The following is a 71,450-nucleotide window of genomic DNA, read 5'->3' on the forward strand; positions in this document are numbered from 1 at the left end:
TGGGTCTACAATCTATATATTTTTGGTGTCTTAAATAAATATGAATATGTAAATATATATATATATATTTTAAAAGTGATTGTTTAAAAAATGTAAACAAAAACAAAAAACGATCATATTATAGATTAAATATTTACAATTTTTCCCCTGTGCATCATTTTGAACACTTTATTTCCGTCAGTTATAAAACGCACACACCCGAACTGTTTTTCCCTTTCGACTACGCCTATTATATTTTCATTAGTGCTTCCTAATAGGAATTGGGCTTTAATTAAAATAAAACGTTCTTCTACAATAGTCTCAATTACCATGAAAAATTTTTTAATTGGTGAACAGTTGAAGTCAAGAATGAATTGAAATTGGGTTTTGAGGATGAGGATGGGTCTCCTTTTGAGTCTGTCCTCTCAAAGTTTCTTCCTCATACCACCTCGGGGAGTTGGACATACATTTCTGAAAAACAAACTGCTCTGGGACAACATCCATTGTTAAAAGTTCTATAGAAATAATTGAATTGAATTGAATAGCTCTGATTGTAAGGAGGATTCAGAAGGTCATGAACTTTAGTTGCATGAAAGTGTAGTATGAATGTGTTTGGTACTCGACTTTTACTCAAATTTGCTTGAAAAATATGGTTCCTTCATTTCATTAAAAAAGTCTGTTATGCATTAAAAGTTGTATAGTAACGTTATATGTCTTTTCAAGCATCACAGAAGAAGTCAGTCTCTCTATTGTGTTGAGAAATTTGAACTGAAATGCTCGTATATTCAATCCACAAAAGGTAGAAAACCAAAGCCGTACTTTTAACCAGTGATTGTTCAGAAAAGTATGAGGTCTCTAAGATCACGATATCAAACAGCTGGCACATTTTTAATACTCAGTGCACGTCTTCCTCGTGTGCAAGTCCGGGGCAAGTCTAGACACGGCTTGCTCATGAGATTCGTTTCTCAAAACTCGTCAAACAGGAGAACATTATTGTCATTGGGTTTATCGAAACAACTTGGCTTCTCGTCAAGATTCGAAACATCTGATCGTAATCCTGTTTACGTTTATTATTTACAGTTTTTAGTTTTGAGAACGAGATCAGCACTTTCACATTTACTGCAAAAACAAAAAGCTAATTGCACATTATTTATTTTATGTATAACTTGGATTCACTCACCGGTACCTTTAGTATCTTTCACTTGAATAATTGGGCACAATGTACTTTACAATGCAATAAGAAATGTATTTATTTATAATTTTTAGGCTGCAATGTGCTGTCTAGAATATATAAGAAACCCAGACTGTTCCAGCATGACAAAGCCAGCTCCATGAAGATATGCTTTACATGGGCTTGAATGGAAGATCTTGGACAAAAGTTGGACATTCCACATTTATAAAAGAATAGAATAGCTTTTGTTTGTCATATATACATTACAGCACAGTGAAATTCTTTCTTCGCATATCCTAGCTTGTTCGGAAGCAGGATTAGCCATGATATGGCGCCCCGGGAGAACATAGGGTTAAGGGCCTTCCTCAAGGGCCAAAAAGTGGCAGCTTGGCAATACCAGGGCTTGAACCCCCGACTTTCCAATCAATATCCCAGAGCCTTAACCGCTGAGCTCCCACTCCTTACTAAAAGCACATTTAGAGTTCATTTCTTCTCATAGTAACTTCCACTTTTCTGGGAAGATGTTCCACTAGATTTTGTGGAGATTCATTCAGCCACAAGTACTGATGTAGGTAAGGTGAGGAGGCCTGGGGTGCAGTCAGCGTTTACATTCATCTCAAAAGTGATAGATTTGGAGCGCTATAGCAGGAGATCTTCCAGTCCGACCCATTTAAAGCATCTTCTTCATAAAATCTTCTTGGAGCGTCTTTGTGCACAGGGGTCATTCTGGAACAGGTTTGGGTCTCCCACTGCAAACCACCACAGCCAAACCCAATGATGTGCCTCCAAATTTGAGCATAAAGGTTAGGGTTAGGGTTACATTCTTCATTCTGATTGGTCAGAAGTTTTTAAATTGTCTATAATGTTGTTTATGATGCAAATCAGAGCTTCACAGATTGATACAGGTACCTGTTTTATGAACGTGGTGAAAGAGTCTCCATTGTCAGTGTTTTGTAATAATCAGAGATAAAGCTGTAAGTTTCTTGACGTCATGCTACAGATCAGTTTACGTTACCTGATTTCTCTACAATATGAAGTTTTTTGTCTTATTAACTTTTATTGGGGAAAAAAAGGAAAACTGGTTAGAAGGGAATGAAAGGTTATGACGACCGCTATAATGAGATAGACTTGTTTTTATAAAAGTTTAACAAATGTTTTTTTTTTTAATATAAATTCAAATCGCTATCATTGGGGAATGACTGATTAATGATAGAAAAAGAAATAAAGGAGAAAGAGGAAATAATGCTTTAGGAAAATGGTAATGAGACAAGAAATCACACCTTTTTCTTTTCATTCTACCTTCCTGTTAAATGCAAAATTCATGCTTAACTATTAAAATTCAACTTTGATTTCATCATAGGCAGTCAACTGACTGATTCATCAAACAACTCCAAAAGAGTTGTCAACTGAGTTTAGCAAAATATATTAAATTTAATTAAATTAAGATGTATTTGTATAGAAATGAACATTGTCCTAAAGCAGCTTCACGAAAATAAATAGATTTAGTACCTATAAGTTTATTCCTAATAAGTGGCAACGAAAAACTCCCTGAAAATGATATGATATGATATTATTTTAGTTTATTTTGTCCTGTATGAGTATATTAATTGAAAAAAATATTTTCGAAACTAAATGTAAGAACCGTGAATTATAAAAGTTTAACTTAAATTTCATAGAACTCAAACAATGTATCACATGTTATTTTGGTTTAGACATGGTCAAGATTATGGATTATTTTACAACACAGTAAAATCATACAGATGTTTTTAAAGAGGACTTTACTAATCCTAAATGGAAATGTACAATTTCACATATTTCACATATATATATATATATATATATATATATATATATATATATATATATATATATATATATATAAATACATTTATATATAATAAATACATTTTTCGAATTTATTATAAATAAAAAATTAGGCTGTAGGTTTATTACTCCAATCTGGCAACCTCTGTATGTTAATTATCATAAGTGTATACTGTATATACTGAAAATATGTGTGTGGAGCGAAAAGTGGACATTTGGCAACCAGGAACTTTACTAAGTGCAGAAGTTAGGAGAAGGTTTTACTCCACCCTCACAAAATGATGCAGATCCATTATTTTTTTTAGCTTCAGGTTGCCCGAGATCTGAACAATTCACAGCCATAACCCCGAGCTGGGATAGAAATGTTTTCTTTTTTTACTCTGAACTGGAATTATAACGAAGTGAGTAGAGTTTTAGATACATTTTTATTACATGCGTGTGTGTGTGTGTGTGTGTGTGTGTGTGTGTGTTCACTTCTGTTCAAGAAGTAGTAGGAAGACCAGACAAACACATTGTAAAGAAAATAGAAAATAAACATCAGAGATTTTTAATAACTCACTCATCATTAGAGTCATGGGTGTTATTGAACTTTATTATAAGAAGAATTAAACTAAATATTTGTTGTGAAAACATCTAAACAACTCAAACACTGGAAAAACTCGAACAGACAAAACAAACAAGCAAAAAAATATTTTTCTATATTGATTGTTTGGTTTTATTTGACTTCCTCCAACACTATATTGAGACAAATTATACATTAATATCTATGTACTTTATATGTATCATGTGTAAGAACAAAACATGATAAAAAAATTTATTAGAAAACCACAACTGACTTACATCTACACCAGAGTTTTGCTTTTCTAATGCAAATGTGACCCATGTTGAACATGATTTATACACACTTTCAGTGTTTGACGTGTTTTTGTCTGGATAGACACTTTATATAAAGTTAGTTAGAAACATCGAGGACTAAAAGATCTGGTTTTGGTTTAACTTTAATAATAATAATAAAAAACTCCTTTAATAAGGCTTTTTTGTTCAAAGGATAGGCGTGTGGAAATCTTAATGCATGGTTCTTTCTTATGTAATTCGATTAGAAAGATGAACTGGTTTGACGACAAAAGTCAGTCATTAAAGATCTGCGAGAGCTTTTATATACGCCTTCATCGAGACCAAGAGGTAAATCAGATCCTGAAATATACGCTCTTATATTTCAGGATTTCAACTCAAATGATCAACAGCATGCATATATATATATTTATATGTATATAAATGACCACAGCTATAAATGAATATGTATAAATAAATATATTAAAGATACAATGATCATTTGTATAGTTTTGGGAAACTTGAATTTAAAAAATGTGTAGTAGATTTGTTTTTCGCAGGTATAATCCATTTTTTGATCCCTTGAGCTCTGATTTCTGGTGTTGAAACCCCGAAATTTGTGAGCGTATACGTCGTTATTTCCCTCTTGGTCTCAATGATTGCATTGAGGTATAATTCCAAGAAAACCAAAAGAAAAAATGTAGCATCAAACTGACAATTGATTAAAACTTTGAAATATCTTCTAACTCATTTTTTTAATTTTTTATGTTCAGTATTTATTACATGCAAAACATTTTCACTGTAACTCATCTACTGTACTGGTTGGTGCTGCAATGGCACTACGTTTGGCATCTCCATGTCTTGCATTGTTGCAGATGTGCACTGTATGTAGAATCCTAGATGATTGTTTCGTGCCACAGTGTAACTGTAACATATATGATTGAAATAGCAATGCTTGTTTTAGCTAGCTAGTTGGCTAGATGGTATTGTTTATAATAGGAAGTATGGTGTGTGTGGTTCTTTTGGTTTGGGGAAGTTGTGGTCAATTTTTTACCTGTTTCTATTCTAACCAATTCCATACCTACATCTGATCTTCTATATGTTGTTTTTTTGTTCCCAGGTTGCACTGAGAAGACATCATCAGAAGAAATAAATACTGAAAGCTGATAAAAAGCATCACGACTGACCACTTTTTCTGACAAAAAGAGAGATCAAGCAGTGTGAAGGAGCAGCCAAGCATTAAAGGTACTTTGAAGGGAATTAGGAGACCCAGAAGTCAGAGCAATGGACTGGAAGACGTTCCAGGCCCTCCTTAGCGGGGTGAACAAGTACTCGACGGCGTTCGGTCGCATCTGGCTCTCGGTGGTTTTCGTTTTCCGCGTCCTGGTGTACGTGGTGGCGGCAGAGCGGGTGTGGGGTGACGACCAGAAAGACTTTGACTGTAACATCAGGCAGCCGGGTTGCGCCAACGTATGCTACAATGACTTCTTCCCCATCTCGCACATCCGCCTGTGGGCGCTGCAGCTCATTTTCGTCACGTGCCCTTCGCTCCTTGTGGTCATGCACGTGAAGTACCGGGATGAACGAGAACGCAAGTACCGTGCCAAACACGGACCGGACGCCAAGCTTTACGATGATACAGGAAAGAAACACGGTGGCCTCTGGTGGACCTACCTACTCAGTCTCTTCGTCAAGACAGGTATCGAGGTGGCCTTCCTGTACATCCTCCACCACATCTACCATAGCTTTCATCTGCCGCGAGTCGTCAAGTGTAAAAACTTCCCATGCCCTAATGTGGTAGACTGTTACATCGGCCGGCCCACCGAAAAGAAGCTGTTCACCTACTTCATGGTAGGTGCCTCAGCCGTATGCATCGTCCTCAACATCTGTGAGATCTTTTATCTCCTGGCTAAGCGCATCTCAAGCTGTACTAAGCGGATGAGAAGACATCCGGAGCGATCTGCACCTCAGTACAGGCCTCGGTACCAGGATAGCAACTGCACGCTGCCCTTGCAAGACCTGGACACCAAACCACATTACAAGAACAAGAACAAGCTAGGTGTCCCATCTATGGATTACAAAGCTAATTACATGAGGGCTTCGGCTCCTAACCTTAGCTTTGCCTAACTGTGAGATCCACACATCTGGAAAAAGATAGACAAAGACCATGCACTTTGAGCACAATAATAAGATGAAAGGTGAAATCTAAACTGGGCTCGACAAACCTTCGGAGCATTTGTGATGGAATCTTTTCCAAGGCAGAGATGAAGGAGAAAAAGCAGAAAGATAGAGAGAACCATTCCCAAGTCTCAAACTTCTTTTCCTTGCCTTTTTTTTCATTCATCCTGAATTGACAGAACAATCGACAGAAGCACTTTATTAGAAGATCTACAGCTCAGACGGATCAGGTCTCATCAGACTAGCAATGCCGCAATGTTTGGATCGTTCCAAATGATTTCCAGAGATTTGTAACTACACAAAGCTAAATTTGAGTCTCATTGAGTCAAATCAAAGCTTCTCCAGTCGTAGCTTGTTTTTATTTTGTCTGACTTTTTATCAATTGCTTTTGTCCAAGCACTTTTTTTTTGTTCTCCATTAAGGATTTCCTGTGCAACTCTGAACACCTGCTACTTTTCTCTTTTCGTACTTTGCTCTTTTCTACCCCTCCCTTTAACATTCTAAATGTTCCTGTTTTTACCTTCTATTTCCAATGGACATTGATATGATTTAAAACTTGTTCCAGAAGCGAAGAAAGACAAGTTATTGCAAGGACAGAATTGACCTCATTATTCATCATGGCTGCAATCAAAAAGAACAAGTCTCTAAAACCTCGTCTGAAGGGTTCAGAATATCTACATTGGGGAGGCTCTCGTTGCATTCCACTTCAATGTCTTTACACAATGATTTACACCATTGGTCTCCTGTTAAGGTTTAGATGAGTTTCATGACGTCATGGGAATCAGGGTCAAATGTTGAGATTTTTTTCCCACCCTTCAGTAGAATGTATATTTTGTCACTCCTTTAATGGGAACATTGTTTTATTGTTTTGTTCTTTTTCTCTTTACAGTGAGCAGAATGCTATAAAATGTCTAAATATTCCTGTCTTTAAATTAGCAGGGAGTGGCGTTGTCACACAAGAAAAACACTTTAGCGCTAACGAATAAACACAGACAAACACTGAGAGACAATAATAATATGAATAATAATACATTAAAATGTAAAAAAATTAATAAAAAATTGGATAATGAGTATTAATAAATAGAATAATAAATTGACAATGAAATGCTATCTAAATGTTAATATTAAAAATAGAACTAATAATAATAAATATTATTATTTTTATTATTACAGAGCATGCATTATTTATAGAGCATTTATATAGTATTCATACAGAAATTTTCCCTTAGAATACTCTATATTTATATTAAAACAGCACCTGACAGGAAGAACACTAGAAACGCAATGCAACCGTAAAAAAGAAGTAATCATACAAATGGCTATATATATATATATATATATATATATATATATATAGAGAGAGAGAGAGAGAGAGAGAGAGAGAGAGAGAGAGAATGAATTGGATGATGAAATCATGTTTACTGAAAGTGGTAGCTGATCAGGGTGTGTCTCGGGTGTCTGTTTTTCAGAAAAGACAGAATAGTCCCATAGATCCAGCTTTACATTACAGGAGATATACCTGCGGGGGTTTTAACATTCCAGACCTGCACAGACTTGCCAGGGACCTGAGCCGAAGAGGTTTCAGAACATCCCAAACAACAAAAATCAGATCATTGGAGCACTGATGTGAAAGTGCATTCGGTGCTATACAACAGATTTATTCTTCTTCTCCAGTGTTTATAAGATGGATTGTTTGCTTTTCATCGAGGCGTGGCAAAGACGCCAGTGAGTCACTGCTGAGTCGAGTCGAGTCGAGTTTTCAATGAAAAGCAAAATGATGGAAATCTGTTTTGCCTAATACTTTAATTATGGATATGCAGAATACTGGGTCAGATTTCTATCTGTGTTATGATTCTTGTTTTATTTTTTGTACATTTGGTGTATATATTTTCTTACATATCTAAATAAAGAATGTTGTATTAAAAAACTTAAAAGTTGTCCTTGGATTGTCAATGATTTATGAGGTACCAGTGACCAGTGTTCCTATCCCTTTCTTGTCTTTGGATCTAATTGACGGAAGCCACACTGTGAAGCTGTGGAAGAACAACCAAACGCTCCACGAAGTTAATGAGCATCTCAAGAACTTTGAGGATGGATTTGGACTGTAATTAACATCGTAATGGCTCAGGAGCACAGTTCTGCATATAAGCGCCGATCACTGAACAGCACACTTCGACAACGATGAACTGTGATGAACGGATATTGGAGTAATGATCGAGTAAAGTTTCTTCCCCATGCAGTCTCAGGGAGTTTTTCCTTGCCACAGTCACCACATGCCCGCTCATTAGGAATAAACTTATAAACAGTTATAAGGAACAAATATATAGGTACTAAACTTATTCTTTTATACAACTTTGTAACCCCTTTAACAGATGTACAGCTGCTTTGAGACAAAGTCCACTGTTAAACACGCTAAATAAAACTGAATTGAATTGAATAAGCAGATAAGTAATTGTGATAATAGTATACTAAGAAAATAGAACAAAAAAGGGAGCATCTGTTTCTAGCTGCTTTAACAGGTGAGAACTGGATCTTATGTTTTAATAAGTGTAACATTAAACGGATAAAAAGTATGGTGTGTCATTCTTTAAATAAATAAAACTTGTCATTGTTGGAAAACTGCTGTGATATTCGTGAAATTTAACATTCCAGGACATGGGTTCAGTAAATGATTCATGTAGGAGTAACAGTAATTCCTGTATAATGCACCACCCTGTTTATTTTCCTAAAAACAACATGCCCATGAGGGTTTTCATTCTGGCTCGGATTTCTGCATGTAAAACAAATTACCTACTTGATTTGCTTCAAAAAGTATTCGGGTTTCGTGATCCCTTATCATTTATATTACATTTAGATTTATTCAATTCAAATCCGTTCATTTATGTTTGTAAAAGCTTTTAACAATGGACATTGTATTAAAGCAGCTTTACAGAGATAAAGAGGATATAAAAGAATGTATAAGTTTGATTCTTATAATTGTAAGTTTTTCCCTAATGAGCGAACCAGTGGTGAGGAACAAATTGGAACGTTGAGAACGTTGTTGGAATAAAGGGAACAGCTCTCGCCTGGCTTAGGTCTTATTTGACTGATCGCTATCAGTTTGTTGATGTAAATGGTAAGTTCTCCACACTCTCTGAGGTAAAGTTTGGTGTTCTGCAAGGATCTGTCTTAGGCCCACTGCTTTTCTCTATATATCTGCTGCCTCTGGGTGAAATTATACATTACCATGGTATTCACTTCCATTGCTATGCTGATGATACACAGCTGTATATTTCAGAAAAGCCAGATGAGAGAGATCATCTTAACAATGTTGAGGAGTGTGTAAAGGACATTAGACTGTGGATGCTTGATAACTTTCTTCTGCTCAACTTGGATAAGATGGTACTTATGATAAGTACTTTTACTAGGACCACATGAAGCTAGAAGTAAACTTTTCGACTATGTAGCATCTCTAGATGGTGTTTCTGTTTCAGCATGTACAGCAGTCAAAGACCTTGGTGTGATTATTGACCCGAGTCTTTCCTTTGAGGCTCACGTGAATAATATTACCAGGATCGCCTTCTTTAACCTTAGTTTAACAAGTTTATTTATATAATATTGCTAAAATTAGAAATATGATGTCATTACAGGATGCAGAAAAACTAGTTCATGCTTTTGTTACTTCTAGATTAGACTACTGTAATGCTTTACTGTCTGGGTGTGCGAGTAAGTGCATAAATCAGCATCAGTTAGTTCAGAATGCAGCAGCAAGAGTCTTCACTAGATCTAGAAAATATGACCACATCCCGTTTTAATCATCTACATTGGCTCCCAATTAAGTCTCGCATTGTCTCTCCCCTCCGTGGATCTTCCCACTTCGTCCAGGCCTGCCTCTGGATAGTGTTCTCTTTGTTTGAAGGCGACTCTGTGCAGCTTGGGACGGTTTCTCATCAACACCTTGGGTGGTTCCATGAAATTTCGGAGTAAGAACGGGAGCTTTGAGGATAGATTGGACTGTAGTTAATGTCAACAGTCAGCTACATTGACTCAGGACTACAGTTTGCTTCTGACATCATCACTGCACCCTGAAACATTGAATATCTGCAATAAATGCACATTCGGTGCAACCCAGATAAGGATGGGTTCCCTCTTGAGTCTGGTTCCTTTCAAGATTGTTCATTATGACATCCTGGGGAGTTTTTCCTTGCCACAGTCGCCACCGGATCACTTATCAGTGACAAACTTATACTTATAAAGAACATATTAATTTTCTATCAACACATTATCTGTGTAAAGCTGCTTTAAGACAATGTTCATTGTTAAAAGCGCTATAGAAAAAAAATGAATTGAATTGAATTGAATTGAACAACTCCCTGACATGGCATGCGGAAAAACCCTTGAGAGGAACCAGACTCAAAAGGGACCCCATCCTCATCTTCAGCGCTGAATGTCCATTCATTACAGTTCCCTCATTGTTGATAGGTGATTGAATGCAACCTGTGGCCCTCAGGCATTGTAGTAGTCTGTTGATATTGATTACAGTCCAAATCCATCCTTAAAGTTCTTGTGTTGCTCAGTAGCTTCATGGATCTTAAAGGCTGTTGATGTGGATCTATCCGCAGCTGCACAGAGTGGTCTGGTTCCTCTCAAGGGTTCTTGCTCATGCCAACTCAGGGAGATTTCCCTCGCAACTGGCTCACTCATCAGGGAAAAACTTACAATTGAAGAGAACTCCATCCAGAGCTAGGGCGTTGGAATGAATGCAGATCAGAAGAGAAAAAAAGGGACAGGAACACTGGTCACTGGTACCTCAGGGGCATGTTTAACTCAACAGAAAGAGAGAGAGAAGAGGGGTGAGAGGAAGAGAGAAAATTCTCTTTATTTATGGCATTTGGCAGACGTCCCTATCCAGACTTACAACTACAAAGAGCCTTGCTTAAGGGCCCAACAGTAGCAGATTGATGTTGCTCGAATTTAAAGTTGAGACCATCCGATTCAGAGCCCAGTGACTCCAACCACTAAGCTGCCACCTCCTTTTACAAATCGTGTATGATGACTGCACCAAAATTGCATCAGTTTAAGAGAACAGAGTAAAAGAAAGACATTTTTATGAATAAGAATGAACAAGAAAAGTAGCCAAATCAATGTGCAAATGTTTAAAAAGGTTTTGCTGTATGTATTAGGTCACTGTTAAACCTGAAACAAAATTCACACCAGACACCCAAGCCTCACCTTTCCACTCTGACTCGCCTGCTTACTGATTAATCACAGCTGTTTGCTATTACAGGCATGAACGCACATATACATATACATATACAAATACAGGATTCTGATAACCATCTTCTCCGCTGTTTATACCTCTGGATGGAGTTCTTTTCAATTGGAGGCCACTCTGTGCAGCTGGGGATGGTTCCACAGCAACAGCCCAAAGATCCATGAAGCTATTGAGAAACTCAAGAACTTTAAGGATGGATTTGGACTGTAATTAATATCATCAGTCCACTACAATGGCTCAATCACCAATCACTGAACAGTATACCTTAACAATGATATAACTCATTGTTGAAGAAAAGGATGAGTTCAGTTTTGAGTCTGGTTCTTTTGAAAGTTTGCTCCTCTTGCCATCTCAGGTTTATTTTTTTTTTCTTGCCACAGTCGCCACCGGCTCGCTCATTAGGGATAAACTTATAAATATAAGGAAAACAAACTTATAAGCACTAAACTTTATAATTTCTTTATCTCCAACCCGGCCATTAGTGTTGCACAAGTCAACCACAGGTATCGTTAGCCAACAGGGTACAAGTGGAAATTGGGCTACTGTTGGCCAAAGGAGGAGAAGGAGAGGAGGAAGACGTCTACAGAGACAGCAGGGAAAGGAGAAGTGGAGGAGAGTGTAGGTTCAGGTTGGTACTTTAATTGTTGGTACTATGACTGGTAAAGGGAGAGAGGAGCTGATATGATGGAGAGGAGAAAGGTAGATATGCTGTGTGTTCAGGAGACCAAGTGGAAAGGGCGTAAGAGCAGGAATTGGAGGTGGGTTCAAACTGTTCTATCATGGTGTGGATGGAAAAAGAAATGGTGTAGGGGTGTTTCTGAAGGAAGAGTACAGTAAGAGTGTAGTGGAGGTGAAGAGAGTTTCTGATGAACGTGAAGCTGGAAGTTGAAGGGATGATGATAAATGTCATCAGTGCCTATGCTCCACAAGTGGGTTGTGAGATGGAGGAGAAGGAAAGATTCTGCAGTGAATTAGATGAAGTGGTAGTTGGTGTACCTAGTTATGAACAATTGATGATTGGAGCAGACTTTAATGGGCATGTAGGTGAAGGGAACAGAGGTGATGAGGAGGTGATGGTAGGTATGGCTTTAAGGAGAGGAATGTGGAAGGGCAGATGGTGGTAGATTTTGCTAAAAGGATGGAAATAGCAGTGGTGAATACATTTTAAGAAGAAGGAGGATCATAGGGTTCTGGAGTGAGTTAGATGGGTGGGATGGGTGGAGAGTGAACTTAGAAAAGAACAATTGGTGATTGCGTATTTTTGCATTTTCGCACACCTACTGTAAGATATACATTCTACTTGTTATCCTCTGTCTATTACATATTTAGGGGCATTGTCACGCTGAAACCACATATGGGTTTACATATCTGTAAAATGTACTTGAATGATTGAATTGATGATTCTCTACATCGTTTGATCTTTCAACAGGAATGACATGCATCATTACTTCGTTTTGTCTGTTCATTGCTTTGGCACAATTAGAAAACTTTACCAGAATCGGATACAGTATATAATACTTCCTCATTGTTGTTTAGTATTTTTTCTTTTAGAATTGTTGATTTTAAGATAAATATCCATTAGTCATTTATCCGATAAAGTTCCTAGTAACACCAGACATGCCTGGGTGAGTTTTGCGTGTCACACCTTGTATGGACTAAAATGATTCAGCTTTGCTAGTGCAAGAGAGGACAAAGAATAATTAACAAAGAAGATCAAGACGAACTGGATGCTGTGACCAAGCATAAAAAGTGAAGCAATAATCCAGATTCATCTGGAATCAGTATAGACTCCATTTAGCTTAGAGATGGGAGTGTCAAAACAATACATGGTTCTGTGGAAGATAGTGGTGGACAGTAAGGAAGTAAAGTAATTTGTTACTGTATCTGTACTTTACTGAAGTGTTTCCATTTGAGTCACCAATCAGGGTCAAGCCCACGCTCTGTTTTAAACGTGTTTTGGTTGGCGCTTGGTGTATCTACTGATCACCAACCTACAGTTCAGCATCAGTTCAACATCAAGCAGAACATATAGAGAGGAATAAATGATGAAGAAACTCCAGATGATGAATAAACTTGCCTCAACACACGTGGGATTATTCGCACAATTTTATTTTTTAGGTAGTTGAAAAGAAGGTTTTGGGCTCATGATCATTTCAATAGAAATCAGTGTTTGACTTATTAATATCATTCTATTACAGTTTTTCTCAGTTGTTTTGAAGCATTTCTCGAATCATCCTTAATATTTGCAAACCACTGAAGTGCATTTCTCAAAAAAATGTGTACAAACAGCACAACACAACACATTGAATATCTTGCAAAAGCCTGAACTTTTCTCAAAATCCTCAGTCCACCTCCTACAGAGGAACCATTGAGAGCATCCTGAGCAGCTGCATCACTGTCTGGTTTGGGAACTGCACCGTCTCTGATCGCAAGACCCTACAGAGGATAGTGAGGACCTCTTGACTGTATTACACTGTTTACATGCTGTTCTTTGCACCTCTCGACTGCTGCTACTACTGTTTTTTGCACTGCATTGTGTTTGTTTACATATACTCTCAGTTATAGTCTTTATAATTCTCTTTACACAGTACTGTATATTCAGAGTATAGAGTAGGTTTACTGGTCGGCGCTCTCTTGTGTTATGTGTGTTGTCCCACACTGTCTTGTGTTGTTTGTCTGTACTGTTTTTCGTCTGCACTGTTTGCACTCGGTTGCACTTTATGTAGCTTTGTGTTGTGTGTTGTAGCTCTATGTTGTTTAGTGTAGCACCAGGGTTCTGGAGGAACGTTGTCTGGTTTTTACTGTGTTCTGTGTACCACTGTGTATAGTAGAAATGACAATAAAAGCCTCTTGACTTGACTTGAGATGAAGTGCAAACCAGTGAAGTGCATTTCTCAAAACAATGTGTACAAACAGCACAAAAAAACATTGGATTTCTTGCAAAAGCCTGAACTTTTCTCAAAATCCTCAGTTCATCTCTCAAAAGTCTCAATGAACATCTCATTTCCATCAGAATGAAAAGTCCCTTCGTCATCGTTCACAAACAAGATCAGCAAAATGTTTAGTCGTGTTGTCAGTATGACGCTGCACAGTTTCAGGATTTCTTGATATAAACTATGGTTTGGATCACAGCGACTGAAAATGCACAACATTTGACTATTTGGCATCTATGAATTTCAGCAGCACAAAATAATTTATTCGATTGAATATTTGATTTATATTGATTGTAAAAGACGGACAGGATTCACACTTTTACTGTACTGTACTAGTGTTCGTTTGTTTTAGTTGTTCATTCATTTTCAGAATGTATAATTGTGTGTTTTGTCTGTATTCACTCTCCAACTGGAGGTTCACAAGATTCACCTTTGACCTGTTTTAGAGAACCGGTTGATTATCGGATGATCTGATGCCGTTCACTCGCCTTCATTAGTGACATTTAAGATTCACCTGCACAATTCATCAATTTAACACATTTACAAAAACAGTTTCATAGAAATTTTAGATGACAGATTCTGACAACTGGTTTAACCATTTTGCATTCAATGCTGAGATGTTTTGGGGGTTAAAACTATTCAGGTGAAACCAGTATAATATATTGTGATCAACATAAACAGCTGATAATGTAGGAAACAGCAGACACTCTTATACAAACAATGAATGTAGAAAAGCGTTCACAAGCAACAAGACATTTTTTTATGATGAGCACAAATGACTAAATAATAGTTTTAAGAAATTCATTTCTGATCTGAGAATCTGTAATAGATCAGTGTGCTGAGAGTCACATTCGAGTCTTTTCACTTAAACTGTGTTGATTAAGTAAAAAGTCTTCTGATAAAAATGATAATAGGAACATTATAGTTATAATAAATCAGAGTACTTTAAAAACATTTGAAGGCAAATACTTTTGTACTTTTTACTCAAGTTTTTTACAGGAAAATATTTGACTCAACTTTAACTCAAATACATGGTTTGTGTACTTCATTCGCCACTGGTATGTATCTTAATCCATCAGTGGAATGTCGCCTGTCAACTGAACCTGAGTAAAACGACTAAGTGACAGTTCATTCTCTTAATCTTTGGTTGTATAATAGTAATTGTCAAATAGACATTACATTACAAATTTTTAATAAATCATTAGAGGACCTAACCCTAACTCTAACCCTGATTCCCAGGTTCTAGGAGCAAAACCTCTTAAGCTTCATTGATGAGAGCCAATAGAATCTAGAATGTTCTTTGATAGCCTGTGTGACAGGCACTGCATTAGGGTGTGTAAAGACAAGGCATACACACACATATATATACACATATATACTGTCAGGCAAGAAAGACAAGCTCCCGTAAAACAAACAGTGAAATATGTGTCACAATAGAACAAAAAGTTTGAAGTGGGTTGAACTGTTTAAACAAACACAAACCCACCTCATATTTTAAGGCTCAGTTCTGCACTTGGGTTTCTGCTGAGTTTTGCATGCTTTCCTAGTCTTCCAGTGGGTTTCTGAGATATCATCTCACATCTTACAATGGATTTACTTTAATGGATGAACAACTAAGAAACAAACACAGTACAGTAGAAGAGTGAATCCTGTCCTGTCTCTTGCAATCAATATAAATCAAATATACAATCAAATAAATTATTTTGTGCTGAAATTCATAGATGCCAAATAGAAGGAAGTCAAATTGTGTGCATTTTCAGTCGCTGTGATCCATACCATAGTTTATATCAAGAAATCCTGAAATTGTGCAGCATCACACTGACAACATGAATAAACATTTTGATTTTATTTGAGAACAATGAAGAAGGGACTTTTCATTCTGATGGGAATGAGATGATACAAATACTCAATTTTGAGTGATGAACGGAGGATTTTGAGAAACGTTCAGGCTTTTGAAAGAAATCCAATGGGTTTTTGTGCTGTTTGTACATATTTTTTGAGAAATGCACTGCACTGGTTTGCAAATATTAAGGCTGTTGTGAAAAAACTATAAAAACAAAATACTAGTAGATGGATTAGCTGAGTTCATTTGCCTGCTAGGTATACATTTATATTTACACTGTTAAAAAGGTTTGTTTTGGATTCTCAAAATTCTCAAAAATTTGTAAGGGTGCAATAGATAACATTTGTACTTAGCTAGTAACTTTTATATCTACTCAAGGTCGTAGTAGAGCCTACAATAACAGAGCATGGCAGAGCATGTCCATAGACATAAAGACATTCCTAAGATGATAAGCTATTTAATTATTGTGTCATAGTAATTTGCAAAACTCGGAAGCCCAGTCATTATTATGATGGCTTATTATAATATTTTTATATTCTAAAGATAAAATATAACAATATACCTGTCTAGAAGTGTAAAAAAAAAAAAGAAGGGGCAAAGAAGAAGTAGCAGTGAGCATGCAGCTAGCTACTGTAGGAGTTAACACTTGGCTTGGAGCATGTGATGCTAATAATAATTGTTTAGCTAGCTAGCAGGATAAAATTGATCATTTTGCATTAAGGTGTGTTTGTACAGACGATTTATAATATTACTTCATCAACTTCATCCAGGTCCAGACCTGAGGGATCTCAATCCCAATGCCGCTTTCTAGGGTCTACTATTAGAACATCCAGAATTTACTAGGTGAGTACAAATGTTACATATAGCATCCTTACATAGTTTCTAATTAGCGGCTTATAAACTATCGCCATGTTCAGACTCAAAGCTATGCTATGGGCCACCTGACTTTTCTAGCCGTATGTGATTCTTTCCATTACTGATACCACAAAGTTTAAAACACACAATTGTATAAGACTCTCGACGTGGTGGTATTACATTTCCCCAGAGATCCGAACCTGTTCCAGCATGACACCCTGTGCACAAAGCCAGCTCCATGAAGATCTGCTGTACATGGGTTGGAGTGGAAGATCTCCTGCTACAGAGCTCTAATCCTATTGAACACCTTTGAAATGAATGTGAACAATAAATTGGGACAATATGTGGAATTGGATGTACAAAAAGCACATGCAAACCTTATATTCACATTTGTGCAATTTGTTTGCACTCCATTGCAGCTGTAAACAACAACCTCAGATGTGAACGTCCAACATTTGGCACAGATGCTATTCTTGCACAGGCTCTTTCTTATTGTTAAATTATAAACTTTACGGATGCAAGCGAGGCCTGCAGTTCTTTAGATGTTGTTCGGGGATCTTTTATGAGGTCCTGGATGATTTGTCGTTGTGCTCTTGGAGTGAATTTGGCAGGCCGGCCACTCCTGGGAAGGTTCACCACTGTTCAAAGTTTTCTCCATTTGTGGATAATGGCTCTCACTGTGGTTCACTAGAATCCAAAAGCATTAGAAATGGCTTTGTAACCTTTTTCAGACTGATTACTTTGTTTTCTCTGTTCTTGTGGCATGATGTGTAGCTTTTTAAGATCTTTTAGCATGCTTCACTTTGTCAGACAAGTTCTATTTCAGCAATTTCTTGATTCAACGGGTCCATGATCAAGCCTGGATGCTGCAAAGTTCATAGCTTTCCAAAAAAAAAAAAACAGTGATTATTCACATTTCATTAATAGAAGAAAAAGAAGGAAGGGGGCAAATATTTTTTTCACAGCACTGTATTTTACCAGCACATACTGTAATTTCCTTCAACCACATAGCTTAATAAAAAGAGGAAATTCACTCTCATATGCAGGTTGACCCACCACAAATTACTTCCCATGAAAACGCTATCTTCATGCAGAAGTCTTTCCTGTTTCACAGATGAGATTCTGTATGCTTTGTTTTCAGAAAAACCTCTAGATCATGCTCTAAGAAAAAAAACCTCTGTCACTTTGTACCAGCTCGAAACGGTGATGAGAGATTCCATCTCCTGAAGCTCATTGCCAGGAAAGTGCAAAAAAGAACCAGGGTTAGAAGAACTGCTTGGAATTCCATGTTAGTGGTGATTCTGATGATAATAATATACGTAGTTAATGAATAATTACGTTTTCAGATTGAAACTATACCTTGTAATTCTAGGCAATTTAGATGTTCGCGTTCCTTCCAAGCAAAAGCCATTTCTTTAAGGAGGAAGTTTTTAAAAGAAAAAAAAAAATCACAATGCATAAAGTACACACTTCCTTTTACCTTATGACAACAGGCTGATTTTTTCCCCCAGCCTCTAAATCATAAAATCAAGAAACACAAAGTGAAGCTGATCTACTTATTCCAGAACCATCATTTATTTGAATAAAGCATTTATCAAGTAAGTAAATATACAGATGATGTACAGACGTAAAGAAAAAAAAAAATCTTTTAATCAAACACTGTATATATTCAGGGTCCGTAAACAGAAAGGAAATGGAAATAGTGTGTGTGTAGACGGTAATAAACCTTCTCGCAAACCTTCTCAGCGGTGATGGAACGTCTGCTTTATGTCAGGCCGTGAGAACCACAAACGACAGAATAAATTCAACAGCACAGTAAACTCCGTCCTGCTGCATCTCCACAGTCGACCTACAACAACCTTCTCTTTTAGAGGAGAAACCCGACAGTAGCATGCGCCTTTCTCACGCCTTTCTCTTTGAATTCTTCATTCTGGATTAAATAGTAGCAGCGTCGCTCGATTGACTGGAACCTGAAATTTGCACTGCATAGTAACAATAATCTGTTCGGATTCTGCCAATGGAGATTATTTTCCGATAAGAGTTTTCCTGAATTATTTGATCCCCTTTGTACCCTTCATTAAAGAAAGAAAGTGCACTTTTTATCCTTTTATTGTTGCATTTATCAAACCGTGTTGGTTCAACGAACCAGGAAGCAGGTTACATTCTGTTTCCACATACACTTACGCACTCATCCAGAACAACTGAGAAGTAGAGGGGGGTTAAGGGCCTTGCTCAAGGGCCCCATCAGTGGCAGCTTGTGTGTGCTGGCTTTTGAACTTGTGACCTTCCAATCCAGAGGCCAACCATTGAGCTACCACCTACCTTCACTTACATCATAGCAGCTATCGACATCTCTCATCACCAGCCTTCACTTTTCCTCTCAAAGTTAATAAAGCGGAAAAAACTAACGCGCACACATACATATTATAATATTAACAAATACATTTACCCACAAAGCGGTAATTTCGTTCTCGAATAAAAGACGTTTTATAGTGTGGACATGGTCGAAAGCTGCTGTAACAGTAAATTAACCACCACCCACCATTTGACCAATCAGAATCAAGAATCCAACACTATCACTATAAGGCAATTTTTTCCATTTCTAAAAATACTCCAATTGGTAGTTTATTTGACTTAAACCCCCTGTTCTGTACTTCACACTGCAGCGAATTAAACGCTTATCATTTATATGATCATGTTTTGATTTTGGTGGTACGGGCGGAAATACCGAGCAACATTAACGTGAGAACCAGCGACGACACTTTGATCCACGGGACTCTTCGAAATGACCGGCGTCAGAGCTTCTGGAAAGGATGCGGCTTTTTGCAGGACCATATTAGGGCTCGAAAACAGGACTGGACTGTGAATCAGGGAGTTGCGATGAACCTGACAACGATCGTGTCACCTTACTGAAAAGGATAACGGTGGTTAGCGAGTGGTGTTGATGAGCACCTTGTTGAGAAGATAATAGCGGGATTTCAGGCACGTTAAAGAGCTGAAAATGACAATATGGAGGCAGCCAGAACAAGAACTTGAAATGCTTCTCTGATTGGAAGACAAAGGACAGTTTGCTTCTGTATATTTATACCAGACTGTAGCTCGCTGCCTGCCAACCCCACACACACACACACACACACACGTCAAATTCAAGGCACCCAGACAAGAAGCAGTCTCTCTATGTTCTTCCCTAATAAACAGACATGAAGTGTGTGTGTACATAATTACAGACCTATTCATAAGAAATCTTCCAGTGTCTCCTGAAAACAAGCCACTGTTTCATGTGGCTTCCTTCGATTATGGGACCAAATGGAAAGTGTGCATCGGTTGGAAACTGCGTGTGGTGAAGGTTAAAGCATACACGAGATCGTACATCCGTTCATTAGGCTCAGAGGGGCTCTCGGTGTTTCCTGTTCTTTTGCAGGAAATGGCAGATTCGGAATTCAATTGAGCAGATTGCAGAGAACAGGGTGGAGGCACAGTAGACAAAACATTCACAGAGACACAAACACAAAATCTCACGTTGAGGTCACAGTTTACACGACGCTTGAGCGACTTTGGAACTGGTTCTTCTGTCGAGAGAGCGGCAGATGAACGATCCGGCGTCCATCAGCTTCTGCAGGTCTACACCCTGTAACGAAAAGGAACGCAGGTCATGTCATGATTGAATAAAATGTGAGTCGGATATCGAAGGTACAGGAGATCACGTTTTGTCCCACAGGAACACGGAACTATAATTAGAACTTTTATTTATTTTTTGCTGCAGATCTCAGATTCTGGTCCTGGAACAGCCCTCTGTTCTGCACACACACACACACACACACACACACACACACACACACATTCAGGAATCAGGAAGGAATGTTAATTAGCTGTGTGCAGAGCAGGGAAATACTGTAATGTGCAGGATCAGGGTTGGGAATCTTACATATAAATAGGTCTGTGTATGTTTCTGTAAAGAGGGATGTGGCGAAAGCCAAGGAAAAGGCATATGAGGAGCTGTAGGAGAAGTTGGACACTAAGGAAGGAGAAAAGGATTTGTAGCGATTGGCCAGGCAGAGGGACCGAGCTGGGAAGGATGTGCTGCAAGTTAGAGCAGTAAAGGATGGAGATGGAAATGTGTTGACTAGTGAGGAGAGTGTGTTGAGAAGGTGGAGGGAGTATTTTGAGCAGCTGATGAATGAGGAAAATGAGAGAGAGAGAAGGTTGGATGGTGTGGAGATGGTGAAGCAGGAAGTGGATAGGATTAGTAATGAGGAAGTGAGAGCAGTGATTAAGAGGATAAAGAGTGGAAAGTCGGTTGGACCAGATGACATACTGGTAGAAGCATGGAGATGTTTAGGAGAGATGCAGTGGAGTTTTTAACCAGATTGTTCAAGATTTTTTTTGTGGTGAGGGAAGACATGCAGGTAGTTGGTTTAAAGAGTCAGATTTAGAGGACAGGGGGGTATAGAGACGGATGATCCGCTGTGGCTTCCCCTAATGGGAGCAGCCGAAAGAAAAAGACCTAATAAAAGAAAATGATGCGTATTCGGTAGCTATGTGACTGAATAAGCTCCACCCACTTCTGATCTGAAACCGCTTGCCGGGCACGGCTGTCCTGAAATTACTATTTTGCGTTCATTCTTTTTTTGATTTGCAATATCGATAACAAATTGTGAATTATGGGAAAATGTGTTCCTTTTCAAAACCCTAACCTGGAGGTCACAGGGAATTCCCTGTGGAAGTTGTTACTATGGTCGCAATAACACTAATATTTCCTTCTGACCAACCGGAATTGAAGGTTCAACCCCAGTGTTGTATCTGGCGATAGTTTCATTCTGAGTGATGTGTCTGCTCACCGTGTGGATGCCGAGTCCATGCAACATGTACACCACATCCTCTGTGGCCACGTTTCCTGAAGCCCCCTGAGCATAGGGGCAGCCGCCCAACCCCGAGACTGACGAGTCCACGACGCTAACACCGTTCTGTGCAGGCGGGAAAAAAAAAAAACACACTCCAGGAATAAAGAAATGTAGAACCACAACGCTGTCAGAAATCAATGATATAATTTGGTTTGGGTTTGGAGGTCACGATCTGATCTGGCAATTTTGTTCTCAAAATATTGTTTGACAGACTATAAAAAAAATTGCAGAAGTCCACAACATCACTAAAAAAAACAAGTGTTTCCCCCAGGAGCTATACAGATAAGTCATTATTTCATATGTAAATACTAACTAACAACAATTACAATTATATTCTACAATATTAACTCCAATTTTGCCATTTACCTTTTAGAAATAGTGTTTTTATTCTATAATATAGAATTAGGCAAAAGAGAATAATTATAATTGTAAAGAATGATCACAAAAAAAAAAATATATATATATATATATATATATATATATATATATATATATATATTTTTTTTTTATATTTATTTATTATTTAAATGTTTTTTATTGATAATTATTTATAATATATATTAATTATTATAATTAAAAAATTATTTAAAAAATTATGTTTAAATATATTTAAAAAAAAGAAACTAAATAATTAATTGATTTGTTTATTTATTTCGGTAACAACTTGTTTATTTTTATTCCACTTTGAAAAAACAAAATGATCAATCAGAAGAAAGATAAAAATCGAATCAATCTTCCTTTTCAGTTCAGTTCTTACACTTTATACACAATGGATTTTGTAGGATCAGAATCAGGTGTACGATTCACCAATTCTACCAAGCAGGTGCCAATAATTCTGAATTTCATATTCATTCGCTGAAACAGAAACAGCTGTGTTGGAGCCTCAAACTGGGTGAGGAACAGCCAAACTGCTACTAAGGTGAGGTTGTGGAGGACAGTTTCGTGTCACAGGTCCTACACCATGGCAAGACTGAGCACAGCGACAAGACACAAGGAAGGTTTACTGCATCCCTCACCATCCCAAAACTGCTACATACATTTTAAAAAAAAATCAAAGGAGATGTTTCTTTAAAGGAAATTTTCTAAGTGTTTGTGATTAAGCTCATGAACTGGTTTATGCAAAGCTTTCAATGCCTTTCGCATTTCCTGAAGCAAAGAGCTCCAGTGATTCATCAGCTGATGCACCTCCACACGTTACACACATGGGGTTTGGATCATGTGACCTAGCCGTGAAGACGAAAGGCATATACCGTAATTTCCGGACTATTAAACACACCCATATATAAGCCGCACCCACTGAATTTGACAAAGATGTTTATTTTGAACATAAATAAGCCGCACCTGTCTATAAGCCGCAGGTGTCTACACTGAAACTAATAAACTTTACACAGGCTTTAATGAAAGACAGTGTCTGTTACACGGCTTGTATCTAAACAGTAGCCAACCAAGAAAGTCATTGTTCACTGTCTTCCTCCTTCCTTTCACAACTATTTCTCTCGAGAGTTTATCTTTTGGCATCGTCGTGCGTTTAAAAATCACCATCGGTGAATCTTTTCTCCCGATGCCGTGCAGCTCAGAACACAGGTGAAGTGTGTTTCCATGCCCGGTTGTTTTCAGCGTGACGAATGATTCACATTTCCTGTAGACAGTCCGAGTGAGCGGCAGGTCAAAGGTCAGAGGAACATCATCCATATTTATGATGTGCTGCGGGACGATTCAGTGGGAGCGCATCTGATTTAATATAAAGAGTTTCATTGGTTCACCTGAACCCGTTCTGTAATTTCATTGGTCTAATGTTATGGGGTTCAGTTTTTTGGATTGAAGTTTGTGAAACCGGGAAAAACCCAGGAAAAATCCATAAATTAGCCACTTCATTGTTTAAGGTTCAAAGCGTGGGAAAAAAAGTAGCGGCTTATAGTCTGGAAAATACGGTAGGTACATTTTTGGATACAAGATGCTTTGATCTTTCGCTTTTTCTCCTCAGAAGATTTCTCTTTGTCACAATCGCTTGGTCTTTTCTTGCTTTCGAGAGAAGTTAGTTCGACTCTCGTGTTAATAATTTGATGAACCTGTTACGTGGAAATGATGTTTTCTGAAATCTAGCTGTATGCACATTTAAATAGCGTCTCTCAAAGGGCAAAACAGACCATAAATAATACTGTCTCATATTCATACCCCCCCCCGAATGTTTTTGCGACCCGGTAACACATCTTCCTGGTACTGGGTCACGCCTGGGTGGTGAGGGACCCTCTGGTGTCTGTGATCATGTGATCAGTGGTTCTGACCTGCAGAGCGACCAGGATGTTAGCGAGCGCCTGGCCGTACGTGTCGTGGCAGTGAACCGCCAGGGCGTCGACCGGCACCTCCTTCATCACCGCCTCCAGCATCTCGGACATGCCGCCCGGCGTCCCCACTCCGATCGTGTCGCCCAGCGAGATTTCATAACATCCCATCACGTACAGGCGCTTCGCAACATCGGCTACCTTCAGAGGCGAGACTGTGCCTTCGTAAGGACATCCCAGGACACATGACACGTACCTGGAAAACGTGATCAGTTTGTTAGTAATCATACACAAAAATAAAAAAATAAATGTATTAACAGTGAGAGAAAAACTCGTATTCCTTCACGTCTCTTACCCTCGTACAGGGACGCCTTCCTGTTTGGCCACCGAGATCACTTCCTCGAAGCGCTGCAGACTCTCCTCCACCGAACAGTTGATGTTCTTCTTGCTGAAGAGCTCCGAGGCGGCACCGAATATCGCCACCTCCTTCGCTCCAGCCTTCACCTGAACGAAGAACAGAGATGTTTTTTTTATTTACGGTTTTTGAGACACGTGTTCCTTTTGTTTTTATGCAACAAACTAGAAAAAGGCAAAACCACTACAATTAAACAGTAAATAAACCAGACTTTAGGGTTGCACAAGTCAGCGCACTCTTAGCGCCAGCAGGGTGGAGAAGCGTGATAGCAGGAGTAAAAGACAGGAGGTGGAGCTGGAGGTAGAAGAACTGAAGATGTTGAGATGTTCATTGGGAGTGACGAGGATGGACAGGATAAGTAATTAGCTTTTTAGAGGGACAGTGCATGTAGAACATTCTGGAGACAAGTTGAGGGGAGGTGAGATTGAGATGGTTTGGACATGAGCAGAGAACTGGATTGGAAGGCCAGATACATTTGCATTTCAGGATTGTGCCAGTACTTACAGCAGCTCTGTAGCCCTTCAGGTTAGGAGTCAGCACTGGATAATTCACTCCAGACTTCCTGTTGATGCCACGCATCACTTCCTCCTGATCAGCCATCTAGAAATGGAATAAAACCACAGGGAGTCATTATAATATAATGGTGAAAAAAAGAAATGATTTCAGGAACATGGGAAGAAGAGATGAGGGATGAGCTTCATGCTTGAGTCTGGTTCCTCTCAAGGTTTCTTCCTCAAGCTTACAAACTTACACTTATAAAGAACCTTCTTAAAGCTGCTTCGAGACAATGTCCATTGTTTAAAAGCGCAATACAAATAATGTATTACGTTTTATTTCTTCAGCACTTTTAACATTTGACTGATTATGAATGTCAGAAGCTTCGTAATGGGCAAGAAAATAACAATAATTGTGTTCTTGTTGCTTAGTAACTGTGCGTCTGATGGCTCCGGTTAAGCAGGTATAGACCACATTACTTAACACAACACAAAGAGGCTTTTCTTGTCCCACCTATACTACAGCACCACTGCTGGGCCCCTGAGCAAGGCCCTTAATCCTCTGTGTGTCAAGGCTGATTTTGTGTTCAGACCCCAGCTGTCAAAATATTCAGTGTGCTGTGTTTCATCTTTCTCTATTTTTCCTTTCCTTCTCTTCCCACTTTTCTTTCCTTTAAAGGTTCCTACTTTTCCCCTTTTCCTTTCTTTCATCCTTCTTTCCTTCCTTCCCTCTTTTACTCCTTTTCCTATCTTCCTCCCTTTGTTTCTTTCGGTTTCACCTTTCCTTCCTTTCTTTTCTCCTTTTCTTTCCTCCTTTCTTCTGTCCACGGTTTCCTTATTTGTTTCCCCTTTCTTTTGTTTTCTCATTTTCTTTCCTATTCTTCCATCCTTCTTTCCCCCTTACCTTTCCTCCTTTCCTTTTTTTTCCTATTTTCCTTGCCCACTTCTTTCTTTCCTTCCCTTCCTTCCATCTTTTTCTTCCATTTTTGCCTGCACTTCAGTAATACTTCCTGGAAGTGAGACGTTACCTGTGGCACCCATTTCGGCGAGACAAAACTCGTGGCCTCGATGACAGGAAGTCCCGCGTCTGAGAGCATGTCGATCAGACGGATCTTCACCTCGGCTGGAACGATGGTCTACGAGAACGCACAGGGAATTGATTGTATTGATTTCATAATACACATTGAAAGACAATATCTAGTAGAGGGAGGTTCGATCTAGAAAACAATGGTGTGGAGATTATGGACTGACAGGACGTTTCTTTCACCTTCTCATTCTGCAGTCCATCTCTGGGTCCAACTTCCACGATCTTCACCCGTTCTGGAAGAGGTTTCGAAGCATGCAAACTAATCTGGAAAACAGACAGATTTAAAGACACATCTTACACTTTACAGCAGATGAGAAATGTGTTGATTTATCTTCTAGATCTCTTATTGGTGAGATCGCAACACGTTTGATTCGAAATTACAGGCTGCTAACGTTCTTCCGGTTTGTCGGTATGCGAGTGTGTTGGAATGTAATTTTTTTGACAGGTTGCAGGATCAGGTTCATGATGACATCGCATTACGTGAGTAAAGAACAGTTCAGACAGGATCAGACTAGATATGTCTGGTAAGTAACGTTGCCTGAGGACTTATGCAATCATTCAGAATCACGCAGATGGGTGTGTACCTGACGTTTGTCGCACTGTACTACAGTTCAAATGCTTGAGGTTTGTCTGTGATGAATCATGAAAATGTGCTAAAGGTAATAAATATAAATATAGAAATTATAATTACATAATGAATAAATTCTTGTGCCGTCAGTGATTCGCCTCTAGAGGCCGCTCTCATAATGACAGCAGACCGGAAAAACTATCGGTATGGATTTTTGCTGATAGTTGACAGTTCCAGCAATCAACTATTGCTGATTAATCGATTAACCTCTAGTTTTAAATTAACTCTGGCTAACAATCCGATGGAGATGTACATATTTGGTTCAGAAACGGATCTGTACATCTGTACATAACATCTGTACATTTATTTAACAACTTTTTTACTCTGTATAAACTGCATTATTATTATTATTATTATTATTATTATTATTATTATTTACTGCCTGGTTTAATATTCTGTTACACAATGTCTGTACTTCTCCTGCACTGGAGCTCCTGACGCCAAGTCAAATTCCTTGTGTGTGTAAACATACTTAATAATAAAGTAAGTAAGAAAGAAAGAAAGAAAGAAAGAAAGAAAGAAAGAAAGAAAGAAAGAGAAAGAAAGAAAGAAAGAAAGAAAAAGAAAGAGACAGAAAGAAAGAAAAAGAAAGAGACAAAGAAAGAAAGAAAGAAAGAAAGAAAGAAAGAAAGAAAGAAAGAAAGAAAAACAAAAGAAAAGACAATAAGAAAGAAAAACAAAAGAAAGAATAAGAAAGAAAGAAAGAAAGAAAGAATAAAAGAAAGAAAAACAAAAAGAAAGACAGAACAAAAGACAGAAAGAAAGAAAGACAGAAAGACAGAAAGAAAGAAAGAGAAAGAAAGAAAGAAAGAAAGAAAGAAAGAGAAAGAAAGAAAGAAAGAAAGAAAGAAAGAAAAACAAAAGAAAAGACAATAAGAAAGAAAAACAAAAGAAAGAATAAGAAAGAAAGAAAGAAAGAAAGAATAAAAGAAAGAAAAACAAAAAGAAAGACAGAACAAAAGACAGAAAGAAAGACAGAAAGACAGAAAGAAAGACAGAAAGACGGAAAGAAAGAAAGACAGAAAGAAAGATCCGAGGTTGCTTTAGTTGGTAAAAAAGTGTAATACATTCAATAATAAAGGAAAAAAAATGAATAGTTTGCAGTAGTAGTAGTAATTCTGATCTTTGGAAACTAAGGTTGTGATTTTGTGTGTGTGTGTGTGTGTGTGTGTGTGTGTGTGTATACTGAACTGAACTGAATACACACCACTGATTTATCTTCAGACCCATCTAGGATTTTAGATATGACCTGCCATTTGTGGTGCATCTCCCAGATTTCATAAGAAATTCAACCACAATTCCGGTAGGTGGTGCTAATACTCCTTTAAGTCTTGCTTCCGTGCATTAATAGCAAACGAAGAAGATTCGATTGAATGAATCAAACATCACAGTCGGAACAGCAGTGTGTCAGCATTTTTAACTCGGCTCATCAATAAAGACTCGACTCCCGAAACGGCTCATTGGCATTACAAAGTCGCATAATGAAACACATTAAGCATGTCGGTATGAATTATTTGTGCGCTAAGTTACGGAGATTTATTTCCAGTTATCCTTAAACTCTCAGATACCTTATATAAAAACTAAATAAATAAATAAATAAAAATAGCCGACTCGCCCGAAAGAGCCGATTCAAAGATTCACATCATTGTCTGTTAAAAACAGAAACCTTTTAGCGTTTATTGTGTACTTAAATCCTGTAATATGTTCGGATATACATTTTACGTATTATATATGCTCCTGGAATAATACATTATTATAATAATTTGAGAAACGAGCTGTTAAAGAAGGTAAACTGAAGTCACTTCCGGGATCCGTGTGACGTACAAACCTGTTAGTTGTATATCTGAAATGAAGCTCAACCTGTTGAAACTGATTATATATTAATCTAGTTTTATTTTTACCTTTAAATCCAAGCAGTCGATCATGAAAAACGTGTCACAGCTCCAGGATTGCGATAAAGTGCGCTGAATAAGTGTAACTCACTGATTTAGCTCCAGGCGCAGAGAACCAGAAGCGACCCGAACCGAGCCGGAACGAAGTGTGCACCATCCTCATCATCACAGCGGCCATGATCTTCCTCCTCCACACAACACCCTGGGAGTCAGTGCATTTAGTGTTCCTACCCCCACTAACAACACTTACACTGCCATCTACTGCTGAGGATCACCATGTCTCACATAACATCTCATACATTCACCTGCTTCTCCTCCATGTCTCACATAACATCTCATACATTCACCTGCTTCTCCACCATGTCTCACATAACATCTCATACATTCACCTGCTTCTCCTCCATGTTTTATATAGCATCTCTTACATTCAACTGCTTCTCCACCATGTTTTATATAGCATATCTTACATTCAACTGCTTCTCCTCCATGTCTCACATAACATCTCATACATTCACCTGCTTCTCCACCATGTCTCACATAAAATCTCAAACATTCACCTGCATCTCCTCCATGTCTCATATAACATCTCTTACATTCAACTGCTTCTCCTCCATGTCTCATATAACATCTCTTACATTCAACTGCTTCTCCACCATGTCTCACATAACATCTCATACATTCACTTGCTTCTCCTCCATGTCTCACATAACATCTCATACATTCACCTGCTTCTCCACCATGTCTCACATAACATCTCTTACATTCAACTGCTTCTCCACCATGTCTCACATAAAATCTCAAACATTCACCTGCATCTCCTCCATGTTTTACATAACATCTCAAACATTCACCTGCTTCTCCTCCATGTCTCATATAACATCACTTACATTCAACTGCTTCTCCACCATGTTTCATATAACATTTCTTACATTCAACTGCTTCTCCTCCATGTCTCACATAACATCTCATACATTCACCTGCTTCTCCACCATGTCTCACATAAAATCTCAAACATTCACCTGCTTCTCCACCATGTTTCATATAACATCTCTTACATTCAACTGCTTCTCCACCATGTTTCATATAACATCTCTTACATTTAACTGCTTCTCCTCCAGGCTGATAGTTCTCCAGGTTCTCTAGGTTCTCCAAGCTGAACAGGGATCATATCTGGTCTATTCTTTTCATAGTAACCCATCTGGTGTTGGTTTTATGAACAGAGCTTTAAAACCCACTGGAAAGGTCACCATTGGACCAAAGTGTAGGTTAAAACCCAAAATCCATTTCAAATACTACCTGAGATTAGACAAGTTATTTGCACCATTCAACCTGTAAACAGGGTCTTCAACAACTTCTGAATCTAAACCATACAAATATACATGTAACCATTGATACAGTGCAGAAAGAATGCAGCTTTGGATGGAAATAAATGTTGCATATGCTTATTAAAATCATGCCATTTGCTCCTTAGATGATCTCTTTGTTTTAATAGGTTCTCCGTGGAGTTTGTGGAGAACACCGAATTCCTTAACCGAGAACCTCACTTGGTCCCTCAACACCAGCCCCATAACAAGGAAAGTCCATCAGCGTTTTCTACTTCTTGAGAAACACAAGGAAGGCCTGGCTCCCAAAACGCATCCTCACAACGTTTTACAGAGGGATCATCCACAACATCCTGAGCAGCTGCATCACTGCCTGGTTTAGAAATTGCACCATCTAAAGACCCTACAGTGGATTGTGAGGACAGCTGAGAAGAATATTGGGGGTTTTCAATTCCCTCCATCAGCGACATTTTCACCACACGCTGCATCCGTAAAGCCATTACAATGTCACTGTGTCTCTAACTTCTTGTTCTTCTTTCTCCCATTAGGGGTCACCACAGCGGATCATACGTCTCCAACCAACTACCTTCCCTCACCACATCCATAAACCTCCTCCTTGGTCTTCCTCTTTTCCTCCTTCCTGGTGGCTCCATCCTAAGCATTCTTCTACCGATATACCCCATGTCCCTCCTCTGCACATGTCCAAACCATCTGAATCACACCTCCCTTACCTTGTCTCCAAAATGTCCTACATGCGCTGTCATTACACTGTGTTCTGCACTGTATATGGTTAGAATGGCAATACAATTATTGATAAAATTATCAGGTGTTATCTGTCTAAAGCCGGGGTCCCCAAACTACGACCCACCTCTACATTTGCCACGACTCTCTGAACAATGCCAGATACATATTTAGAAAATGTAATTTCAAATATATGCTGGAAAGCTGAAAATTTATTTTTATGTTATTATTTTGTTATTGTCATAACAAGAGCGGCCTCTAGAGGTGAAGCACTGACACCACGTGCTGCTTGTTTTTGCACGCGAGACTGCGTGCAGCACGAAGAGCGCTATATTATATTTATTATCTATAATTTATTAATTATATCATTATATTTATTAATGAATTTATTTCTATTTTCATGATTCGGTGCTGTTTTTTATTTTTGTAATGAAGTTCACTACTATTTTAAATGGAGTGTTTGTTTTTTATACAGTATCCATTTTAAAAATTGTCGTTGTCCTCGTTATTAAAGAAAACAGACCCCTGGTTTATAGTAACAGTTTCTACTGCATGCATTAAACAAAGGAAGCATGACATCTGATATTGCTTTAGTAACAATTTAATTTAGCTTTATAGCAAATGTAATAATAAATGCATATTTTTATTTATAAAAAAGTAAAAATAAGATGTGACCATTGTCTTACTGAGCAACATAATAATAATAATAATAATAATAATAATAATAATAATAATAAAGATTGATAGAGAAGTGCAAAGTGTATTCATTTCCATAAAACTGTACATGACACATGAAGGGAAAGAAATGATGCTTGATTTTTCGAACAGTGATGTGAAGAAAGTCGCCCTGACAAAATAAAATGTAACACTAAAGAATTCAAGATCATTAGGAATCTTTACAACCGTCTAAAATATCTGGCAAAGGAACCGCTAAAAGAAAGTCATGTCATACGTTGTGGGAAAATGTACGAAACTCTCACTTATTTTGCCAAAATATTAGGTTGCTAAGATTTGCTGCATCATATAAGACGCAAGAAGAAATAATTTAACAGAGTATAATATTGAAATAAACTATTTACATACTTTTCTTGTTTATAATACAATTATACATTTATAGAACTTTCTTCTTCTGATTAAAAGACGCAAAAATGGCGCAAAAGAATTGCTCTCACACAAACGCACGCGCTGTGTGCGAACGCCAGTGTCACTTCGCGCTCGGCTCCTCGTCGCTGTCCTCGACTTCCTGAATGATGAGGTCAGTTCCTGAATCCTCAGCGAGGTCATCCTCGTCCTCCATCCCCCATGAGGAGTTGTGGTTTCCCTCCAGTTCCTCTTCCACCCCCAGCAGAAGACCCGGCTCCTCCGTGTTGGTGTCGGAGCCTTCACGTGCCACCAGGCCGCTCTCCTGAAGGCACACTTCACAGAGGCGGTATCGACGTGATCCCTCGCACACCACGCGGCTGTTCTGCTCGGTCACGTGACGCTTACACTTCCGGCATACCAGCTTACGCGCCTGGTGGATCTGAAAAGGGAAATCGGTGGATTCAAATGAAGGATCAATAAAAAACGTAGAGGTGTGTTGTAAGAAGATATGAGGAGATGGAACAGGGAAACCTAACGAGAAACTAGGCGGTGTAGGAAATGTGAAGTGGGATACTGGAAATAGAGAGGGTAAGGAATGGGAAGCTATCAGGTTGTGAAATATGGGAAATAACAAGGGCAGAAAGCTCTGGAGTGGTGGAATATGGAAATCAGGAGGATAGGAAGCTATCAGGTGGTGGAATATGGAAATCAGGAGGATAGGAAGGTATGAGGTGGTGGAATATGGGAAAGAGGGAGGGAAAGAAGTGGAAAGATAGGAAGTATGGAAATAAAAATGCTGGAATAGGTAGAAGATTTTCTGAAACTGGCAGACGCCCTTATCCCTTATATTTATACGACTAAGCAGCAGAGAGTTAGGGGCCTCGTTCTAGGGCCCAGCAGTGGCAGCCTGGTGTTGCTGGGAATTGAACTTCCAATCAGAAGTCTAACATCATATCCTACTCAACTTAGGATGTATTTAAAAAACAATGTGTAAGGAAGCTATAGGATGTAGAAATAAAGAAGAAAAGAAGTCAGAGGTGAACTAAGCCAACATAAAAAAACTGAAATTACGATACTATGAAGCAATGACGTATAACAGTTCCTCACCGTCTCAAAGTGGCTACGCAGGTGTTCGAGACGTGTGAAGCGTTTACTGCAGGCCTGGCATGGGTAGGGCCTCTCACCCGTGTGGCACCTCAGGTGTCTCTTGAGATCCGCCTTCCTCTTAACCGTGTGTGTGCAGAACGGGCACTTAAAGCGCATTGTGGGGGTGGAGTCTGAGGGCAAGGCAGAGGGATTATGTACATTTCAAAATACCTGCATCAGAGACAGCACAAGTAAGTTTTAGTTACAAGACCGACAAAAATGTCTTCTGCATTGGGACAGATTTTGTCTTTGAATTATAAATACTGCCCAGAATGGCTGTCTATCTAGTGGGCCTCCTTTCAAATAAAATGTATTTACTATAAGTATAACGATGCGCATATTCGTACCGAACCGTTCCGGTTCAGGGCTTTCAGTTCGGTACACAGTTAAAAACCTGAGTTCAAACTTATGAAGTGACGGACCGAAAATTTGTTTAGTATCCGCATTAGTAAATGCAGTGTCACAACAATGCCAGGGGTGTAAAAAAAAAAAGGAACAAGCGTTAGTGCAGTGTTTAATGTCCAGCTTCAAGAATTTCCCTTAAAACGAAAAAATCCTGACAATTCCACATTTTAAGGGAGTGAATGAATGAAGGATGGAAGGAATGAAGACATTTGCTGAAGTCTGCTGAAATAAGTAGTACAGATAAGTAAATCATATTTTTCGAAAATTCTATATAAAACACACACATTTTTCCATTTATTTAATTGTATTTATTCAATTAAATTAATGCCAAATTTATGGATGAATCAATTTAATCAATAGAATAAAAAAGTGTATTGCATCTTTTTGATTTATTTTATATATTTTTATATATTTTATATATATTATTATAAAATATTATTTTATATATTATTTAACCAAGCAGGCATTTAAGTAAACTGGAGATGTTCAGAAATGTTAATAATAATAAACTGCGTTAATAAAAAAACAACAAACAATTTTAGGTTTTGCATTTCTCCCCCTGACTGTACCGAAATTCAACCAAACCGTGAATTAAAAACCGAGGTACGTACTGAACTGTGAAATTTGTGTGCGTTACATCCTTAGTATTTACTGATCGATTGACAATGATAATAATTATTGGCACTCACCTTTATTAAAAACCCCCATGACTCCTATGATGGTCGGCAGGGTAGCATAAAGCTCGTCTGCTTTCTGTGTTCCCGCTGGTGCCCTTTGGAGGTCGATTGGTGAACTGTCATCTGGGGTGTACCGATGAGTGGCCGATCTTTTCCTGGTTCCTCTCCTCCTGGGCTCAGAAACGCCATCGAAAGGTGTCACCTGCTCCTCCTTTAAGCTCGTCTCTAGAACCGATTGGCATTGCGAGCTCTGTTCGCTCATCACCTCTGCCTCGTACTCATCATCATCCTTTCCGTCGTCCTGGCGTTCCCACATGATGCTCTGAGGAGGCTGGGTGTCCTCGGTCGCCTCCTTGGTGCTGATCTCTAGTGAGGACTCTATGAAGGCCTTGCAGTAAGCGATAACGTTGTCCATCTGCAGGTAGCTGGCAGCAGACATCACCTCAATCACATTTGTGCTGTCCAGAGCTAGGTGGCCCGAGTATACAAAGTCTAGAATTGTGGCAAAGGTATCAGGGGCGAAGGCATCGAACGAGGCCCTCGCAGGCTCCAGGCTGTCCCTTGCACCCTGAGACAACAGCATGCGGAAGTAGCCGCTGCTTCCGAATAAGACGTTACGGTGCGCCCGGAAAAGGCGTCCACCTACTAGAACGTTGCAGTCGCAGAACAGCTCCTGGCGCCGCTGCTGGTCCAACTGCTTTAGGAGGTAACTGTGGTGGTTGGCAGACATGTCAGCACTCGTCCATCTGCGCACCAGCCTGAAATAACATCCATAAATCGTTAAGAAGAAGAAGGTCAAGGGTTCAGAAAGCTATGAAGTGAAGAAAGGGGGAGGCTAAGAGGTATAAAAGGAAGGAAGCTACGAGGTTTCACAAGAGGGCAGTTACAAAGTGCTGGAAGTGGGAGGCTAGAAATAGAAATAAAGCTATCAAATATATAAACCTTTCTCTCTCTCTCTCTCTCTCTCTCTTCATACATATATATATATATATATGACAAAGATTCACAAACAGACTCCTTCATTTTAAACTGCACATATTTCTTTCTGGTTTCTGAATTTAATGCTGTAATTTAACTACAATCCCCAAATATGCTAAATTATTTTTGTTTATTTGATGCACAGTGTTTACCTTTTTTTTTTTTTTTTTTTTTTAAGTAATTTGACATTAATATATATTTTTTTAGTTTTAATTTATATATTAGTATTTTGATGCAATCTGGCAATTAAATGCACTAAATGGGTTTAGTTTTCACAGATTGCAATATCAGCAATAAAATTTTTATTTATTTTCCTAAATAGGAAACAAATAACTACTATATATAACTAGTAAATAAACCAGTCTCGTTTTTTTTTAATGATTAAGCGATGGACTAATCGGTAGAATACTTGATTAATAAAATAATCAATAGCCGCAGCCCTGATATACACTGAAGAAAAATTATAAAGGCAACATTTTTTTTATTTTGCTTTTGCCCCATTTTTCATGAGCTGAACTCAAAGATCTAAGACTTTTTCTATGTACACAAAAGACCAATTTCTCTCATATATTGTTCACAAATCAGTCTAAATCTGTGTTAGTGAGCTCTTCTCCTTTGCCGAGGGAATCATTCACCTCACAGGTGTGGCAGATCAGGAAGCTGATTAGACAGTATGATTATTGTGCCTCAGGCTGGACACAATAAAAATCCACTCTAAAGTCCAGCTCATGAAAAATGGGGGCAAAAACGAAAGTGTTTTGTTTATAATTTTGTTCTGTGTAAATACACTATATTGCCAAAAGTATTCGTTCGTCTGCCTTCACATGCAAATGAACTTGAGTAACATCCGATTTTCAATCCATAGGGTTTAATAGCGAGGAAATTTCACGACTCGACTTATTGCACAGGGGGCATCCTGTCACGGTACCACGCTGGAATTCACCGATCTTCTGAGAGCGACCCATTCTTTCACAAATGTTTGTAGAAGTTGTCTGCATGCTCAGGTGATGTTTTTATACACATGTTACCATGGAAGTGATTGAAACACGTGATTTGGATGGGTGGGTAAGTGAATAGGGGGGTGAATACTTTTGGCAAAATAAAAAATAATACATTTTATATATATATATATATATATATATATATATATATATATATATATATATATATATATATATATATACACACACACACACACACACACACACACACACACACACACACACACACACACAGGTGTGAAAAAGTGTTTGCCCCCTTCCTGATTTCTTATTTTTTTCGCTGTTTGTCACACATGCATAATGATTTCAGATCATCAAACTAATTTAAATATTATTAAAAGATTTTTTATTGAGTTTTTAAATTAGTTTTTTTATTATTGAGGGGAAAAAATACAAAACTACATGGCCCTGTGTGAAAAAGTGTTTGCCCCCTTTTAAAACTGTGGTTTATCACACCTGAGTTCAATTTCTCTCACCACACCGAGGCCTGATTACTGCTACACCTGTTCACAATCAAGAAATCTCTTAAATAGGACCTGCCTGACAAAGTGAAGTAGACCAAAAGATCCTCAAAAGCTAGATGTCATGCCGAATACAAAGAAATTAGGAAACAAATGAGAAAGAAAGTAATGGAGATCTATCAGTCTAGAAAAGGTTATAAAGATGTTTCTAAAGCTTTGGGACTCCAGCGAACCACAGTGAGAGAAATTATTCACACATGACAAAAACATGGAACAGTGTAGAACCTTCCCAGGAGTGGCCAGCCGACCAAAATTACCCCAAGAGCACAGCGACGACTCATCCAACAGGTCACAAAAGACCCCACAACAACATCCAAAGAACTGCAGGCCTCACTTGCCTCAGTTATAGGCAGTGTTCAAGACTCCACCATAAGAAAGAGACTCAGCAAAAATGGTCTACACAGCAGAGTTCCAAGACGAAAACCGCTGTTGAGCAAAAAGAACATAAAGGCTCGTCTCAGGACTGACAAGACAAAAATTTAACTTTTTGGAAGGTGTGTGTCCCATTAAGTCTGGTGTAGAAGTAACACCAAATTTCAGAAAAAGAACATAAAATATGGTGGTGGTAGTGTGATGGTCTGGGGCTGTTTTGCTGATTCAGAACCTGGAGGACTTGCTGTGATAAATGGAACCATGAATTCAACTGTTTTCCAAAACATCCTGAAGGTGAATGATCTGTTTGTGACCTCAAGCTGAAGCCAACTTAGGTTCTGCAGCTGGACCATGATCCAAAACACACCAGCAAGCCCACCTCTGAATGGCCGAATAAAAACAAAATGAAGACTTTGCAGTGCCCTAGTCAAAGTCCTGACCTGAATCCTAATAAGACGCTGTGGCATGACCTTAAAAAGACAATTCATGCTGGAAAACCCTCCAATGTGTCTGAATTACAACAATTCTGCATAGATGAGTGACCAAAATTCCTCCACAGCGCTGTAACAGACTCGTGCAAGGTAACGCTTGATTGCAGTTGTTGCTGTTAAGGACGGCCCAACCAGTTATTAGGTTTAGGGGGCAAACACTTTTTCACACAGGGCCATGTAGTTTTGAATTTTGTTTTCCCTCAATAATAAAAACCTTCATTTAAAAACTGCATGTTGTGTTCACTTGTGTTATCGTTTTACTAATATTTAAATTAATTTGATGATCTGAAACATTAAAGTGTGACCAACATGCAAAACAATAAGAAATCTGGAAGGGGGCAAACAATTTTTCACACCACTGCATATACACACACACACTCTACCAGTATATACAGTACCAAGTGCCCAGAGTTACTTACTGAACCCACCAGTCAAATAGGATTATAATAACACAATGAGGATTCCACCAACTTTAACCACCTTGATTTATTATTTTATTGTCATGTGCACCACCGTCTCATTATTAAAATAATAGCAATAAATTGGCAGCGGACCCCCTCACTACAGTCCCCTGAAGGGTCCACTGACCCCATTTCCAGACACAGATCTAATAAATGTTATGTATGATGCCTGATCATTGGGTTGTTCATGAAAACCCTATTATTTGTTAATTAGTTTAATTAAACTCTCAAGATTTTCATAGAAATGGGTTTAAGAAAATACATTACTGGGTGGAAGCTAAATAGCTCACAATGGCATTATCCATATCATATCTTCTCAAAAAAAAAAAGAAGAAAAAAAAAATCTGACATCCCAAGATGATCCCAGGTGGGTTTTTCCAGGATGCAGTTGACACAAGACAAAACTGCATGCCTTCAGTTCTATCAGAACTAATAAGATCAACTGTGTGTTCCTAAAGCACTTCATTTCTGGGTTATCCTCTCCAAATAACACTCCCTAACCATCCTTTGTTCAACAGAGGAAAGCAAGGAGGAGCGGAGAACACAACGCGCGTTCTGATTGGCTAAGGCGCCTGTCAATCAAATGCTGGCATCGAGAAGGGGGCGGGGATTACACCCGACTCGGGTCGCGTCTTAAAAAGCAGAGAAAAAAAAAAAAGGCGAGAAACTTTTATTAAGAAAAAAATAATCAGGATTTAATTGGTTGGTTTATTGAGTCGTACAACAAGGAGGGTATTAATAAAAATATTATAATTTTTTTTTACAATAATGTCGGGGAGGATATGAAGTCGGTTGTGGTGAGAAGCAGACGAACCCGTGCATCCATGAGGATTCCGAATACACCCGCAAAAAAAAAAAAAAAACCCGCACAAATAAATGCACGGACGCGCAAATCGTCCGCAAAAAAAAACAACCCAAAATGCGGGCAAGCGCGACGCGGTTCAGCCCATCCGACCTCGCCCTTTAGGTGGGGGAGAAAGAAAAAAAAACATGCACCATGCCTTACCAGTTCGAGCTTGTGCGTATGATTAACACGTGTAAAAACAATCACTGATCATTTATATAATTTTTTTTAAATTAAATCACCCCATGTATCCGTGGGCGCACAGTGTTGGCGCACCGCGGCGGCGCAGCGCATTTGCGCACGGAATGCGCAATAGCGCGGCGACCTCAAAGCCCGTCCCGTCGCCCACCCGCTTCCGTCTCTCATCTCTGATACAAATGTAACCAAGTCCGCCGCTGCTACTCACTGCCGATCCGCGTCGCTCGGAGTCCTGTACGGTCTGCGCGCTCCGTTCTCACACACTATCTCCATTTTCCCTCTCGGCGGCTGCTGCTTGTAATAGGGGTAGTATTTAATTTCTTGCCTCCCCCCACTGATCGCTTCCTGCTCAGCCCGAAAGACCGAAACCCGGTTATACGGGAGGAGGGAGGTGTAGAAAAAAAAAAAAAGAAAACCCGAGTGTGCTGACGTGGGCGTTCAGAAAGCCCGCTTGGGGCAGTAAGTCTCGCTTAAAGTTACAGACAAATGCATGCAACCCGGCATTATGTCTCAAAATATAATAATAAAGGGGCCATTATTTATGCACAAGCATAAATAGACTCAAAAGATGCGCAAAAATGTATTAGAAATTGTATAAAGTTTATTAGGTGTATAGACATACACACACGCGCACAAAAAAACTGCAAATTAATGAAGCATTTAGTGGTCATCAAGAACAACAGCAACAAATCAGTGGTCAGGAATGAGCAGCTCACTCTTTTGCTCTCTTTCTCTCTCTCTCTCTACTAAATAATTCTAACCTTCTACATGCTTCAATACGCTTTTATTATTTCCTCTTCTCTTTACTGTTTAATATTGTTTAATGTTTAATATTTGCTGTAGTTTGCCTGTTAATGTTTATAGTAAATTCTCCACACTCTCTAAAGTAAAGTTTGGTGTTCCCACAAGGATCTGTCTTGGGCCCTCTGCTTTTCTCTATATATATGCTGCCTCTAAGTGAAATTATACATAAACATGGTATTCGCTTCCATTGCTATGCTGATGATACACAGTTGTATATTTCAGAAAGCCAGATGAGAGAGATCAGCTTAACAATGTTGAGGGGTGTGTAAAGGACATTAGACAGTGGATGCTTGATAACTTTCTTCTGCTCAACTCAGATAAGATGGAAGTACTTTTACTAGGACATCATGCAGCTAGAAGTAAACTTGCCGATTCCGTAGCATCTCTGGATGGTGTTTCTCTTTCAGCATGTACAGCTGTCAGAGACCTTGGTGTGATTATTGACCCGAGTCTTTCCTTTGAGTCTCACGTGAATAATATCACCAGGATCGCCTTCTTTCACCTTAGAAATATTGCTAAAATTAGAAATATGATGTCGTTACAGGATGCAGAAAAACTAGTTCATGCTTTTGTTACTTCTAGATTAGACTACTGTAACGCTTTACTGTCTGGGTGTGTGAGTAAGTGCATAAATAAGCTTCAGTTAGTTCAGAATGCAGCAGCAAGGGTCCTCACTAGATCTAGGAAATATGAGCACATCACCCCTGTTTTAATCATCTACACTGCTCCCAATCAAATCTCGCATTGATTATAAAATACTACTACTGACGTATAAAGCACTTAACGTTCTCGCACCGCACTATCTGAGTGAACAAAAGGTGCAGGTTATTTGTTGGTACTTCAAATAATGAAGACTCCAGCAGGGGGCAGAGTTTTCTCTTATAAACCCCACAGTTATGGAACAGCCTTCCAGTCAGTGTTCAGGACTCAGACACAGTCTCAGTGTTCAAGTCGAGGTTGAAAACTTATTTATTTAGTCAAGTCTTTTATCAGTAGATTTTTTCTTAGGTAAAGGCGCAGATCTGGAGGGAACATGGATATAGAGTATTTGGTGAACTGGGATATTTGTATGCTGTCGTCCCCTCACATTCACACGTTCACTCAGGTTTGTTGACGGTGGTGTGGTGGGTCGTCTCTTATCCCAGAGATCCCTCATGTCTGTGTTACCTTCTGGTTCTCCCTTTTAGTTATGCTGCCATAGCGAGTCTTGCTGGAGTCCAAACTGCACAGTAATAATCCATATCCTTCTCTTTCTGTCACCCTCTCTCTCTCTCTCTCTCTCTCTCTCTCTCAGCATACTCCTGAAGTACCAGTGTCCACTTTTCCTGCTCCTTCTCCTCTCCTCTCATCTGCCCATTCATCTTCTGCTTCTGGATGGTGTACTTTTTCACTGGAGGTTTCACATCAACAGCCTGGGAATCCATGAAATGACGGAGTAACACGGGAGCTTTTAACAATGTCTATTGTTAAAGGAGATATACAAATAAAAATGAGAAAAATGAAGAAATACAAGTCAATCGCACTTATTCTGGAGCTCCGTGAAAAACCGCACCTCATGGGGATGATTCTGAGAAAGGTGAGGGATCAGTCCAGATTACACAAAATACAGTAGTTTCTCCACACTTACTTACATTTGTAGATGTATTTCAGAGACTAAGAATTTAAATTCAGGTGACCAGTCAATTAGCATTATAATAACACAATGAGGATTTACAACCTAACAATACAATACAATACAATACAATATAATATATGACAACCTTGATATTATTTCATTGTCATGTGCATGGTCATCGCCTCATTATTAAAATTATAAAATGGGTGGACCCCTGGGGGTCCACTGACCCCATTTCCAGACACAAATAAATTCGACGTACGGCGTTTGATGATTCGTTTATCAAAATGTTTTATTCTTTGGTTGGTTCAGTTTGATTGCTTGGTAAAATTTCTTGGACATGGGCTAAAGAAAATTGATTACATGGAAGGAAGTATTATACATATCTACTTATGTGCTACAAAATGTATTTAAAAATAAATAAATATATATACCTGTATTTTTAATTACAATAATTGGTTAATTTGACCAATACAGCTATTTATTTCTCAACTTTTCACCAACAGAACCCATTAGGGTCCAATATGAAATTGTTTATAGGCTGACTTACTTGTTTTAATGGCTAATAAATGTAAGCATTAACAATGGGTAATATTCCCTTTTTGATCCGATACCAGCATCATCAATATTGATAATAATACCAGTAATATTTTTAGCAGTATTAATCTAAATGGATTTATTGACGTATAAGAGTGGAGGAAGGTGCACACAGGTGGATTATGTTCTATGCAGGAGATGCAACCTGAAGGAGATTGGAGACTGTAAGGTGTTGGCAGGAGACAGTGTAGCTAGACAGCATCGGATGGTGGTCTGTAGGGTGGTTTTGGAGGTGAAGAAAAAGAGAAGGAGAGCAAGGACTGAAAGAAGAATAAGATGGTGGAAACTGAAGGAAGAAGACTGTAATGTGAGGTTCAGGGAAGAGGTCAGACTACAGAAGTTGCCCAATCATCCAGCACCTCTTCACCACCACCGAGCTCCTGTCTGACCTCTTCCCTGATTTGACAGAGTGATGTGAAAAGTAGGCAGGAGTACAAGGAGATGTGGCAGCTGGTAAAGAAGGATGTGGCGAAGGAAAAGGCATATGAGGAGCTGTCTGGAAGTTGGACACTAAGGAAGGACTGTGGTGAGACCTGAGATGTTGTATGGATTAGAGACAGTGGCATTGAGTAAAAGACAGGAGGTGGAGCTGAAGGTAGCAGAGCTGAAGATGTTGAGATGTTCATTGGGTGTGACGACGATGGACAGGATTAGAAATAAGTTTATTAGAGGGACGGCGCATGTAGGACGTTTTGGAGACAAGGTGAGGGAGGTGAGATTGAGAGTTTTGCAATCAATAAATCAATTAATAAATAAATAAAACCCAATAACACAATTTGTTTTCAAAAAGAATTAATTTAATCATTATACTCCAACATGACCAGGTATAAACAGAAAGTAAAAATTGGCTCTATATAATATTTTGATTAGAAATTCGATGAGGAATGATAAGAATATAAACTCGTTAAAGAGATCATGGCTTGCTAATAATTTAAACCGGTAGAAATCGCTGCTAAGAAATGCATTGTGTGTGTGTCATGAGGTTCAAAATGTATAAGAATAAAAGGAGGAGGAGGTTCATGGCTCGGTTCAGCTGGTCGTCACGTCTGCACCTTTTTTCGTTTCATTACGCTTTGCCGTTTGTGAAGCCCGTGGGATTCTGGGATTGCCAGCGCCACAAGTCTTCACCTGTGAGAAATAATTGGGCAGGAAATGATAGAATCAGATTTGAATTACAAAAACAACACTGAATTTGACAAATATTTTTATTTTAAACTTAAATAAGCCACACCTGTCTATAAGCCGCCTGTCTACACTAAAACTAATGAACGAAAGACAGTGTCTGTAACACGGTGTAACGGGTGAAATATGTTGTGGCTCCTTTAAGAGCAGAGCGGTATTTTGGGAATAGCCTGCCGCATCATTTTTCCGCTATTACTGCATGTGTGCAAGACCGAGGAATATGTCCTTATAATTTTCTGGTGCTCATTTCTAAGTCAAGTCAAGTCAAGTCTTGACTAAGTTTCTTTGACTAACCCGTAACGCTGTTGCCAAGAAAAATAAAAAAGCACGAGTTTTGGAAACCTGTCTGTGCTTATATGATTTCTTACACGAGCTCTCCCTTCACCCAGACTCAACACGTTACAACGGCTTGTATCTAAACAGTAGCCGACCAAGAAAGTCATTGTTCACTGTCTTCCTCCTTCCGCGGAAGTTTTTTCTCCCGATGCTGTGCAGCTCAGAACACAGGTGAGGTGCGTTTTTTTGTTTCCGTTCGGAAATGTCATTGGTCTATTGTTATGTCGCTCAGTTTTTTGGCTTGAAGTTTGTGAAACCGGGAAAAACCCTGGAAAAATTCATAAATTAGCCGCTTCGTTGTTTAAGCCGCGGGATTCAAAACGTGGGAAAAAAGTAGCGGCTTATAGTCCGGAAAATATGGTAATCTTATTTTTTTTTCAGACTTTCAGCATGTTCATTTTGTTTCTATGCAACAAAGTTACAACATTCACAAAAAGGCTTTTCTCCTTCTTCTTCTTCTTCTTTCGGCTGCTCCCGATGCATTTAAATGTATTAATATAATCAGCTTGTCAACAGGATGAATATAAAAATATATATAAAATGGAGGCTCAGAATTTGTTGTTAGAAATTTGGAAGGCTATTTTTCCCACATATGTACCTAAAAATATGTGTATGTGTGTGTGTGTGTGTGTGTGTGTGTGTGTAATATATCTATATATCTCTATATAAATTTTAGGGGTGTAACAGTACATGTATTCGTACCAAAATATTTCCGAATGCGATCCTTTTTATATGCGGAACACATCTGAAAATCTGAGATCCCTCAGGAACGTATTAAGTGGCGGACTGCAAGTTCTTTTAGACTCCGCCTTTAACTTTAAGTGCATTTTAAAATGATTATTATTAAAGATAAAAACATACACAACATTGCCAGGGGTATGAAAAAGAAAGTGTGAGCGCAGTGTCACTTTGGATACTCGCTCTCTACCGGAAATACCATTTGCCGCTAACCAGAGAGCAGCTAATTCTATGGATTCTTTAGCTAAAAAAAATTCGCTTAAAAGGAGAAAATCCTGAAAATGATGCATATCGAGTGAATGCAGAATAAAAGAAATTAAGACATTTTTTTTAAAGTTTAGTAGATCATATCTTTAGAAATGTAAATATTCAATATAATACACACATCTTTATAAACCAAATGGAGTCTAACAAATGTAAACTGTTTAATTACATTTTTCTATTTATTTAATTTTATTTAATCAATTTAATCAATATATGTTTATTGCATTAATTTAATTTATTCTATTTTTGTTAATTAAATATTCTTAAATATTATTTATATATTAACCAAGCAGCCATTTAGGAAAATATTATTTTTTTTAAATCACAAATGTTAATAATAATAAATAAAATAATAGTTGAAAAAATAGTTTGCATTTCTGCCAATTAAATGTACCGAAATTAACTCTGTTGACTTAAAAACTGAGGAACGTACTGAACTATGAAATTTATGTACCGTTACACCCCTAATTATATATATAAAATTCATAAGATTTTTAATTGATTTATTTTTACGGTGTAAAAAAAATTGTAAGGGAAGCAAATATTTACACTTTTTTTTTTCTGAAAATGTATCTCTCCTATTTACAATGTTAAGGGTGCCAATAATTCTGGAGCTAACCGCACTTTTGCATTGGCGTTGATGAGAAAGGAATGGGTTGTCCTCCTACAGGATTAAAACAACAGCAGCATTTATACGTACACATCTTCTCTAGGCCAAAATTAGCCTTCCAGCCGAGCTCGTTCTCCGCCAGGCTAGGGTCTGCGTAGCAGGAGGCGATGTCTCCGTTCCTCCGGGGGGCGATCTCATAAGCAATCTTTACGAGGAACAAAAACAATACAAAAATCAAACATTCTGTACATTTTCTAATGTTTATTGTATATTAAACAATTCACTCGCGGTTTCGCTCATTTTGAATAATGTGGACTGCACACTGCTAGCGTAAGTCGAGGCTAATAATAGATTTAGCTTGCATGTAGCCGCTAAGTCCTTTCTACACACAACCCAGTGACATAAAACCAGTGAAAACCAGACGAGGCTTTCTGGAATAGAAACATTTACCTCAGATGTGTTACTAAGACAAGATTTTGTATGATTAAAATTAGTGTTTAAACTGAACATTAAACCGCGAGTTCAGCCGTACTCAGATTTCCTTTCAGGATTGTGCTGTTTAATAATAAAAACAATCTGAACAAATATGGTGGACACTTTATCCTAATTGCTGAATAAGTAATAGTTGTGAATAATTCTGTGGAAGAAATCAGTGTACTGAGGTCAAATCAGATCAATATGACCCATAGCTTCATTTGCATGTATGCTAAAGTACAATATTTGGTGTATTGTGTTAATGTAGCTAATGTTGCCCAATTTAGCAAACAAAACCAAGTTCTCTCTCATTTCTCAAGTCTTGCTTTACTATAATTTTGTACTTTTTGTGTGCTTGTACCTATGAGCAAAGGTGGAAAGTATATACAGTGGTACCTTGACCTTCGAGTGCATTAATGTACGAGTTTTTCGAGGAACGAGCGGTCACTCAGACGATTTTTTTGCTTCGTTACGCGAGCAAAAAATTGAGGTACGAGCTCGAGACGCCGCTGCTAGATGGCGAAGCCAGAAAGCAAAGATTGTGACGAAAATTAAGATAAGCAAAGAAGAAAAAGTACAAAATTAAAAGTTTAGGGATACGTAGTGTACAGGAGTGATACTAATTTTTTACTTTTCCCTCCGCCTCCGCTTATCGCCTCTAACGACTAAACTCCCCCACCCGCCAGCGTTTTCGTTAGCTCAAGTTGTCTCATCTCCAAGGTAAATACACTGAATAAAACCTTTTAATTTCTTTACACACTCTTTCTATTATGTTTTTATACAAGATTTGTTATTTAGAAATTTATTTTCCTAATTTAATAACATGAAACATAAAAACGGGGTGTGATTTTGAGGGTTGGAACGGATTAATGCCATATTAAGTATTTTCAATATGAAAAACTGATTTGATGTGCGAACAAATTGAGACACGAGCTCGTCCACATAACGAATTAAACTCGTAGGTACCACTGTACTTAAAGGTGAAAAACATACTTAAGTATGTTTTGTCTGAAGTTTTGAACTTAATGACATTTTAAATCGTATCAGTTACTGAGTAAAAAACTAATAAATAAAAATAACAAAATGCAAAAGAAATTCATAAAAAAAAAAAAAAAATAAATAAAAATCGCGCTACACTCACAAGAAAGAAAGACGGATACGGACAAGACGGACGGCAGTGAGGCAGATCCCAGCTGAAAGCGAAATGGCGTAGAATTGAAAGTTCGAATCTGCATTTGCGATTTCTCTCATGATCATAAACCACATTATAACAGATTCGTTTTTGCTGCGAAAGTGCAAAACTCACATTTGACTCACGCCATGGTGATTTATTTATTTATTTTTACATTATAGCAGTTTGATTTATAAAGGTGTTCCTACAACAAAAAAGCATCTAGTTTGAGATTTACCGTAATTTCCGGACTATAAAGCACACCCATATATAAGCCGCACTATTTGACAAATATTTTTCTTTTTAACATAAATAAGCCGCACCTGTCTATAAGCCTAGTGTCTACACTAATGTACTTTACACAAGCTTTAACGAAAGACATGTTACACACGGTGTAATGGGTGAAATATGTTGCGCTTCCTTTAGGAGCATAGCGGTATTTTAGGAATAGCCTGCCAGTGCATTCTCCCGGTATTACTGCGTGTGTGTAAGACCGAGGAATATCAATAAAAAAGCAGGAGTTTTGGAAACCTGTCTGTGCTTATATGATTTCTGTTGTAACTGGAGTTAGCGAGCTCTCCCTTCACCCAGACTCAACACGTTACAACGGCTTGTATCTAAACAGTAGCCGACCAAGAAAGTCATTGTTCACTGTCTTCCTCCTTCCTTTCACAACTATTTCTCTCGAGAGTTTATCTTTTGGCATCGTCGTGCGTTAAAAAAAACTTTTTTTCTCCCGATGCCGTGCAGGTCAGAACACAGATGAGGTGCGTTTTTTCGTTTCCGTTCGGAAATTTCATTGGTCTAATGTTATGGGTCTTAGTTTTTAGGCTTGAATTTTGTGAAACCGGGAGAAACCCAGGAAAAATTCATAAATTAGCCGCTTCGTTGTTTAAGCCGCGGGGTTCAAAACGTGGGAAAAAAGTAGCGGCTTATAGTCTTAAAAATACGGTATATATTTTATCCTCTAGATCTTCTATACCTTTTTGAACTACACTAGAATGTAGCTAATTTTGACTTTTGAGTAAAATACAATAATTTTTTTACTTTTACCAAAGTAGATTTTTAGACCTATAACTTGTACATAATAAAATTTTATTGAAGTTCCTCCTCCTCTGCCTGTGAGGCCTCAAATAGGACACTTTAAAGAAGAACCCTTAACGATCCAATGAACTCCTGAAGAAACATTTCTGTACTTATATACCAGGCACAAAGACAGTTTAGCTCGATTTCACCAAAACAACCTCTAACTGGTTGATTCTGACCTATAAAAACCCCACAGTGTGTTTCTATATGACTATGAAGCACCTTTTCTCTAAAAATGCAACACTTAGAACCCTTTCTGGTATGAAAGCACTGTTAAAGTGATCAACACTAAACCTTAGAATGTTGGTCGGAAACCCTTTTCCGTGGCTGCACTCATCCTTGATAAAATGACATGTAAATACAATTTATTTTTGTCACACAGTACACAGTGTTTGAAAGAGAACAACCCTTATCTTAGTGTTCGAGGTGACAAGTACTACTACTTCCTGCACAATGGCCCATGAGTAGCTGAAACTGAAGCCCAGACCCCTGCTCTTAAAAGCTGTGCATAAATCTACAAAAAAAAAAAAAAAAAGATAAATCTCGGATGAAAACAGAACAAAACTCTGTTTTCATCAGTTAGACATTTCCAAACAAAGCTAACAGCATTTGAAACTGAGAAGTTCCCAGCTGGAGATGAAACGGAAAAAGAACCGTGTCGGAATGGCTGCAAAAGTTCAACTAGTGAATAAAGTCTCCAAACTCAACGTGTGCTAGTTTTGCGGCAACTCGGGAGATGATTAACCGCATCGATCCGTTCGCAGACGGAGAACGTGTGAAAGAATCAATAATTAAAATATTAGAGCATTTAATCGCTAACATACAAATACAATAGAAATCACACTAGTGGTGCGACTAGGCATTACATCTTTGGGGAAAAAAATATATAGACATTTTATTTGGAGGGAGAGGCGTCCTTTTGGTCACAAAGTTTGCAGACCCCTGCTTTAGATGGACAATTGGGAACCCTTTAGTTTTGCACATTTTCTGTTGGTGTATAATATATTTGATGCATTCTAACATTCGGAACAGAGACGTTAAATGTCTTATTCTTATTAAACTGCTAATGGTTCATAAATGCTTACTTCTCGTCCTGATGCCTTCTCCATAGCCTTCACCATCTGCAACACAGAGTAGCCAGTACCTGTGCCCAGGTTATAGACCTGAACAGAAAAAGAAATAAATAGATTAAAGGAAACCCACAAATAGGAAATGGTTCTTTGTTCAGAGAGGAAAAAAAACACCACCACACAAACCCCATTCAGGCCAAACTCTTATTATGGAAGTCTAAGTGCAGCTGCAGAAATCTCATTAAGAACATAAACCTGGAACAGATTTTTTTAACCAGATTGGTATTTTCCAGCACAGAAGGACCGCATGAACCCAATATTATGCAGCTACTAGCAAAAGAAATGAAGACTATGAAGAACATGGACATTACATCGTTACAGCAGCCTGAAGGTAATTGTGGCCAGGAAGGATAGATCATTATAAATGTGTTGACTTCGAGGTCTTAAGCAAACCCATTGACTTGCACTGGATCAGAAGGTCACAAGGTTAAATCCCAACACCACCAAGTTGCTGAGCCCTTGAGCAAAGCACGTAAGTCACTCTGGATGAAGGCATCTGCCATAAATGTTAATGTAAAGATTAGAATGAAGTGATATCCAGAACTAACTGGGAGGTGGGAGCTCAGTGGTTAATGCTTTGGATGGCTGGTCAGAAGGTCAAGTCCCAGCACTGCCAACCTGCCACTGTTGGGCCCTTGAGCAAGGCCCTTAACCCTCTCTACACCAGGGGGCGCTGTATCATGGCTGACCCCAGCTTCCTAACAAGATGCTATGTGCAAGGTACGTTGTTTCTCTGTGCTTTATGTTGGAAATGGACAAAAACCATTAGAACATTTAGATATGATTTTTCTCTCATGGCTTCTGTTCCATCATCTTGCAGAATGTTCTCAATTCGTTTACACTACATGGCGACATCCCGTTCCACATTTGGTCTCCATTCGCAGTTATAATAACCTCCACTCTTCTGGGAAGATGTTCCACTCAAAGAAATCTTCCATATCGTCACACTTTCCCAGACGAGTGGAGTTTATTTTCACAGCAAAAGAGGTTCTATATGGATGTGATGGTCAGGTCTGGACACACTTTTGGGAATATAGTTCATTTAAACATTTCCTGTGTAAAAAAAAAAAAAGGCTCAGGCTTCCATTATAAGTGATCTCAAATTCGCTCCAGATTTACAAGATCGAGATTTGAATAAACAAGAAACTCCACCTTGCAGCCACAGTTGTCCTTCAGCTTCTTCAGGGCTGCGATGTGTCCCTTCGCCAAGTCCACCACATGAATGTAGTCTCTCACTCCTAAAAGAAGAAATGAAACCTGATGATAAAGCAGACACGTCTACAGCATGAAGCCCACCATCAGAACCTGCCTTCTTATACCTGTTCCATCAATCGTCTTGTAGTCATTTCCAAACACGTTGAGATGTTTCCGTCTCCCGATGGCAACCTGGGACACCAGAATGAACAAATCCCTCATTACTTTAAAAAAAAAAAAAACAACAACACATCTTAAATTTGTAATCACGGAAAAACATGGGAATCGACGCCACAGAAATGTCTCGCAGGCGTCCCGGGTGCTTCTTGTTCAGCGCAGGTGATTAGGTTATTAGTAATGTTGCTCTCTAAATAACACTTACAGAACTCTGACGAACCCTTCGTATGAGTCATCATCTTGTATGGTGAAACAAAAGGAACATGCGTGTGTCCCAGAAACCATCACCCCACGTGTCTTCAAGCTTTTTACAGGCTAAAGAACATCTACAAGTAGATTGTTCCCTACTTCTTTAATGTTTATCCAAAATTGGGTTAAATCTGAACCCAATGCTCTCAGACTGGTTTTACCTGTGCAACATACGGTAGAAGGTTGTTTGGGATTCCCTGTGGATCTTCACCAATCTGTCCTGAGATGTGAGCACCGATGGGGTTGAAGTACCTGAGCAACACGGCATTCCAGTCCTGACAGAAATTGGATAAGCGATGGTTAGAGAAGTGATGCAGTTCATTTCACATTTCATTTCATAGTGAAGACCTGAAGAACCTTAAAAGGAACCCGGAGCTGAAGGGGAAATCCAAAAGCTGTCCACCGTAGATATTATTATTAACTCATTACAGTATACAGGGACAGAAGAGTAAAGATGAACAGTACTGTGTGTGTGTGTGTGTGTGTGTGTGTGTGTGTGTGTGTGTGTGTGTGTGTGTGTGTGTGTTTAAGCAGTCCAGGACTTTCCGATTGTTTTGAGAATTCACACAGCACTCACACACACTCACACCCACCCACACACTCTCACACAGAGAGCAAACAGCAGCAGTCTTTTTCCCCTGTATACCTTTTCTGCATCGCACTGGTCCCGGATCATCTCCTCAATGAAGAACTTGGTTTTGCCGTAAGGGTTTGTGCAGCCTCCAGCCGGATGCTGCTCGTCAATGGGGAGCTTCTGAGGATCTCCATACACCGTCGCTGAACTACTGAACACTATATTATGCACTCCATGGGCTTGCATGACCTACAACACACACACACACACACACACACACACACACACACACAGGCATCAGTAATTGGCGTTGATACCTAAAAGGTACCGACTAGAAGTGTAACGGTACACAACATTCATGGTTCAGTACCTCGGTTTTTACCTCACGATTCAGATCAATTTCAGTAAAGTTTGGGAGAAGAAATGGGAAAGAAAAATTTGCTTGTGTCTTTCTTTTATTTTATTTTTTATTAACATCGTTTTTTATTACTATTAATATTTTGGAACATCAACATTTTAAAAGCAATTTTTTATAAAATCGCTGATTAAAATTAATTTGACATTTACCCCATTTGGGAAAATAATTCTAAAATATACACTATATGGACAAAAGTATTAGGACACCTGACCTTTCCTGCCATATGTGGTTCTTCTTCAAATGGTTATCACAGTGCTGGAGGCACACAGTTGTATCAGACGTTTATGGATGCGGTTTAATAAAATTTTGCGGTCGCTTGAACTTGGAAACCCAAACCAGTTCCAGCATGGTGATGCCGCTGTGCACAAAGTGAGCTCCATGAAGATATGGATTCTTGAGTGGCCTACTGAACACCTTTGGGATGAATGTGACTGCACCCCAGGTCTCCTCACCTTCATCAGTACCTGACTCAAAGCCCTTTACTGAAACAGTTTGGTGTATAATTACTTGTAAAATATTTGTCCAGAAATCCTGAGTCAGCATTTCAGAATTCTATCGAATGTAGTTGATGTGGTTTGAAAACTCAAAGTTTTTCAATCCCACTTTTATGCAACGAAGAAGCACAATTTATACGAGTAATGATATCCGATGGCAGCTGTATTGATCTGCGGTGAAAACGGAGCTCACCTCCAGCAGGTTGATGGTACCCATGAGGTTCACTCTGTAGTAGCGGAGCGGCTGTTCCACTGATTCACCCACTGCTTTCAGCCCGGCGAAGTGCATCACGGCGTGGAACGAGTGCTGGAGATCAGAGACAGAAGATACAGTCATGTGATATCACAACCTTTCTGGTGCTCACATTTTAATTATATATAAAATATCATTTAGAGAAGGCCTTGCTGGCCTAATGGCCTTCCACTGCATCATATAAAAGCAGTGGAAGGCCATTAGGGCCAGCAAGGCCTTCTCTGCTGGCCTAAACTCGATCAAAATAATATGTATTAAAAAAAGATGTATTACATTATTCCCAATAGTCCATTATCTTCATTATCTGCATTTAATAATGTTTCCCTCTTTAAAGAGTGTAAGTCTCTGTTTAAATTTCTATCTAATCATATTTCTGAGACTTCAGAATTAACGGTATGGAAACCAGTAGCTTATAACACAAGAATAAAGCTGTTCATTTAACAATCAGATTTTGAGTTGGTGACACTGGGGCCATCCGGCAGGCGTACAATAACATTGGCTTTAGTGCGTCCTTCGATTGGACGGTTAGAGTGTGCGCTAGTCACAAACCGCATCATGTCATATATATATATATATATATATATATATATAATATAATAGATATAATATATCCGTGTGGATTTAATAGCTGTTTTTTCATTCCACAACAACCGACATGAAGAAATCGATTTGGTCGCACAACAAGAATAGACATTTTCAGAAAAGCTGGACATCGTGAGAACAAACCGTTTTATTTTCTGTAAAATTTGCACAAAATCCCAGAATTTGCCTTCATTTCAAAGCCACAGAAAATCCGTAATGCACAGAAAAAATGCAGGGGAAAAACTCGGGGTTGTTTTCTGAGGTAAATATCGATGCTTCTCAACATTAGAGATGATGTATGCGAGCGGTGCGGTTGCGGCTACAGTGAAAGGAGACTTGTTAAATTGTGTTTATTGGGTTTCTTGCTTTAGTGATGACATGCAGCGCTTTTTTCCACTGGGTTTCTCTAGAATATTGATGGTTTCTAGAGCCGGGGTGTCATAATGACGGTATAAGGAGGTATTCAGGTAGGAACCCACTGAAGTCCTGGGGGTAAAATACACAGCCGGATACTGTATAAAAGTGTATATGCATGTCGTAGACCATAAATATTTAATTATGAGCGTGGTTTTAATGCTATTTATGGGTGTATTACAATGGAAAGCAGGAAGGGTATTATACATATACTACCATAAAGCTAACCTGGAAAGAATCTCTGAGTTTTGGGTGCAAATATTAAATTATTTTCCACAGCTGTGTGTCTGGTTAAAAATATTTTAAGGTCACGAGGCACAAAACATCTCAGCTGCATGGGTGTCTACCTTTATTTTTAATTATTTTTGGACCGATTATAAATGAGCTGCTGCTGTATTTGTTTCTTGTGCTTCTGTATCCTCTCTCACACCTCCTCATATTCGGTTGTATATCGTTTGTCATCCGGAGTCATTTTTGCTGCGTCATTTCTTCTTTTTCTTCCCACAACTTGCTGAATAAACAATAATAATCCTCTGGTAAAAAAAAAAAAAAGCTCAAGACAAAATGCACATAGTTGAGTTATAAATCCTGCCAGTTGTATTCCCAGTACAAATGATGCTCATAATTGCTCTTATGAACGATCAAACTCATATACGCGTTTGTTCGAAAATGAAGTGTCGTTCTTCTTACACGTTAACGCAGGACGCTCTGGTGCAGGGAGGTCAAAAGATCTACCGTAATTTCCGGACTATTAAGCGCACCTAAATATAAGCCGCACCCACTAAATTTGACAAAGATGTTTATTTTGATCATAAACACGCCGCACCTGTCTATAAGCCGCAAGTGTCTACACTGAAACTAATGACCTTTACACAGGCTTTAATGAAAGACAGTGTCTGTTACAACGGCTTGTATCTAAACAGTAGCCTACCAAGAAAGTCATTGTTCACTGTCTTCCTCCTTCCTTTCACAACTGTTTCTCTCGAAAGTTTATCTTTTGGCATCGTCATGCGTTTAAAAATCACCATCGGTGAATCTTTTCTCCCGATGCCGTGCAGCTCAGAACACAGGTGAAGTGTGTTTTTTCATGCCTGGTTGTTTTCAGCGTGACGAATGATTCACATTTCCTGTAGACAGTCCGAGTGAGCGGCAGGTCAAACGTCAGAGGAACATCATCCATATTTATGATGTGGTGCGGCCCGATTCAGTGGGAGCGCATCTGATTTAATATAAAGAGTTTCATTGGTTCACCTGAACCCGTTCTGCAATTTCATTGGTCTAATGTTATGGGGTTCAGTTTTTTGGTTTGAAGTTTGTGAAACCGGGAAAAACCCAGGAAAAATCCATAAATTAGCTGCTTCATTGTTTAAGACGCGCCGTTCAAAGCGTGGGGGAAAAGTAGCGGCTTATAGTCCGGAAAATACGGTAATATTTTACTGCCTTCTGAGGGGAAAACCAACAGGAGATACGCTGAACATGTGCTTTACATGACAAGTTGATGACTTGCATTATTTTCATTAGATTTATAAAATTACATGTAGTCGTTAAACCTATTTTTCTGGACAGGAGATGGAAGTGGAAAAGTGGAAAACAGATACAAGTAGGGAATACGCAGCAAGACACTGGTCAGCAGACAGACAGACGAAAATGATTATGGTTCATTTACATTCACATGTACAACATTCCGGCAAAAGTCCAACACCTTCTCAAGACATTTAGTTGTTTTTTGTGTGTAAGGAAATTTCCTAATCACACCACTAGATGGCACTAGTATGAGTACAATTGTATTTGGATGCTAGCAAAGTATACCTCAGCAAATCGTGGGAGAGTCGCGCTGCAATGGGAGAAAAGTGTCGTGGAATGTATGCAAGTACGTATATGTGGGTATGAAGGTAGAACATTGGAAATTGTAAATGTTCGACACTGCGTTTTCTTTTTTTCTTTTTTTTTGGTGTTTGCCAATTTCTAACCACGTCAAACGTTGGCAGTGAAAGCGAATAAATCTTACTGCGCAATTTAACACTCTGTTTTCATCCGAGATTTTTATCTATAGTTAGCTCACGAGAGCAGGAGCAGTCAGCTAACGAGGACTTCAATATCAGCTACTCATGGGTCGCAGTGAGGGAAGTAGAGAGTAAATGAACGACAAAATATAACTTTATTATCATTGTTTTATCTGTTACCTTGAACAAACGCCAAGATACGGGTTGTTCCCTTTAAAAGTCTGTTCTGTGTAACAAAAGATGTAATAAATAATTTTTTTTTTATTTTATTTACATGTAATTTTGTCAACACTGCAGGGAGCCACAGCAGGGACAGAAGAGCCCCGGGTTGCTGACCCCCACACTCGCCACTGTGGGAAAGTTCCATGGGCAGAAAGCTAAGAAAATGTCCACACAGTCTAGAACTTGATCTGTTTTTTTAAATATGTATTGTGTTTAATCCCTCAGTAATGAAATCTGATTGGACAGAGTTAATTACCTTCACCGCAGCGCTGGCTGTAACTGTGTTATTTGATTTTAAAGCAGAAAGGATGGAAAAGTGATACACACACACACACACACACACACACACACACACACACACACACACACACACACACACACACACACACACTGTGAATGACAACCTAAAGACAAAGTGGAAACTCACCAGCAGCTGCTTTATAACCTATCCGATTAAACCTCAGCAGTGCACACACACACACACACACACACACACACACACACACACACACACACACACACACACACACACACACACACAGTTTTTTTAGTACTGAAAGACAGTAAAAGTTATTACACACGATTTAAAGATTTAAAAGAACGATCCTTCCTGCTGTGAAAGTGATGTGTGTGATAGAAACACGCATTCTAACCTGCTGCATGTACGTGATTGAGGCGATCTGAACGCAGCACTAAGATAAAGGTGTGTGTGTGTGTGTGTGTGTGTGTGTGTGTGTGCACGCTTTTATCAGTGTCCAGACCTGGTTGAAGATTTTCTCCAGGCCCGGTTTGTCCAGAAGGTCCAGCTCCTGAAACTCAATCTTGGTGTTCAGAATCTTCTCTATCCTGCGCAGGCTCTCGGGAACATCGTTTTCTCCTCAGAGCGAATAAACATACACCAGTTAAACATGACTGACACACACACACACACACACACACACACACACACACACACACACACACACACACACACACACACACACACACATATAAATAAAGGATACAACAGAACAACAAAATGCATTTGGTCAGTAGGACAGACAGACAGTAAGATGGATTGGCAGGTAGACAGACAGAGAACCAGACAGAGGCACAGACAGATAGACAGACAGAGGCACAGACAGATAGACAGACAGAGGCACAGACAGATAGACAGACAGAGGCACAGACAGAGGCACAGACAGATAGACAGACAGAGGCACAGAAAGACAGGCAAACAGATAAAGAGACAGATGGACAGACAGAGAGATATTAAGATATATCTACAAACGCATGCAGGTGATGAAACAGGCAGGTGATGAGAAAGATGGACAGACAAACAGACTGAAATAAAGAAAGAAAAACAAATGGACAGACAGACAGACAGACAGACAGACAGACAGAGATAAAGGAATAGATAAATTGTCAGACAGACAGAAAAAAGAATGGCTAGAAAGATAGAGAAACTGATTTAAAGACAGGTAGATAAAGAGACACAGACATACAGGTAGGTAAAGGAATGGATAATTAGATAAACAGACAAGATGGATGGACAGATGAGTAGAGAAAGACAGGAAGACAGATGGACATAAGCATAGCTAACTAGCAAGATAGACAGACAGAGATACATAGATGGATGGATGAGAATTGAACTAGCTGACAGAGGAAGCTCTGTAAGTCTTCTCTCCGTGTGAATGTAGAGGACACAGTGAGAAACTCCTCAAATCTGTGTGCAGTTTAGAGAAGCTGTTTTCGAATCATGAAGGACACACTGAAGATATCCAGCATTTCTCTGCTCCAAAAACCTGCATTTCCTCTGTCGTATCATATCACTGTCTCAGTTATGATAAAGAGAGTGGGGGGAGAGAGAGAGAGAGAGAGAGAGAGAGAGAGAGAGAGAGAGAGAGAGAGAGAGAGAGAGAGAGAGAGACAGAGTAAAATGCAGCTTGTTAGAAAAACAAAATAAGATCAAAAGGGTTAAAAAGGAATGTAAAATAAACAATAGAAACATGGTACCACCTACAAGTGTCAACTAAACACCCACACACACACACACACACGGTTTAGTTTCACCTCTTTACCTCGGACAGCGTTGCTGAAGTTGTCGATGACGATTGGTTGATATCCCGCCTCAATCAGCTCCACCACACAGTGACTGCCAATGTACCCCCCTCCCCCTGTCACCAGCACCTTCTGTACCATACTGACAGCCTGCAACACACACACACACACACACACACACACACACACACACACACACACACACACACACACATAAAAGATTCCTGTAACCTTTATACAGCCTGTGAGGGTGTGGAGTTACGTGTGTGTGTGTGTGTGTGTGTGTGTGTGTGTGTGTGTGTGTGTGTGTGTGTGTGTGTGTGTGTATGTGCGTGCGCGCATGTGTAACTAGTCCACACCTCATCCTGGTGAACAACGTGGCCTTTTTACATTCACAAACTCTCCACCCTGCGACTCGTGTACACGTGGACGCCGACGTGCTCAACCAGTTTGTGAACAAAAGGGAAAAACGTTTTGCGGAGGAATTTAACACGACAAAGAGAATTCAAAAGCGAGTCCGGCGTTACCGCGGAAACAGATACATCATTCAGCAGATTCTCGTCCGTCTCAGTTATACAACTGAGCAATTGGGGGTTAAGGGCCTTGCTCAGGGGCCCAACAGTGGCCGTTTGGTGGTGGTGGGATTTGAACTCACAACCTTCTGGTCAGAAGTACAACATCATCTCTAAGTCACTTCAACCACCTGATAACGGACTAATGGATAATTACTTGATGTTACACAGAAACATGGAATTTTCTCTTTATCCTCCTCAGACAACGTAAAACTCATTCAAATAAATGTTTATTCAATTGCTCATTTGTGCGATTCAAAGCAGCGGACCTTTAACTCTAACTAACCATCCATTCGGTCCGTTTTTCTCTGAGAACATCAATGCTGGGAAGTGAGCACGGAATAAAGTGATCAGTCTGTTCACCACCTTCTCTACATCGCCCCCTAGTGACTGACTGTGACTTTGTTCAACATCCTGTAGATCAGGATTTGATTTTTTTTAGTTGTATTTTAGTATTTAGCATTGACCAATCACTACACACATGCACACGGATTCTTACATCACAAAGCAAGCAAAAGGTCTTTTACCGGCCACGTATAAACCACACAGAGGCGGAAATTTACAATTTACTTTTACTCGTATTACCGTATTTGTTTTTCCGTGTACTTCAAGATTTTTTTCAAATCTGTAATTTTACTTTTACCTAAGTGTGTTTTTTGTTTGTTTGAAGTTTTGTACTTAACTACATTTTCAATCATATCCGTTACGGAGTACAAAATTGATAAATATAAACAATACAAGGGGTGGAGGGGGGGCAAATTGCACCCCAGAAATGACTGCACTGATCGATTGATGGGCGTCGAACAAACACGACATGACGAATCGAATCGAAAGTTGTTCAGTGTAACAAGAGAACAAGAGATTTATTTTTCGCAGAACTCACATTAGACTCAAATCATGGACGGTTTTGTTTTTTGTTTCTTTCCACTTTAATTTGTGAAGGTGTTCCTTCAATACAAAACAACTAGTTTGAGATTATCCGTTAAAGAGAACATGCAGGTAGTTGGTTTGAAAGAGGCAGATGTAGAGGACAGGGGGGGTATGGAGACTGATGATCCACTGTGGCGCCCCCTAATGGAAGAAGCCAAAAGCAGAAGAAGATCCTTTTTAAACTACACTAGAAACCAGGGCTCGAACCCCCGACCTTCTGATCAGTAACCCAGAACCTTATAACCACTTTACATCAGATGTGAAAATAATGAAGGAAAAATGACTGTCAAAGTGAAATAATAAACTGGTTTGATTCCGGTTTGATTTGTAGAAGTAATAGTAGAACACATAGAGATTGGTTCTTGTAAGGAACCTTTAATGTTTTATAATAATAAAGTGGTATATTTTTCTATGCCTTTGTATTATCTGTATTCTGACCTTCTCTCTTCTTTTTTTATTTTTTATATTGTTTATTGTTGAATTTTTTTTTGCAATAAAAAAACACAAATAAATGAATGTAAATGGATCCCATGCTTAGTACAATAATATTTCAGATCTTTAACCACAATCATCTGCTCAGGTCTAAGTTTCCATTCAAAGAAATCAAATGAGATTAAAGAAACTATGAGCCACACCTGGACAGGTAGCTTCCATTCCTACACCTATTGATCATAAAATCAGGAGTAAATCACAAAACACTCACCAGACTTCTAGAAATGACAAAGATCTCAAATGTGAAGCTCCAGACCGACCTGAGATCACCTCCAACTTCTCCAAGACTTTAGAAGAACCATCCAAAATCAGATCTTCAGTTCACCTCTTCCGGATTGACAAAAGCCACGCCCACTGCGCCATGATTGGTTGGTGGGTGGACACAAGTGTCTTTGGCGACTAGACTGTATAACTCGTATTTTATATTTTATTCTATTTTAATTAGTTTTTATTCTGATGATAATATATTTATTATTGTATATTTTTTTAGCCAAAATATTTGTCCCTTATTGTATTATTCGCTATAATATCGGAACAAGAGGACTACTTCCGCGTCTGAACCAGCCAATCAGCGAGCAGGTGGGCGTGGTTTCAGGAAAACACAAGCGGTTTATTCATTCGCGCTTCCGACATCACATGGGGACGTGGAAATGTGTGAAGCAAGAAGGGAAACAGGGCACTTCCGGGTTGGATGCACATTTTAAAATAAAGCCCTCAATGTACAGAACCTGTTATTATTATTATTATTATTATTATTATTATTATTATTGGATTACATTTTTGTTTTTGAAATTATTTAATGTACACCAGACCATAAAAAACACCAACCACAATGCGGTCAATACTGCAATGTTGCTATGCATTAAATAAGAATATTGTCACATATACATTGCAGCACAGCGAAATTTTTTATTTGCATATCCCTACTTGTTCGGAAGCTGAGGTCAGAACGCAAGTTGTTTAAATATAAAAGTTTATATAAAATAATCACTAGAATACATTTATATAAAAGATTCAGACGCTTGTTGCGCTTTTATTATGAAGTACAGGTCGTCTCGCGGAGAAATAAACGCGGCTGATTGGTTAAATACAAACCAGAGCGTCACTCTGCTACCATATGATCAGTCACGTGATGTTCGAACGTGGATATATATATATATATATATATATATATATATATATATATATATATATATATATATATATATATATATCACGTGAAAGGCAAACTTCCTCCCGGTTATACAAGCAGTTTCCCCCCCAAATAACACTTGTAAAAAAGAAATCGGTTTTTTTTTTAAGGAGTCAACTCTTATGACTCGAATCACCTGTATGAATCGATTCTTTTGTCTTCCGATCGTATTTGAAAGATTTCTTTATATAAAATCTTACCCTATATATAAGTAAGTTATAATAATTGTATTATTATAAATATATATTAATCAAATTAAATACGCAGAGGTTCTTGTCGCCTCATCCGCAAAATTAAGAGTCGATTCACATTGTTGGTCAAAAAAAGAACCGACTCGAAGATCCGACTCTATGGAAAACGACACAACAACAACAAAAGTACAATAAATGAATGTAGCCCAAGAACATGCTAAAGAAAAATATTTCTTTATTAATAATGTTATTGAATTTGGCACAAGACTGAAGTTTTATATACATCACATTCAAGGCACTTGAACAGTCATTCTCTAGTTAATAAACAGATGTTGGAGATCAGCACACTATCAGCATTAATGCTGCTGAGTTTTGTCTTTTTTTAAAGCACACAGAAGTAAAAAACAAAGCCATATAGGAGTGTATTCTAAACTCTAAATTACTTTCTCCTTTCCTCAAAAACACTGTAAATCCAGATCCAGTGGAAAGACACAGTGATATAATAAATGTATTAATAAACATCGTACACTACAAAAACTGTACATGAACCAAAATTTGTGGATCCTTTCAACTGCTAATGAAGAAATCTGGTCTGGTGTGAACGCAACTGTTTATACACAGTCTACGTCGCATACGTTGCATTTTATGAGCGTAAAAGATGCTTAAGAACAAATAAGGTACCAAATCTAAAGCCTCTGATCAGGGCGTTTGAACATCAGTATTCACAGTACATTTTCCAGACAATATTGCAGGTAATATATTTAATAATAGTAATCTACACTCTATGGACTAAAGTTTGTGCACCCCTGACCTGAAAATCCACAAACAATAAGCTACACTCTTCTGGGAAGATGTTCCACTGAATTTTGTGAAGATTCATTCAGCTACCAGGGTGCTGTAAAGCCAGGTTCTGATGTAGGTGAGGTGAGGAAGGTTGAATTCAGAGCTCTATAGCAGGTGTCTTCAATTTTTAAGCTACATGCTGGAACAGATTTGGGTCTCGTAGTTCAAGTGAAGGGAACAGTTCATGCTACAGCATCAGAAGACGTTCTATTAACCGTGTGCCTCCACGTTTGTGGGAACGATTTGGCGAAAAACCACGTATAGCTCGAAAAGTCAGGTGTCCCGGTACTTTTGTTCATACTCTGTACTTTATCATTTCTGATATGAAAAAACGGTGAACGTACAATTGTTAATATTGTCGGTCAATATTGTGCGCAAAACCAGCCTCAACAAAACACGTGGTAAACCCCACATCCCACCACTAGAGGCTGCTATTGAGAGATTCCTGATTCCTTATTTTTTATTCCTGATTTGCCTAAACTGTCCAGTTTGTGTGTATGTGTGGGAGGCGCAACCAGCCGAGGGGGGGCGCCAGTGAGCTTGCCTATTTCAATTATTTACCTACTATTAATATATGCTTACATACTTAAATTTAGGAAATTTTGCAATGATTATTATTGAATAAGTTTAACCTTTTAATGAAAGTTTGCGAATGATTTGAATTGTTGGAGGCGTCACCATTGGTGGACAGTAAGGAAGTAAATGCAATCCGTTACTAAAGCATATCCGTATCCGTATTTCTGTTTGGGGAGACTTTTACTTTGACTTCCCTACATTTTAAAGTCAGATCTCTTACTTTTTACTCAACTACATTTTGTGAAATCAGTAATTCCTTTAAAAACTTAGTCAAACATGCAGCAAGTCATCATTTAGGGTTGAGTGTTTTGAACTTGGTGTATCTACTGATCACCAACATACAGTTCAGCATCAGTTCAACATCAAGCAGAGCATTTAGAGAGGAATAAATGATGAAGAAACTCCAGACTCGAACTCACCACAACACACGTGACCTCATTTACATGATTTTTCTGGAAGTAGTTGTTAAGAAGGTTTTGGGGGTTCATGATGATTGTAATAGAAATCAATCAGTGTTTGAGTCATTAATATCATTCTATTAATAGATCAGTGTGCTGAGAGTCACATTTGAGTCTTTTCACATAAACTGAGGTGATTAAGTGAAGAATCTTGAGATAAAAATGATAATAGGAACATTATAGTTATAATAAATCACTACTTTGGATACTTAAGTACATTTAAAGGCAAAAACGTTTGTACTTTTACTCAAGTGAAATTTTACAATTTTACTTTTACTGGAGTCACATTTTAATGAGTTTATCTCAACTTTTACTCAACTACATGTTTTGTGTACTTCGTCCACCACTGATTGGGTGGTTGGCGATAGGAATCTTGCTGATGGTGCTAAAAAGGCTGGAAATGGCCCTGTGTGTTGTAACTATGAAAAGTATTTTCTGGAAAAATAACTGTAATCAATTATTCACAGAGAGTTATAAGGTAATAAGTTATATATTTTTTTAAAAACATGTGTAATAGGTCATATAGTGAAGTTTAGGGATTTTTAAACAATATTTATAATCTCCATTGTCAGGTTTGACATAATTTGTGTAATAAAAAAGAGGAGAAAATGTGCTACATGGACGTTTCACAGCATTAAATATATCTACACTATATAGACAAAAAATATTGGGACACCTGCCCTTCCAAGCCACATGTACTTCCTCCCCAAACTTTCCCATCTAGAAGACCCCTACCACACTAGAAGATCCAAAACCTGTTCCAGCATGACAATTTCCCAGTGCACAAGCTCCAGCTCCATGAAGATATGCTTTCCATGGTTTGGAAGATCTCCTGCACTAGAGCGCCATCATGATGAATGTAAACGCTGACTGCACCCCAGGAACCTCCTCACCTGATTCGACCATCATCCTTGTGGCTGTTGTGAATCTCTACAAAATCAAATGGAACATCTTCCAGGAAAATGGATGTTATTATAACTGCAAGTAGAGACATTCAAAAATAAGCACATTGAAATCTTATGGTCAGGTGTCCACAAACTTTTGGCCAAAGAGTGTATGACTTTTAAAATAATAAATAATTTTGGTATTAGGAAAATCCTTCCTATCAAGGGAAAGTTTTAAGTGTATCACTTCTTTACACTTTAACACAATCCTTTCTTTATATTCTGAATCAATGACGTGTTCTGATCACATGATATTATATTATATATATATAAAATATCCTGCAACTGATAATAAAAAAATATCAAATTGTGGTTTCATTCGGTCCAGAAGACCTTTTCTTTTCTCTCGCTTCCATCGTTTCTCCACACGGTGGAGCTCGAATGGGACGCCATGGAACATCTCGCTGAAGTGTAAGAAGCCGTCTGCCGTTTTAAATGACTTTCAGAAGGGGAAGTTGTAGGAGAACTCCAGAGGTCACATCTCAAAATGGCGGTATATGCTCTCCACGTAGCCCAGAACCCTTTGCCAGTCAGGGCCTTCGGTCTTCAGCATCTCATCTGCGGTCTGAAAAGAAACACAGGTTAAAAAAGTGGTCTTGTGACCCAATCAGTATTTTATTATCTGAGTGAGAGGAAGTTTAGAGACTGAAAACTGGGGCAGAACATTTGCAGAATAAATCACAGAGAACAAAAGGAAGACAATTCAGTGCACATCCTGTGTCCTTTTCCTTCAGCTGAGGCATTGTGAAAAGATGAATTATTTATAAACCAGGCTTGTTTTTGTTTTTTTCTATTTAACAGCAGAAATGACCAAAAAAGGAGATTTTTATATATAAAAATAAATAGAAAATAGCTTTTAATTATTTCTCCTCACACTGTACAGAAATCTGAAATATGGCCATATATGAAGCTATACATACAATAATGCGAAAATATATGAAGATATGTGTAGTTCTATTGATTGCTTGAGACATATATAATAAATTATATGTACAAACATGTGGAAAACGTTTTTTTTTACTTACTATCTAATGTTTCAATACATGTGTAGGATTCATATACTTTAATATATTGTGTAACACCTTTCATGATACATTAAAGTACAACATCATATATGAGACACCTGATGTTGAGTTATGGAATTAGTTACTATGTGAAACCAGTGTCACGTAGATGTTTATGTAGAATTTGCTTATGAGACAATTCAACATTGCTACACTCATAATCATTTGAGAGGTCAGTCTTCAGTCAATCTGCCAAATGCATCAATGTAAATGCAGAGAAATGAAATTATTCAGGTTTTTCTTTGTGCTGGTCAATAAACTGCAAAATAGCAGAACTCTGAAAAAAAACCCCTCAGGATTGTATACATTTTTTGCTTAATTGACACTTGATTTTCTAGTATTAAACAAATTTGAAGTAACTTTGAAAGAACTTCCAATTTTGATGTTAATTCAGTTGTGTGATTGCAATAAACATTTAATAACAAATTGTAACAAATTAAAAACATTACCCTTATTCTGTTATTATCTGTTGTTTATATATGCCATTTATGTCATATTTTATATATTGAAAACGTATATTTTATTTACATAGATGCACTTAAAAAAAGTATTCCTGCCAGTAATTGAAATTAAGTAAAAAAATTCAAATATGAAATATTATAAATAATGTAACTATTATTGTTCCGAATGACTTTTTCATAACATGAATGTAATGGACACAAAACCAAAGTGATCAAATTACATTCAAGATAAGATTATAAGTTATAAGTTTATACTTATAATTGATATTAATATTTATATTTATAAATGATTTTAACTTTCAACTACAGTGGAACCCGGTTATGTCGATGTTGTAGGGGGTCGCCAAAAAGCATCGAGATAACCGATGATCGAGATAAACGAAAACCAAAATGGCGGCAATATATTAACGTGCTTGAAATTTCTTTATGTACATGATGTGTGTTATTAAATGAGAATGTGCATGCACGTGTTTTTGGAGGTTTTTTACACAACAGCGTTGCTGCGATTTGTTTGATTGGTCATGCGGATGGAGATAACCTGTAATGCGGATAAGGAGGCGGAAGCCGAAGTAAATGCAAACAAAGTTTATTGAGAATATTCAGGAGATAATCCACCAATACGAAGCAGTAATATCCAGTGGTGCGCTCCGGGAGTGCGGTCCACGAAGTTCTGTGAAAGCAGAGACAGTTCGTGTAAAGAATCCACGGATCCGCGCTATGGAAAGCGCAGCGCTGGGCAGCAACGGATAAACGTGGTGCAGACAGCGTGAACATGGAAAACAGCAGGATGGGGTAATTCGGGGTGCCGTTGAGAGAATGCGGAGTCCGAGAAGAAGGGTACGTAGCAGGATACGTATACGCGATTACACAGACCGCCATGAGCCAACACATACGATCATGCAAAAACAATAACGGACCGCGAGTGTGTGGAGGTGAGGGGCTTAAATAGGAGATGGGATGAGTGAGTGAATGAGAGTCAGGTGTGTGTGATCAGCATGACTGCGACGAGCTCGCCCACACGGGAGAAGAAGCAGGGTGCTTGGGAATGCCGCCGAAGGGGGCGTGGCAGGGGGATTCCTGACATAACCGACGTTAAGTGGCAAATTTGCCCCCCCTTGTGCTCGAGATATTAGGGTTCGGCGACATAAAAAAATCGACATAACCGATTAAAAACCGCTAAGACAAAGCGAGAATTCAGCGGTTCCACTTCAAAAACGTAGACTTAATAGGATTGGCGAGTTAACCGAGGTCGAGATAAGTGGGTTCCACTGTATTTTTATAATTTAATCGTTCTTGATTTGATAAATATCTTAGTTTTGCCCTAACTGCAGTATGGTCGAATCAACAATTTCCTGCCTTCTATGAAAAATAACAAAAATACATTAATAAAAAAAAAATATATATATAGTTTGTGTCTGCTTGACAGGCCCCATAAATCAAATTCTAATCGTACAGTGGTACCTTGACCTACGAGTGAATTAATGTACGAGTTTTCCGAGGTACGAGCGATCACTCGGTGCTTTGTTACGCGAGCAAAAAATTGAGGTACAAGCTCAAAACCCAGCTGCTAGATGTCAAAGCGAAGCCAGAAAGCGAAGACTGTGACGAAAATTAAGATAAGTAAAGAAGAAAAGGTAAAAAATTTAAAGATTAGAGATACGTAGTGTACAGGAGTGATAGCAAAAAACGAGTTTTCCCTCCACCTCCGCCTATCGCCTCTACCCTCCACCTCCGCCAGCGTCTTCGTTAGCTTAAGTCGTCTCATCTCCAAGGTAAGTACACTGCATATGCATGTGTGTGTGTATTTGGGAAAATATATGTTACATATATAGAACCTGTCATTTTAATATATGTGGCAGATATGTACAATATCTGACATATATTTCTATATCTGTATAAATCTAAACATGAACATGTATGCAATATGTGTTTGCATATCTTTCCTATATATTAGATTTCCATATGGGGCATCATTGGATCATTGGATGCCCAGTATGTAAGCATTTTATACAAATCTTAAAGATTATTAAGGATTTTTGAGGCAGCAGTATAAATCATAAAAATACTTCAGTACAATAAACAATGTAGGTTAAAGATCATGGGCTTCACAAAAACCAGGTCCGGGATCTGTGGAGTGTTTTATTGACTCACCAGTGTTGCGGCGATTCCCACACTCTCTCCCGTCTGAAATGCCAGCAAGAGGTTTTCTTTCTGAGGGCAAAATCCTCATGATCAATCATTCACTTCGAACAACTTCACCTCTATTATTAACTCAGTCATCAATCTTCCACTCAATCATTCATCAATAATTATCAATTATCTCAATCATCATCTTAATCATCAATCATCTATCAATATTCATTATCTCAATCATTATCTCAGTCATTAACCATACTCTCAATTATCCACCAATAATCATCATCTCAATCATGGACCTTCACCTCAATCATCCACCAATAATCAACATCTCAATCATCAGTCTTCACCTCAATCATCCAACCAATAATCATCATCTCAATCATGGACCTTCACCTCAATCATCCACCAATAATCATCATCTCAATCATGGACCTTCATCTCAATTATCCACCAATAATCATCATCTCACTCATCAGTCTTTACCTCAATCATCCACCAATAATCATCATCTCAATCATGGACCTTCACCTCAATCATCCACCAATAATCATCATCTCAATCATGGACCTTCACCTCAATCATCCACCAATAATCATCATCTCAATCATGGACCTTCACCTCAATCATCCACCAATAATCATCATCTCAATCATCAGTCTTCACCTCAATCATCCACCAATAATCATCATCTCAATCATGGACCTTCACCTCAATCATCCACCAATAATCAACATCTCAATCATGGACCTTCACCTCAATCATCCACCAATAATCATCATCTCAATCATCAGTCTTCACCTCAATCATCCACCAATAATCATCATCTCAATCATGGACCTTCACCTCAATCATGCACCAATAATCAACATCTCAATCATGGACCTTCACCTCAATCATCCACCAATAATCATCATCTCAATCATCAGTCTTCATCTCAATCATCCACCAATAATTATCATCCCAATCATGAAATGAGTTGTTGCTATAGAAATAATAACTTTCACAACAAGCACATTAACATGAATGTGTGAATCACAGAGCTGCAGTAATGAAATATTAACCAACGCGATCTTTTGTCCAATCACAATCCAGAATCCAGAATCCAGAATCCAGAATCCAGCAACGGCAAACTAATGCCGAATGTTAACCAGACGTGTGAGTTCATGTTTAAATCTTTTTAATTGCTATAAGACTATTCAGTCCATAGTGTTGTATTCTATATAGTAGAGAGGACATGAGTGTGTGTTACCTTGTTCTCCAGCCTTAGTGTGCTGTAGGGTATGTGTGATGGGAGGTAACTATGGTACACGGCACAGAAAGCCAAGCCATCCATCCAGCTACTGCTGAAGTTTGTGATCTCGATGTTCTGGGGAAAAAACACAGGAACAACTAGAGACAAAGGGAACTGAGGAGATATTCATAGAGATACAGTTTATTTTGACATCTTTATGTTAGTGCAAGGTGTCTTTAAGTCACAATCAGAGTTCAGTTCCCATGGTAACAGCAGTCCAGGAGCTGTCCTTTGTACATCGTTAAAATCCAAGATGGCACACAGCGGCCTCTCCAGATCCAAAATGATGATTTTTGTGTCCCGATTTCTCGGCGTCGCCTGATGCCGGTGGCCAGGAGAGGGGACGTCGGAAGCGGTGCTTGACGAGGCGGAAGCATGGCGAGCGGGCGGGTGTCCATGCTAGGCTAAAGGCTAACCCTAGCCGGCTGGTTCTCCCGTCCATTCTACTTTCGAACGTCTGCTCCATGGACAATAAATTGGACTACAATCTGATTTCAGCGTACCACGCAGCAAGAGTTCAGAGACTGCTTTTCCCAGGGATATGGCTCAGTGACAGAGTTCCTGATGCCGCCATTTAGCTAGACGGGCTAGCCACGTTTTGTATCGACAGAAATGCAACTCTGTGGGGTAAGACTTGCAGTGGTGTGTGTATATTAACACGGAATGTTGTGTAGCAATGCACAGCTCGAACCACATACTCAAGTTCGCCGATGACACGACTGTGGTGGGTCTCGTCAGCAAGAACAGAGAGAAGGTGCAACAATCAAGAGCCAACAAAGTGTCTCTAAACATTGACAAAACTAAAGAGATTGTTGTTAACTTTAGGAGAGCACAGAGTGGCAATTCTCCACTGTTCATCGATGGATCCTCAGTGGAGATCGTCAAGAGCACCAAATTCCCTGGTGTTCAACTGGAGGAGAACTTCACCACCTGGTCTCTTAACACCAGCTCCATCACCAAGAAAGCCCAACAACTTCTCTACTTCCTGAGAAGGCTGTGGAAAGCCCATCTCCCTCCCCCACATCCTGACCATGTTCTACAAGGGACCATTGACTCACCGCCTAATTGGGGAACTGCACTGTCTCGGATCGCAAGACACTACAGAGGATTGGGAGGACAGCAGAAAACATATTTAGAGTCTCTCTCCCCTCCATTACAGACATTTACACCACATGCTGCATCCGAAAAGCCAACGGCATTGTGGAAGACCCCACACACCCCTCACACACACGCTTCACTCTCCTACCATCAGAAAAGAGGTTCAGAAGAATCCGGGCCTCACATCCAGACTGTGCAACAGATTTTTTCTACAAGTCATCAGGTTCCTCAACACACAGGACTGATCTGCACCAAGCTAAGAAATACACACACTCACTTTACTGTGTGGTACTGAACTGTTACAACCTGAACTCAACACACTTGATACTCATTTCACTTAATACACGTCATGTCTTCAGCACCACACATATTATATTTAATCATATGATACTGTTTACCTGCTGTTCTGCGCCTCTCGATTGCTGCTCTTGCTGTTTTTGCACAACATTGTGTTTATGTATACAAGTACACTCTTGTTTATAGTTCTCTCTTTTGCACATTGTACTGTATAACACATTATACGGTAGATTACTGGTCGGCACTATTTTGTGTTTCTGTCTTACACTGTCCTGTATTGTCTTTTGTCAGCACTGTTTGCACTCGGTTGCACACGATGCACTTTATGCGGCGAGGACACTTACTTTAGTCCTCAGCTCTGTGTTCTGTTATGTAGCTCTATGTTGTGTGATGTAGCTCTATGTTTTTTAATGTAGCACCAGGGTTCTGGAGAAACATCTCAATTCACTGTGTACTGCGTCAGCTTTATATGGTTGAAATGAAAATAAAAGCTTCTTGACTTGACTTGACAGCCGAGATCACATGACACACTTGAGATCTGTTACTGTAACTCATGTAGCCCAAGTTTCTTACCTTATATCCGCTGGTACGGTTCTGACTCCAGCGCAGTAGTGAGTTGCGTTTGGATCCTCCATGGCGCCTGAGCAGCTTACTGAAGTCCTCCTGAGGCCTGGGAAAATGGAAGAAGAAGAATAAAATTCTAAATCATTTGCATTTTCAGACAAAGAGCAGATATTTACCGGTACATGACGGGTTCCCACTGGGAGTTGTTGCTTTTGTTTAAGTATATATTTGAGCATTTCATTTCCATTTTTAGGTAGTGGTGGTTTAATGGTTAGGCCTCAGGGTTACTAACCAACCCCAGGTTTCAAGCCTCACCACTTCCAAGTCATTGTTTGGCCCCACTTTTACATTTATGGCATTTGGCCAGAGTGACTTACATTGTTTTATTTATACAACTGAGCAGCTGTTGGGTTAAGGGATTTGAACTCACTACCTTCGGAGTCCTATACCTTAAACACAAAAAGCAGAGTGGTAAAGGTTAAGTGGAGTGGGAGCTTGGTGAGGCAGGAATTTGAACTCATGACCTTCTGATCCACAGTCCAAAGCCTTAACCACTAAACTGCCCCCTTCCTACACAGTGGAACTATTCACTTATGATATTTTAATCCAAAGTAAAATGGCATAACCACTTAACTACCAGTCCCCCCATACAGTACCCCTTTTCCCTCCAGGTACACTGTATTAGGGCTGACTGTTTGCTTTGACACCAGCTTTCTAACAAGCTGTGGTATGTAGGAAAAAAAAGGGCATTGATGGTTCAAAGAGTAGGGCTCTGGGTTACTGATTAGAAGGGCAGGGGTTTAAGCCCAATCACTGCCAAGCTGCCACTGTTGGGCAACTTGATCTGCTTCCAGGACTGTATCATGGTGGACTCTGTTCTCTGACCCCATGTAGAATTGTAACA

The 71,450-nt window shown here is 38.7% G+C and overlaps 5 protein-coding genes and 1 long non-coding RNA gene across 14 annotated transcripts in view; 2 read left to right on the forward strand and 4 right to left on the reverse strand.

Annotated features, from left to right (window-relative positions):
- The first annotated feature begins 3,215 nt into the window (after positions 1-3,215).
- Positions 3,216-7,812, forward strand: gjb3 (gap junction protein beta 3). 2 transcript variants are annotated; one of them, XM_046856521.1, is made up of 3 exons: positions 3,216-3,375; positions 4,075-4,156; positions 4,926-7,812. In XM_046856521.1, the coding sequence occupies exon 3, from the start codon at positions 5,090-5,092 to the stop codon at positions 5,930-5,932; it is 843 nt and encodes a 280-aa protein (XP_046712477.1). In that variant the 5' UTR covers positions 3,216-3,375; positions 4,075-4,156; positions 4,926-5,089; the 3' UTR covers positions 5,933-7,812. The 2 variants fall into 2 exon arrangements, with proteins under 2 accessions (XP_046712477.1, XP_046712476.1); XM_046856520.1 differs by lacking the exon at positions 4,075-4,156.
- A 10,609-nt stretch (positions 7,813-18,421) lies between these two features.
- On the reverse strand, positions 18,422-28,809 carry hmgcl (3-hydroxy-3-methylglutaryl-CoA lyase). 2 transcript variants are annotated; one of them, XM_046855771.1, is made up of 8 exons: positions 28,659-28,809; positions 26,228-26,311; positions 25,989-26,096; positions 24,971-25,066; positions 24,407-24,555; positions 24,055-24,307; positions 21,707-21,832; positions 18,422-20,496 (listed from the first exon to the last, which is right to left on the reverse strand). In XM_046855771.1, the coding sequence occupies exons 1-8, from the start codon at positions 28,743-28,745 to the stop codon at positions 20,395-20,397; spliced, it is 1,005 nt and encodes a 334-aa protein (XP_046711727.1). In that variant the 5' UTR covers positions 28,746-28,809; the 3' UTR covers positions 18,422-20,394. The 2 variants fall into 2 exon arrangements, with proteins under 2 accessions (XP_046711727.1, XP_046711728.1); XM_046855772.1 differs by having other exon boundaries at positions 28,577-28,714.
- On the forward strand, positions 28,710-30,473 carry LOC124390076. 2 transcript variants are annotated; one of them, XR_006926684.1, is made up of 3 exons: positions 28,710-28,775; positions 30,060-30,304; positions 30,438-30,473. It is a non-coding gene; the product is annotated as an uncharacterized LOC124390076 (long non-coding RNA). The 2 variants fall into 2 exon arrangements; XR_006926683.1 differs by lacking the exon at positions 28,710-28,775 and adding an exon at positions 29,761-29,828.
- Positions 30,474-31,215: 742 nt separating this feature from the next.
- Positions 31,216-39,225, reverse strand: zbtb8a (zinc finger and BTB domain containing 8A). Of its 3 annotated transcripts, none has more exons than XM_046855767.1 (4): positions 39,016-39,225; positions 33,954-34,699; positions 32,821-32,990; positions 31,216-32,152 (listed from the first exon to the last, which is right to left on the reverse strand). In XM_046855767.1, the coding sequence occupies exons 1-4, from the start codon at positions 39,078-39,080 to the stop codon at positions 31,835-31,837; spliced, it is 1,299 nt and encodes a 432-aa protein (XP_046711723.1). In that variant the 5' UTR covers positions 39,081-39,225; the 3' UTR covers positions 31,216-31,834. The 3 variants fall into 3 exon arrangements, with proteins under 3 accessions (XP_046711723.1, XP_046711724.1, XP_046711726.1); XM_046855768.1 differs by lacking the exon at positions 39,016-39,225 and adding an exon at positions 38,852-39,009; XM_046855770.1 differs by lacking the exon at positions 39,016-39,225 and adding an exon at positions 38,772-39,009.
- Positions 39,226-42,598: 3,373 nt separating this feature from the next.
- On the reverse strand, positions 42,599-59,787 carry gale (UDP-galactose-4-epimerase). Of its 2 annotated transcripts, none has more exons than XM_046856302.1 (11): positions 59,640-59,787; positions 57,455-57,584; positions 56,156-56,268; positions 52,114-52,227; positions 51,081-51,257; positions 50,596-50,709; positions 50,134-50,200; positions 49,967-50,052; positions 48,770-48,847; positions 45,044-45,158; positions 42,599-42,951 (listed from the first exon to the last, which is right to left on the reverse strand). In XM_046856302.1, the coding sequence occupies exons 2-11, from the start codon at positions 57,573-57,575 to the stop codon at positions 42,890-42,892; spliced, it is 1,047 nt and encodes a 348-aa protein (XP_046712258.1). In that variant the 5' UTR covers positions 57,576-57,584; positions 59,640-59,787; the 3' UTR covers positions 42,599-42,889. The 2 variants fall into 2 exon arrangements, with proteins under 2 accessions (XP_046712258.1, XP_046712257.1); XM_046856301.1 differs by having other exon boundaries at positions 56,156-56,271.
- A 3,130-nt stretch (positions 59,788-62,917) lies between these two features.
- The window catches only part of si:ch211-195o20.7 (cytospin-A), a 25,573-nt gene continuing 17,040 nt past the window's right edge, over positions 62,918-71,450 (reverse strand). For all 3 annotated transcript variants that reach the window (XM_046856310.1, XM_046856309.1, XM_046856308.1), the window contains 4 exons: positions 70,556-70,652; positions 68,546-68,662; positions 67,309-67,368; positions 62,918-64,197 (listed from right to left, as the gene is read on the reverse strand). In XM_046856310.1, coding sequence (XP_046712266.1) covers positions 64,108-64,197; positions 67,309-67,368; positions 68,546-68,662; positions 70,556-70,652 — 364 coding nt within the window. In that variant the 3' untranslated portion in view covers positions 62,918-64,107. The remainder of the gene's footprint in view (positions 64,198-67,308; positions 67,369-68,545; positions 68,663-70,555; positions 70,653-71,450) is intronic.

The sequence above is a fragment of the Silurus meridionalis genome, chromosome 8, assembly GCF_014805685.1.
Source record: "Silurus meridionalis isolate SWU-2019-XX chromosome 8, ASM1480568v1, whole genome shotgun sequence".
NCBI classification, from domain to species: Eukaryota; Metazoa; Chordata; class Actinopteri; order Siluriformes; family Siluridae; genus Silurus; species Silurus meridionalis.

What these genes read in the sequence shown, in the direction of transcription:
- gjb3 (XM_046856521.1), top strand. Translation starts at nt 5,090, where the DNA reads ATGGACTGGAAGACGTTCCAGGCCCTCCTTAGCGGGGTGAACAAGTAC.
- hmgcl (XM_046855771.1), bottom strand. Translation starts at nt 28,745, where the DNA reads ATGGCCGCTGTGATGATGAGGATGGTGCACACTTCGTTCCGGCTCGGT. An exon ending in CGCCGAAATGGGTGCCACAG is followed by an intron (nt 25,067 to 25,988) that starts GTAACGTCTCAC and finishes TTCCATTTCTAG; the next exon opens with ATGGCTGATCAGGAGGAAGT. An exon ending in TGAAGGGCTACAGAGCTGCT is followed by an intron (nt 24,556 to 24,970) that starts GTAAGTACTGGC and finishes TTCTTCGTTCAG; the next exon opens with GTGAAGGCTGGAGCGAAGGA.
- zbtb8a (XM_046855767.1), bottom strand. Translation starts at nt 39,080, where the DNA reads ATGGAGATAGTGTGTGAGAACGGAGCGCGCAGACCGTACAGGACTCCG. An exon ending in CCGAGCGACGCGGATCGGCA is followed by an intron (nt 34,700 to 39,015) that starts GTGAGTAGCAGC and finishes ATGTTATTTCAG; the next exon opens with GCTGGTGCGCAGATGGACGA. An exon ending in CATGGGGGTTTTTAATAAAG is followed by an intron (nt 32,991 to 33,953) that starts GTGAGTGCCAAT and finishes CCTTGCCCTCAG; the next exon opens with ACTCCACCCCCACAATGCGC.
- gale (XM_046856301.1), bottom strand. Translation starts at nt 57,575, where the DNA reads ATGGTACAGAAGGTGCTGGTGACAGGGGGAGGGGGGTACATTGGCAGT. An exon ending in TTCTACCGTATGTTGCACAG is followed by an intron (nt 50,201 to 50,595) that starts GTAAAACCAGTC and finishes CTGGTGTCCCAG; the next exon opens with GTTGCCATCGGGAGACGGAA. An exon ending in AGGACAACTGTGGCTGCAAG is followed by an intron (nt 48,848 to 49,966) that starts GTGGAGTTTCTT and finishes TTTTCTGTTCAG; the next exon opens with GTCTATAACCTGGGCACAGG.